Source organism: Citrus sinensis, chromosome 9 (genome assembly GCF_022201045.2).
Source record: "Citrus sinensis cultivar Valencia sweet orange chromosome 9, DVS_A1.0, whole genome shotgun sequence".
Classification (NCBI taxonomy): Eukaryota; Viridiplantae; Streptophyta; class Magnoliopsida; order Sapindales; family Rutaceae; genus Citrus; species Citrus sinensis.
This window is the reverse complement of record NC_068564.1, coordinates 12,495,455-12,567,020: the sequence shown is the minus strand read 5'-3', so window position 1 is coordinate 12,567,020 and position 71,566 is coordinate 12,495,455. Positions and strand designations below refer to the sequence as shown.

Sequence of the window (71,566 nt, the reverse complement as noted above, 5' to 3'; positions counted from 1 at the left end):
TTCATTTCAATTCATTTATCTTCAAGTTGACTCGATTATAAGGAATCTATATTCATCGGTGCTTGCGATTTGAGCTCCTTTTGGAATTTTCATATCCTGAAAGAGGTTTATGTTTTTCAGTTCATTCAGTTATTCGAGTTTTAAACCCAGCATCCGGAAATCCAGATTTCTCCGGGTTGAACCCGCACTGGACCCGGACCCAAAAAATTTAGGTTTATATCCGGATCCGAAATGCAAAATTGTCATCCGAGTCCGAAACTGAGAAGGCTAAACCCGGACCCGAATTTTGCCATCCCTAATGAATACATTGTTGATAATGAGTAGAAACCAAATTCGAATGGTTCAGTTAGTCTCGAAGTAGGAATACTTATGAATATTTTACATTAGTAAGAGAGGTTATGGTAAAATAAGCAATCCAAGAGGGTTTTGAATTGAATAGGATTAAAAATGATGGTGTCACGTATACTTGTAATTGTGTCAATTCAAAATAAACCTGAAAACTTCATGTTTCATTGATGATTGATGGGATAACTTTTAAAATTACGGGTGTGTTTACTTACCGGATAGGAGTAAGGAGTGTGAAGTCCTTCTAATCTAGTATTTATATGCTTATTTAAAGGTGGAAGTGATAATCTCACTTCGTGAACCCCGTAAATTTTTAAAGTGAGCAGTGGAATTCCCATTCTTATGGGTAGAAGTAATTTTTTATCATTTCCATTAAAAATAATGTAATTATATTTATTAAAATAAATAATATTATATTTATCTAAAAATAATATCATATTATTTAAATATTATTATTATATTATTTAATAATATCACATTTATTAAAAATAATAATTTACATTGATTCTAAGTTAAAATTACTTAAAATAATATTATTATACTGACAGAGAATTTATAATATTATTATATTTATTTAATATTAATAATTAATAATAATAAATAGGTTATTCTAGGAAAATATTAATTTTGTATTATATTATTAATAATAAATAATATTTTATTTGTGTTGCTCTTATCGATAATTTATAATTTCCCAGTTAAAATTAAAATTAATAAAAAAAATTATAATTTACATAATGACAGATATTGATAATAATTATTAACTTATATGATTAGAATTAATTATAAAATAAATAGTTTATTTTAGAAATATATTGTTTTATTCACTTTGTAATTAAAAATTACAATTCTTTAAATAGGGGTAAAATTATAATAAAACAATCCATTCTCAATTCAAGACAAAGTAAACACATTAATGAGATTTTGATTCTTATTTCACACTCTCATTCTAGTGGAAGTAAATAATCTACTCTCACTTCAATTCCACACTCCCAATCCTAAGATTACCACTCCTCAAAATTCTTAATTCAATCCAAAAAGTAAATATTACCTATGCATATTAAAGGAAAACATGATTATCAGACTAAATGAGTTATCAAAGATGCAACACCACCTTGAATAGCTAAAGTCTATAGTGAACTTATTCAAACCAACTCAGGAGTTGATTAGTCTCTCTTCACATATGCTTTCTCCTCTGTGAGAAAACCTTGAATGAGAGGGAAAAAAAGAGCCTTCGTGGCTCACATAGTCACTCTTTGACAGGTGAGATCTAGTTTTCTTAGTGTTGTCCTCAATTTAATTTAAGGTTGGGTGGGTGGGTGATTGAGAGAGTGAGTTCATTAAACACAGGGGTAGTTGCAGATAAATATTTATAGTTTATTATTAAAGTAGTTGTAAACTAGTCAATCATGGATATAGAGGAGTTAATTTGTAAATGCAAAGCTATTTCTATTAGAGAAGACTAGTCGAATAAAATATCACTTATAGGTAGAAAGAGTGCAAAAGGTGAACAAATAGCAGCATGTTGTCTGATGGGTATGATTTTGCACTAAAGAAGAGTAAATCTGGAAGGACTCAGATGTGCTATGTCACAGATATGGAGAACAAATAAAGAAGTTAGGATAGAGAGCTTGGGAAGCAACATATTTATGTTCAAGTTTGCCTTGGAGGCTGATAAGAAAAGAGTCATGGGAGGAGGACCTTGGCACTTTAACAGAGCATTGATAGTGCTAACTGAACCAAAAGGTATTAGGGATATAGCTAATCAGTCATTCACTCATACATCTTTTTGGGTACATCTTCGAAATGTACTGATTACATGGATGCACAGAGATATGGTTCAAGAATTGGGAGAGTATATTGGTTCAATGGAAGAAGTAGATAAGGATGCATAGAGATTGCAAGGCTTCGAATATCTGTTGATATCACCAAACCACTCTAGAAAATCCTTGAAGTAGAAACAAAAGAAGAGGGTAACTGTTGAGTGTTAGAAAATGTATATTTATAAAGGAGAAAATCGTCATTTTACACTTCAAGTTTTATTAACATCCTTACTTTTATGTATTTAAACTTCTTGTTATTTAATTATGTGTGTTGTATTATAATTAAGTATTTTATGTATTTTAGGGGCATCATAGTCATTTCACAATGAACGAGAGATCAGACGGCAAAACGGACATCATTTTTGAAATCAGGACGGTCGAAAACCTTAGGAGGAATATAAAAGGAAAAATGGCACTGTTCACATATACGGTACTGTTTATGTTACTGTTCATGACAATGTTCACATAGATGGATCGATGACGTGGCATTGACCGATGATGTGGCATTGACTGATGAGGTGTCACGATCCTGTTGGACAAATTCTTATGCATTGTTGATCGATGACGTGGCAGCATATCAGTGGACCAAAAATCTCGCGTACGGTACATGTTACACATGATTATTTTCAACCAAACCGCGTCACTATTCAAGCCGGGTCAAACCGTGTTACTATTCACCCGCGTGGTCAAACCGCGTACTGTTGACTGATGACGTGGCGCAATCCTGAGCGTCCGAAATATTTTCGATCCAATGGCCATGATTTACTCAATGTATCTATAAAAAAGGGGCTCCCCCCTAATTTGATATCTCTGAATCCATTTTTGGACTCCATTTTCTGTAATTCCCTCTCCATCTTGTATTTTCTACGTATTTTAATAAATTTCTTTTTTGCCCTTAGTTCAATTATGAGTAGCAAATTTTCTTTCAAGCTTGGGTTGAAGGTGAAGTCTCAACATGTGTCATGAGCTTTATTTGGTAAATTTATTTTCTCTTCCCCTCTAGTTTTTGTGGATGTTTTGACTTCTCGTCGATAAATAATAATAATCTTGTCTAGATACCGCCTTGATTTCACCGACTCTCTAGTACAAGGTTGTTATTATTTGACACAATAAGCCCTTAGCACCATATTGATTAGAGTGTGGTTCATGAGGTGTGGATTCCCCCCTCATGATTTAATTGGTATTAATAAGGAACATTTAGTCCATGATGCATGTTGATATGGATCCAGATACCCAAGTACGTCAATTTAATAGATTTTCACTTCAATTTACTCTTGCCATCTTAATTCGAATTTTAGGATAATCCAAATCATTTTCACCACAAATCCAACCACCCATTTAAAAAATTAATTCTACACAATTAAAATCCACCTCCTCGTGGGATCGACACTCGTCACCATTGATCTACACTATAATAGATTCGTGCACTTGCGAGTTCAATAAAATTTGCGCAACAAGTTTTTGGCGCCGTTGCCGGGGAGGTAAGTTATTTTAATTTGTAGAATTAATTTTTGTGAATAATTTCTTTTATTTGTTTTCTTGTATTTTTTTTTCTTATTAAAAAAAAGAAAAAAAAGTGAATCTACATTTAGAGGTACAAATTTCTTTTCTTTCTCTATTTTTTACAATTCTGTAATTTAATTTTTAAGTTATTTTTCTTTGTAATTTTTGTTTATCTTATTAATTTATTTTTAGTTAATTTATTTCACGAATGTTTTTGTGTGTTTTTTATAGAAAGGTTGTAATAACGTGATAAGATTAGTACCGTAATTCTCATTCTTCTTTATTTTTATTTGTTTTGTTCCCATTTATTTTTTGTTCCTTGCATGCATGGTCGTAAGTCATTATTACCTAATCTTGAACCTATAGACCTTGAACTAGAAAAAACACTGCGCACACACAAACACGCTAAAAATAAAATGGATTTGCAACAACCACAGGAGAGGCCATTTAAGGACTACTTTAGTCCCTTAGCTAATTTGAGCACATCATGCATAAGATACCCAAATGTAGCTGCTAGGAGTTTTGAATTAAAACCTAGTGTGCTAAATTGTCTCCCAACATTCTATGGCCTAGAAAATGAGGACCCAAATAATCATTTGAATGATTTTTATGCTGTTTGTCAAACATTTGGATATGAGAATTTTTCAGATGATGATGTTAAACTTAGACTATTCCCATTTTCTTTAAAGGATAGAGCTCGTTCATCGCTCAATACATTGCCTGCTAATAGCATTACATCGTGGGAACAAATGGTTACAAAATTTTTGAATAAATATTTCTCAGTGCATAAAACCAATGCTATTCGCAGGGAAATCTCAGAGTTTACCAAAAGAGAAGACGAGCAGTTTTCAAAACATGGGAGCGATTCAATGGGTTACTCTTGAAGTGTCCACATCATGGGTACGAGAAATGACACCAATGCCAATACTTTTTGGAGGGATTATTGCCGAATGTGCAAGAATGGCTAATGGCAACAAGTGGAGGAGAGCTAATGTCAAAAAGTGCATTAGAGATTTGGGAATTCTCCAGCGACAAGCGGATAATTCCCAACAACGAAGTCAGTCACTCAGGAATACTAAAAGAATTAAAAGAGTGAATGAGGTTCACATTGGCGAGTCAACTCCGGGAATCAAAGAAGTCAAGGAGATGGTTGAAGGTCTCGCTCAACAAATAGCATCGTTATCGACTGCTAAATCAATAGAGATACATGACTATGACTCATACTCAGATCAAGCCAATGCCATAGGTGTAATGAGAAAGCTTTCTAATTACAACCCATACTCCAACACATATAACCCTAGATGAAGAGACCACCCCAATTTTTCATGGTCTCAAGAATTCCAACAGAATGGATCAGCAGCTCCAGCTCCACCAATGCAATCAATTCCTCAAAATCCTCAAGCCTCTCAGCCACCATTTAGACCATACAATCAGAACTAGAACTACTCTCAACCCAGACCATAGGATGATGCATTCCAGAATTTCAAGAATGTTACTCACTCTACGATTGAGCAACAGAACCACACCATTGATGGACTACGAAATGAGATGAGAGCAGGCTTTAACTCACAAGTCCAATCAGTTTCAAGCCTCGAGAAGATGGTAGGATATCTTGCTTCTTCAGTTCAGACCTTGGCAATGACTGTTGAGAAAGGCAAGTTTCCAAGTTAACCAGTGCCTAATCCTAAAGGAGTACATGAAACAAGTACCAGTTCACTACAGTAGCATGGAGAAGTCAAAGCAGTCATGACCTTGCGAAAAGGAAAAGAAGTCGACAACAAAGTGGAGATGCCGGTGACAAAAGAAAATCAAATTGTACCTGTGAATGTTGAGGACTTATTACCGGAGGAGAGAGGAGAAACCAACCCACGAGAATACGTTCCGAAAGCTCCATTTCCTCAGAGGTTAGCTAAAGGAAAAAAGGGAAAATCCACAGGTGAGATTCTTGAAATCTTCAAACAGGTAAGTGTTAACAACCTTTTACTTGATGCTTCAAAACAAGTTCCATCTTATGTCAAGTTTCTTAAAGACCTTTGTACTAAAAAGAGAAACATTCATGTTCAAAAGAAGGCTTTTTTAACAGAAAACGTTAGTTCTATACTCTAACACAAAATTCCTCTAAAATACAAAGACCTAGGCTCCCCCACTATCTCATGTAGTATAGGGAACTACACAATTGAGAATGTTTTGTGTGATTTAGGAGCTAGTGTAAATTTGTTGCCTTATTCAGTATTTGTGAAACTTGGGCTTGGAGAATTACACCCAACTCCAGTGGTATTGTAGCTTGCAGATCGGTCCACAAAAATACCTCATGGTATTATGGAGGACGTACTTATCCAGGTAGACAAGTTTTATTTTCCTGTTGATTTCATTGTAATTGACACTCAACCAATACAGGATTAAAGGAAGCACATCCCCATTATTCTAGGCCGACCTTTCTTGGCAACTGCGGATGCTCACATTCAATGCAGGACTGGAAATATGCAGTTGTCCTTCGGCAACATGACTATGGAGTTAAATATTTTCAACATTGCCAAACAACCTCACAATGCAGATGATGAAATTGTTGATGTGGATTTAATAGAAACATTAGTCGATAATACTTTTGTTTCAAACCTTAGTAATGATCATTTACAAACATGTTAACTCACTTTGGTTTGGATTTTGATATTGACAGATCGGTCGATGTGGTCAACGCCCTACTTGACTCAGCACAAAAAATGGACACTAATAAATGGAAGTCAAGAGTTGAGCAACTAGCACCATCAGAGAAGAAACTCATCCCATCATCAGAATCACCACCAAAACTCGAGCTTAAACCATTACCCAACACATTGGAATATGCGTTTTTGGGAAAAGAAAGCAGTTTACTGGTAATCATCTCATCATCCCTAAACGACGAACAAAAAGGTAAGTTGTTGGATGTTTTAAAAGAGCATAAAGGAGCATTAGGATGGACCATAGCAGACATCAAAGGTATAAACCCAGTAGACTGCATGCATTACATTCACCTTGATGAAAATGCTAAATCTACTAGGGAAATGCAACGTCGGTTAAATCCTAATATGAAATAAGTTATTAGAACTAAAGTCCTTAAGCTATTAGATGCATGTATCATTTACCCCATTTCTGATAGTGCATGGGTTAGTCCTGTACAAGTTGTCCCCAAAAAGTCAGGAGTCACAGTAGTTACCAATGCCGATAATGAATTCATACCAACTAGAGTGACTACAGGATGGCGTGTATGCATTGATTATAGAAAGTTGAATTCTGTCACACGTAAAGACCATTTTTCTTTACCATTTATCGATCAAATGCTTGATAGATTGGCAGACCATGAATTTTATTGCTTTCTAGATGGCTACTCAGGATATAATCATATTCCTATAGCACCAAAAGATCAAGAGAAAACCACTTTCACTTTTCCTTTTGGCACTTTTGCATATAGGAGGATGTCATTTGGATTATGTAATGCACTTGCTACATTTCAACGATGCATGTTAAGCATTTTTTCTGATATGGTTGAACGATTCCTTGAAGTCTTTATGGATGACTTTTCTATTTTTAGTGACTCGTTTAATCAATTTTTACATCATCTAACACTAGTTTTGCAGAGATGTATCGAAAAGAACTTGGTCTTAAATTAAGAGAAGTGCCATTTTATGGTAAAACAAGGTATTGTTATTGGTCACATCATTTCGAGTAAAGGTATTGAGGTTGACAAAGCCAAGGTGGATCTCATTTCTAATCTTCCTCTGCCCAAAACAGTCGGAGAAGTAAGATCTTTCCTTGGAATGCTGGTTTTTATAGACGTTTCATTAAAGATTTTAGCAAAGTTTCTAGACCCTTATGCAATCTACTTGCTAAGGATGTATCTTTTGTCTTTAATGATTCATGTTTTGTGGCATTTGAAAAATTAAAGTGGTTGTTGACATCATCACCCATCATTCAGCCCCCAAACTGGAGCCTACTATTTGAACTCATGTGTAATGCATCTGATTATGCAGTAAGAGCAGTATTAGGACAAAGAGTTGATCGAATTCCCCATGTTATTTACTATGCTAGTATGACATTGAATGATGCACAGTTGAACTATTCAACTATTGAAAAAGAAATGCTAGCAGTAGTGTTTGCATTAGAAAAATTTTGATCTTATCTCATTGGTTGTAAAATAATTATATTCACAGATCATGCTGCTCTTAAATATCTTCTCACAAAGAAAGATGCAAAAGCTAGACTAATTCGTTGGGTGTTACTTTTGCAGGAGTTCGACTTGGAATTTAAATATAAGAAAGGCACAGAAAATGTTGTGGCAGATCATCTCTCTCGTCTCTATTTTGACACAATTACGGAATCATTATCATTGAATGAGTCATTCCTAGATGTACAATTGATGAGTGTGGAAGTATTACCATGGTATGCTAATATCGTTAATTATCTTGTTACAGGTCAACTTCCAGAGCATTGGACCAAGCAAGACAAGGCTAAATTCTTTGCAGAAATAAAGAATTTCTTTTGGGATGACCCGTATTTGTTAAAGTATTGTGCAGATCAAATTGTTAGATGATGTGTCCTAGAAAATAAAATTCAGAATATTCTTTCATTCTGCCATGAACAAGCTTGTGGAGGCCATTTCAGTGCTAAGAAAACAACAACTAAAGTTTTACAATGTGGTTTCTATTGGCCAACTATATTTCGAGACGCTTACACTTTCTGTTCTTCATGTGATAGGTGTCAACGAATGGGGAGCATTACGCGAAGGAATATGATGCCCCTAAATCCAATTTTAGTGGTTAAAATTTTTTACGTATGGGGTATCGACTTCATGGAATCCTTTCCTCATTCTTTTGGCCATCAATACATATTGGTTGCTGTTGACTACGTATCAAAATGGGTAGAAGCAATTCCATGTAGAACCAATGATCACAAGGTGGTGATAGAATTTTTGAAAAGCAACATTGTTTCACACTTTGGATTCCCTCAGGCAATAATCAGTGATGGTGGTGCCCACTTTTGTAACAAAGCATTGAAGGCTCTTTTGACGAAGTATTCAATCACTCACAAAGTGGCAACCCCATATCATCCGCAAACCAGTGGCCAAGTTGAGATCTCCAATCGAGAAATAAAGCACATATTAGAAAAGACGGTAAGGCCGGACAGAAAAGATTGGTCATTAAGACTTGATGATGCATTATGGGCATATAGAACGGCTTTCAAGACTCTGATTGGGATGTCACCCTACAGGCTAGTGTATGGAAAAGATTAAAACCTACCTGTAGAACTCGAGCATCGTGCATATTGGGCCATCAAGAAATTGAACTTTGCCATGCGACAAGCTAGCTCAGAAAGAAGATTACAGCTGGCAGAACTTGAAGAAATTCATAATGATGCATACGAAAATGCCAAGATTTACAAGCAATGAATGAAAGTCTTCCATGACAAGCAAATTATGAGAAAATCGTTCACTCCAGGTCAGAAAGTGCTTTTATTCAATTCTCGTTTGCACCTATTCCCAGGTAAGTTACGCTCTCGATGGTCTGGTCCTTTTATTGTTCATACTGTTTTTCCACATGGGGCAATTGAAATTAAGGACCCAAAGAACGGTGTCACGTTTAAAGTTAATGGTAAAAAATTAAAGCCATATCTAGAGTACCAACCACATGGAGAAGACACCGAAATAAATTTGAGTGACCCACCAGATTTGAATTAAGTTTTTATTTCTTTCTTTTCGGTGATTTGATTTTTTTCCTTTTTCTTTCTTTCTTTTTAATATTTTTTTGCTAATTGAAATTATTTTTGCATAAGTGTGTTTGTTTAACCATTAAGTTTTCTCTTATCATTGTTAATCATGAGTACCATAGCTAAACAGTTCCTCTTGAACATTCTTAAACTACTTCAACGTGTAAAATCTCATCTCAAAAGGCAGTTTCGATTTTGTAAAACACATCGTATTTGGGCTCTGCAACCACCAGAGTTAGTATCCTATATTGAGGATTTAGAAAGCCAACTCAGAGACATTGAGAAAAGTGTCTGCAACATCCAGTTAGAGCTTGAGGTAAATTCAATAAGAGGACGATTTTAATTTTCTTTGTGTGTTTTAATTTATTTTTCTGTTTGTGTGCTTTAGTTTGTTACCCCAGTGAAGTGGCGAATAACGGTACTTCGTGACAATCAAGTCGGTTACTTCAGTTTTCCATAATAACTGATATTATGAGGCGAATGTATGGACAGAAACGAGATTCTAGCAAAGCTTCACAATCGATTCCCTTCACTTCCTCAGAATGCTCTCCTTACAATCTATAAAGCTCAGTCCGAACCCATGCGATTGCTCATGAGGAATAACATACCTGCTGACATCCGTTGGTTAATCGAGGCTAAAGTACAATTGGCAGGTGAGTTACCTCTAAAATTTATTGCATACATGCCTGGTTGTGGTAAAGAAAATTATGCAAGAAAACGAAGAGCTCAAAGAATTTCTGTAGCTTGTCATAAATGTGCCAGAATGAGATGCAATAAAAACTCATATTCTTTAGGAATGGTGTCTGATAACAGGGAAGATAAGATTCAATTCATTAGGGATGGCTTGAATAAGGAGTCATTGGATGATATCCTTCTGTCTCTTGAAATGCATCCCAGTGGATATGTGCAAGGAGCGATTCTCCAGTTATGGCCATTATTCCAGAAAGAGTATGCACAATATAGTCTCGGAAATCTGACTATAAACGACCCTGTTTGCCAGTTTATAAGAAAACTGGATGGGAAGCCTATTCTCGACCCATAGAGGGCGTTCAAGCCATTTCTGGACTTAAAACCAGAGGAAGATGTGAGCCACAGTCGCAACTACCTATAAATATCCTTTTACTTCACTGTTATTTTATCTTTTCCATTATTGTCTTTAATAATTTTATTTTATCATTATTTCTTTTTCTTTTTACTGTTTCCTTTTTGACTCGCGATCCATGTGCTTTACGTGTTATTTGACACTGACATGCCACCTCATACACAGTTGTGACCCAATGTCACCAAGATTCTTAAATATGACTTTTTGTTAAGCACTCACAAATTGTTTTTGAAAAGTATCCCAATGGCAGCTACTCTCAATAGACAATTCAAGAACATTTGTGTGCTTTCTGGATTTAACTATGGCAAACATAAAGAGTTCGTTGAGGCAGCCATAGATCTTGGTCGAAGTATAGCAGAGAGAAAATTACACTTGGTGTATGGAGGAGGTAACCGAGGGTTATCAAAATTGGTCTCAGAAACTGCTTTTGTTAGAGGAAGCCAAGTGTTAGGCATCATCCTAAGAGCCCTAAAATCTTTGGGCTGTTTGTCTGACCCACCGACTGGAGAAGAGTTAGTCATCTCAGGTATGCAAGAAAGAATAACTGAAATGCTTAATCATGCTGATGCTTTTACTTTCCTTCCAGGAGATCTTGCAACACTAGAGGCACTTATCACACTAGCATCTTGGGCCCATCTGCACATTCACCAGAAACCCATCGGTTTGTTAAATGTCAATAATTTTTATGATGACTTTATCGCATTTCTTAACCATGCAATAAAAAACCATTTCGTTCCTTCCAATGTGAAAAAGCTTTTTATTTGTGCTCACACTGCTAATGAGGTACTTGATATGTTACAAGCTTATAAACCGGAGCCAGACCCCTGGACCTTTGTGTTGGAGCGTCCAAATAATGACGGTAACAGTAGCCGCAGTAAGAAGTACAAATTAGATTTAACTCTCCGCCTGTAAATATTTTCTTCTGTGTTGCACCACCCAGGTGATGTCTTCTAAACTCTACTTCTTTCCTTTAAAACATTGAGGACAATGTTTCGTTTTGGTTGGGGGGGGGGAATAGTCGACAATTGTGGAATCTTGGTTAAGTTTTTACTAATTTTTTGTTGTAGAAACTAACTGTTGCTAACTTTTTGTGTTGAAGATGGCTGAATATGGAGTGTAGTTACTCTAGAAACGCATCTTCTTCGTTAAAAAAAAAATTTAGATATTTTATTTTTCTTTATTAATTTTTTTACAATCATTTTCCATCTTTTTGATTTCTCCTTTATAAATATACACTTTCCAAATTTTTTTTTTGAGTCGAAGATGGCTGAATATGGAGTGTAGCGCCTCTAGAAACCCATCTTCTTAGTTAAAAAAAAAATATTTCTTTTTCTATCATTTTAAGTGTAACTTTTCTAATTAGTTTTTCTGCATCATTTTCACATTTCTGCATGCATATTTTCCTTTTATGTTTACACTAGGTTGGGGAGTAGAATGTTGTTTAAAAAAAAAAAATTGCGTGATTTGTTTTAACATTGGATGATATGATTAATTTTAAATTTAATATTTGTATTATCTTTGGTCTTAAGTGATGTTATGCTATGTTTGCTACTTTACATGTTGATGTCGGAGACAAATATGAGTTGCTTGAATGAATGAACATGTCATAATAAGTACCAAGTGAGTTTTTGAGCCTATCATTTTTCTTGGAGAGTAACCCTTTTGCCAATTCTTTATACAACTTAGCAGTTTATTATTTTATACATGATCTCTAGATTTCTTTTGAGTTAACCCTTAAAAAAAAGTTGTCATAAAATTATTAAAAAAAAAGAAAAAAAATGTGTGTTGCTACATCTGGAGGCCCATCTAACTAGTAGATATGGAAGATTCTTTAGAGCCCTAAAAAATGATGGAAATGCCATCTTTGATTCGTTTGAACCTTTCTAGTCATCCCTTTTGTGAAATATCCATAATTAACCCTTTTGAGCCTTAAAACAAAAAAAAATATTTTCTTTGTTAACTTATCATCTTGACCCACTCCGATTTGGAGTATTACCCGATATCTTATAAGTTCTATCACCTATTTATGTTTGAGACAAATGTAAATAATTATTTTGTTCAGTGACGTTGTGCCAAACAAAAGCAAAAAAAAAATTGTTGTTTAAAAAAAAAAGAAAAAAAATAACAATAATAGGTGAAATCCACCTTGCAACTTCCAAAAAAAAAACAAAAATCTTTGCATTTTTCTCAAACATACACTTTGTTTTCCTTATTTTCCTCCTTTGTTAGCCACGTCCCTACCCTATGTTACGTCCTAATAAAAGTCCTTTTTGATTTTAGAGAACTATAGTTTGAAGTAGAAGCTTGTTATATGGGCTAAAAAGATGTAGTGGTGCATAAAAAAATAAATAATAAAAATAAATAAATTGGGTTTACTAGCATTTTTATTTGACCTGAGAACGTATTATTTCTAAGCTGATGGCATATTTCTTTCATCTTGGTGAGAGCATGTGATATCATTTCTTTATTATTTTCTCTCAATTACCATTCATTGGAGTGACTATTTTTATTGGGTTTAATTTCTTTGTGAGAGTGTCACTACTTTCAGTGAGATTTTGGGGTTTGAAATATCATTCTTGAAAGTAGCTATGACAAAGTCTATTGGGCTGATTCATGTGGATGGTTGATGTGGGTGCGATGTTTCTTTAGACTGGAGATAATGCTTATACTTTTATTTGATTACTATCATTAGTCTGATTGAATAAACATGATTGTTAAAAAAAAAAATTTGGATTTGAATTTTGTTTTCTCTTTATTTGCTAGGGACTAGTAATAAGCTGGTTGGGGGGTGTGTTGAGTATTAGAAAATATATATTTATAAAGGAGAAAATCGTCATTTTACACTTCAAGTTTTATTAACACTTTTATTTTTATGTATTTAAACTTCTTGTCATTTAATTATGTGTGTTGTATAATAATTAAGTGTTTTATATATTTTAGGGGCATCATAGTCATTTACAATGAACGAGAGATCAGACGACAAAATGGACATTACTTTTGAAATCAGAACGGTCGAAAACCTTAGGAGGAGCATAAAAGGAAAAAATGGCACTGTTCACATGTACGGTACTATTCACATGTACGGTATTGTCTACGTTACTGTTCATGACACTGTTCACATAGACGGATCGATGACGTGGCATTGACCGATGATGTGGCATTGACCGATGATGTGGCATTGATTGATGAGGTGTCACGATCCTGTTGGACTAAAATTCTTATGCATTGTTGATCGATGACGTGGCAGCATATCAGTAGACCAAAAATCTCGCGTACGGTACATGCATTACACATGATTATTTTCAACCAAACCGCGTCACTATTCAAGCCGGGTCAAACCGTGTTACTGTTCACCCGCGTGGTCAGACCTCGTACTGTTGACTGATGACGTGGCGCAATCCTGAGCGTCCGAAATGTTTTCGATCCGATGGCCATGATTTACTCAATGTATCTATAAAAAGGGAGCTCTCCCCCCCTAATTTGATATCTCTAAATCTATTTTTGTACTCCATTTTCTGTAATTCCCTCTCCATCTTGTATTTTCTATGTATTTTAATAAATTTCTTTTTTGCCCCTAGTTCAATTATGAGTAGCTAATTTTCTTTCAAGCTTGGGTTGAAGGTGAAGTCTCAACATGTGTCATGAGTTTTATTTGGTAACCAAGGTAAACAATAGAATAGGGATGGTGCTTCAGATAATCAAGGTAAACAATAGATGCAAAAGCAAGATGGGAAGCTAAATACAAGAGCAGAAAAGCAAAACGAGTGGGAAAAAAATGTGAAAATGCAAGTGGCAAATTAGAGTTGCTGGATGTAGAAAAAAATTCAAGAAAAAGCACAACATAGCCCATGCAAGCTCTGATGAGGAAGTTGATAATGGGCTAGTTGTGAGCCAAGTGAAGCCCAAACACATGAAGTGGAAATTACAGGCTAGGGAAATGATCAATAACAGTGGAAATAAAAATAAGCTGGGAGCTTCCAAACGGCCTGGTGAAAAAATCTCTTAGAGAAGCCCAAACTGTAAGAAAACAAGAGTAGACAACCCAATTACAGCAACAACGATACACTTACACTGTAGCACACCTTCAACAAAAATCAAATTGAGCTAGAGAATGCAGATGTAAAGAAGCAAGATGCTACAACCCCAACAAATGACTTATCGGTAGACGTGGTGGCCAGCCCCACTGAGAGCCATGAGGATCCTCAGCTGGAATGTCTGGAAGATGGGGAATGACCAGACGTTCTTAGCACTTAAAACCATTCTCTAATTGCACAAACCTCCAATTGTATTTTTGTGTGAAACCAAATTGATGTCTGTGCAAATGAACAAAATTGGCAAATCATTGAAGTTTGATTGTTGTTTCGCAGTCAATAGTAAAGGAAAGAGTGGAGGATTAGCTTTGGTGTGGAACTCAGAAATCAATATCAATATTATTTCTTTCAGCAGCCGCCATATTGATGCTGAAGCACAAACTGATAAACGAAATGGGTTAGGTGTATCGGGATTTACGGACATCTAGAGGTGGCTAAAAAAAGGCATACCTAGACTTTGATCAGAAGGTTAGCACGGTTATTCTCTACTACTTGGCTCTATATTGGTGATTTTAATAAGATTCTTCATTTGCATGAGAAAAATGGTGGTAACAATAGAGATTTAAAAGTTGTTAGCGAGTTTAAAAAAGTTATTCAGGATTGTAATTTGATTGATATGGGGAGTCAAGGCCATCCTTACACTTGGTCTAATCGGAGATTTGTGCCATATTTCATTGAGGAGAAACTAGAAAAATTCCTTTGCAGTAAAGATTGGACATATCATTTTTCAGGATTCAGTAGCAACTAATCTGGTGAATTGGGGCTCTGACCATAATCTTATATTGATGGAAGTTTAGAAAAGAAATAATGGTTTAAATTATAGAAAAACTTTTTCGAGGACTTATTACGAAGATATATAGAGTTTCTACGAAGCTTGTAAAGAGATCATCAAAACAGAGCGGTCTAGTCACGACAACTGGTTTGGAAATAATGTGGTTCAATTGTTTGAGAAAACTACAAGAGAGTCTTTAGCTCAGATAAAAAAATGGAGTAAAGATGAATTCAGTGGCAGAAAAAAGAAAATTCAGATGCTGATAAATAAGCTTGAAAGGCTTAAAGAAGTGCATAAGTAGGATGACAATGAGAAGGAAATTAAAAAGGTTGAAAGGCAAATCCACAGCTTTTTGCTTGAAGAAGAAATATATTGGAAGCATCGTTCGAGAGCGGACTGGCTTAAGGAAAGAGACAAAAACACCAAATTCTTTCATTCAAAAGCATCATTAAGGAAACGAAAGAACAAGATATGGGGTATTGAGAATAATAAAGGAAAATGGATTGAAGATGATGAAAAGGTGGAAAGGCGGTTTTGTGGATACTTTGTAAATTTATTCTCTTCCTCGAAACCCAAAGCAAGATCAATTAGAAGCTGTTGTGTAAAGATTGAATCCAAAAGTTAGCACTGCAATAAATGACAAGCTTGAACAACCTTTTACAGAGGATGATATAACAGAAGCCCTAGCTCAAATGTGCCCCACTAAAGCCCCAGGACCCCGATGGACTATGTGCAGTCTTCCTTCAAAAGCATTGGCAATCAGTCAAAATGGGAGTTATCAGCATTTGCTTGCATATTCTTAACGAGAAAGGTATCATTGCTCCCTTAAATCACACCTACATTGCTCTAATTCCAAACATAGGAAAACCTACAAAAGTCATTGATTTTAGACCCATTAGCTTATACAATGTGTTATATAGGATTGTTACAAAAATTATAGCTAATTGATTTAAACATATCCTTCAGCATGTTATATCCCAACACAAAGTGCCTTCATTCCCGATAGACTAAACTAATAATATCATAATTGGGTATGTATGTTTGCATAAAATTAGATATAGTAAGGGGAAACAAAATGGGTTAGTGGCTTTAAAGCTTGACATAAGAAAAACTTATGATAGGGTGGAGTGACAATTCCTCGAAAAAAACAATGTTAAAACTAGGCTTTTCAAAAAGATGGGTGGATCTAATAATGGGTTGTATAACCACAACATTTTTTTCTCCAATCTTCTGATACAAGCTGAAAATTAGAGACTGATACATGGGCTGAAATTTGGCAACAATATCACTATTTCCCATCTGTTGTTCGCTGATGACAACTTTATTTTTGTAAGAGCTTCAGTGGAGGATTGTACACATCTCAAAGCTATGTTTGATTACTATGTATGGCTTCAGGGCAGATCTTTAACTTTGACAAATCGTCAATGTTCTTCAGCAGCAATATGAAAGATGATCAAATATCGGCCATTAAGAACTTAATCAAGTTCAAGGTAGTTTCAAAGCATGAAAAGTATTTGGGGCTACCTTCTATGATTGGGAGAAAAAAGAAATCCTTGTTTAATTAAATAAAACTGAAGATCCTGAGCAAAATTTCAAGTTGGGAGCATAAATGTTTTTCCAGTGGGAGTAAAGAAGTGCTTATCAAAGCAGTAGCACAAGTTGTGCTAACCTATGCTATAAGTGTCTTTAAAATACCAGTGGGCATTTGTAATGACATTCACAGAGCTATTGCAAGATATTATGAGGGAAGCAAAGAAGATAAATGTAATATACATTGGGTTAGCTGGTATAAGTTGAGTCAAGCCAAAAACCATAATGGATTGGGTTTCAGGGACTTCTCTAGTTTCAATCAAGCATTGGTAGCAAAGCATGGGTAGAGGATTATCCAGAACCCCAAATCACTTGTAGCTAAAGTATTACAAGCCAAATACTTTAAGCAAGGAAAATTTATGGAAGCTACTTTGGGTTCAAACCCTTCTTTTATTTAGAAGAGCATTTTGTGGGGTAGAGAGATTATCTTCAAATGCTACATATGGCGGATTGGTGGAGGTGTTCAAGTGATTGTTTATAAAGATAATTGGATTCCTAGACCAATTACTTCTAAACCAATTTCCTTTCCAACTTTCCCAAGTGAAGCTATAGTCTCCGAGCTAATAGATAATGATAATTAGTGAAAAAAAAGCCTTGCTTTATGAATAATTTATGAAGGAAGGTGCAAATGCAATTATGAATATTCCTTTACCCAAAAATCATTGCAGTGATCAAGTGCTTTGGCATTATGACAAGAAAGGAGAATACTCTGTCAAAAGCGGTTATCATATAGCTCTTAAATTAAGTTTCCAGACATTCCGAGCAGCTCAACGAACAAAAGCAATCAATGGAAGGTAATTTGGACTCTCAATATTCTAGAAAAAAAATAAGATCTTTTTATGGAAAGCTACTCAAAAATTACTGCCAATTGCTGTGAACGTATAGAGAAAACAAGTGTTGCATGAGCCTTTTTGCCAGATTTATGGTAACAAGTTTGAGAACATATTTCACACCCTGATGGAATGTAAGGCAGCCCAAAAAACTTGGAGACTAACCAACTTTGCAGAACGTTTTAAAAGCTTAGCAGGCCCATATATGTTTACTGTCTTTCAAGACTTAGCAAAGAAAATAAGCAGAACAAATTTTGAGGGCTATTACTTGCTGGACTATTTGGAAAGCAAGGAATAAATACATGTTTGAAGCAAAGAAACTTAATCCTCAGATGTCAATGGCAAAGGCAGAGGCATTATTAGAAGCCTATCAGAGAATAAGACCATTAGGGCAGATTCATAGAGCTGATAAAGAGGAGAACAAAACCAAAATATAGAAACCTCCACTGCAAAAATGGTTTAAGGTGAATGTTGATGCTACCATAAATAGTAAGAAACAACTATCAGGCTTAGGAGTTATGATTATAGATTCAGCTAGGAATGTCATAGCTGCTACTGTTAATACTTCAAGGTTCTATGGGGATGTATCATATGCAAAAGGAGAAGCAGTAAGATGGCGGTTATAGGTGGCCGAGAATGCAAGTTTAGCCTATTTAATTATTGAAACTAACTCTCAAATGGTGGCTAACTTAGTTAACAAAATGAAGGGCAGCAACAATGAGATTTATTGGGTTATAATAGAGATCCAAGATAAAATTAAGGACCTCCGTAATGTTAAATTTGAACATATCCCGAGATCTTGTAATGCGATTTCCCGCTTTTTGGCTAAATTAGCTTGTGATTACTTAGAAACTGTTGTTTGGTTGGGTTCATTTCTAATAGAAATTTGAATGTATTCACCTCGTTTGAATGAAAGAAAGTTCTTATTTCTTATAAAAAAAGAACTCAGGAGTTGATTTAAATGTTCTAATGAGCGAGTTGAAAGATAAATATGGGATTAAATGTGACAAATAAAAACTACACAGCACAACCCAAAACAAAAATTGCTCTAGAAAACCTTGGTGTTGACCATGTTGCTTGCTATGGAAGCTTTTGAAATATGCTCACATTTTAATGAAAATGGATATAGGTGCTTGTGCTAAGGTGAAGGATGATAGGCCAATGTCAAATAGCCCAGTTTTTCAAAGGTTTTTTTTTTGTTTCTTTGGTCATTTCTTGCACTTAAAATAGATATGTAATTGGGTGCAGATTTTACCTACAATTGGATGGATGTCACTTGAAGGGCCTATACAGTGGAGTATTGTTATCTGTTGTTGCATTAGATGCTAACATTAGAATTTTTCCATTGGCTTTTTGCATATATCATGCGGAGAACTATGCCAGTTGAGGTTATTTTTTGTTCTTTGCTCAATGAATTCATTGGGCTTGATGATCATAGGCCTGTGACCATTATTAATGATAGAAAAAAAGGTCATTTATGGGGACTTGAAAAATACTAGCCTAATGCTAGTACTAGATATTGTGCTAGACATATCTTTGCTTATTTGAAATGTAGGTTTCTTGGTTTGAATGTCATGAGGTTGTTCTGAAAAGCTTGTAGGGCTACAAATCAATATGACTTTGAAAGGGCAATGTGTTGAATTAGGGCTAAAGATCAAAATTGTTGTGAATGGTTGAGAAAAATACCAGCTACACAGTGGTCAAAAAGCAAGTTTGATCACCATATGAAATTTGACTGTGTTACAAAAAACATGACCGAATCTTTTAACAAGTGGGTAGATGAGATTAGGGCCAAGCCTGTCCTAATCATTTTGAGTGTATTCAAAGACAGCTAATGGTGAGAATGTTGGAAAAATATCAACAAGGGGAAAATTTACAAGACTATTTGACACCATATGCTAAAGAGAGACTAAACCAATCTTCAAATGAAGTAAGAAGAATTAGGGTCTTTGGAAGTGGAGAAGAGTTGTTGGAATGTTGTCAAGCTAGTTGTAGAAACTTTCTGGTACATATTACAGAGTATGTGCAAAAGTGGGATTTGGCAAGTTAATGGATTGCCTTACAAACATGAAATGGCTACTATTCTTCATAAGGTAGGATAACCTGACGATTATGTGCATCACTATCTGACCAAGGAATTTTTTATGATGACACATATAGGGTATAAAATCCAGTTCCTGATTAGTGTGCGCGGCCTGAAGTGGAAGTTGAACCTTCACCTGACATAGAAGTTCTAGTTGGTAGGCCCAAAAGAACAAAAGAACCTAGTGAGGCCAAACCAACTAGTATAAGGCTTACCATCGAATGTAATACTTGCAAATGGCTTGAGCACAACAAAAGGGGCTACCCCAATTTTCCAAAAACCACAAGAATCACAATAGTATAATTTGAATGTCAGTTTAATTTTTTTTTTTAATTTCAATGAGTGAAGTTAACAAATATTGATTTTGATGTTGTGTAGGGAAACAATAGGACTACATCAAGTGCATAGGTTTAAGTTAATTATGAAAATTTAATTGAAAAGAATTTTTTTTTTGTTCTTTTTCATTAAATTGCTTAAAAGTTGGTGATGTTGGTTGTGTGCAGGGAAGCAATATGACTTCATCAAGTGCACATGTTTAATTTAGTTATAAAAATTCAACTGGAAAGGATTCTTTTCCTTTTTTGTGTTATTTTTCATTGCTTAAATCCTGGTGATGTTTCTTGTGTGCAGGCAAGCAATGTCGCTTCATCATTTGCGTAGGTTTGATTTTGTAATTGATGAAGAAGATCACCTTATATATATATATATATATATATATATATATATATATATATATATATATATATATATATTAAATGGATTAATAACTTGGTGACTGTGGTGATGTGTAGACAACCAATAAAACATCGCTAACTGTACATATTTGATTTGATCGTGGAATTGTATTAGATAGATTGGCGCGATTTTTTTAATTAAATGAAATTAAAGTCTTTTTTTCTTTTTTTGGGCAGCATGGAACTAGCCCCCAATCTCAATAGGTAGATCTCAATGAACAAGCAATTGGCTATAGTTTTGAACAAGTCAATTAGGATTCAATCGATGTCATTCTACCAATGGGGTTTCATGCACAACTTTTGTAGACTGCACCTCAACCTTAAAATGAAGAACCTGTCATTGTCAACAAGAAGTAAGATAGTACAATTTCACCTTGGGTTAGCATTTAATTCTCCATTATAGAATGTTGTTAGCTATTTCTTGTGTTTGAATTTCAATTTACCTTAATATTGTTAAGGTGTTTGTTAGTGTGAATTTAATTAACTTTCATACTTTTAATTTCAATTTTAGATCGAATGTTATTGTAGTTTTTCTAATATTATATTCAATACATATGTTACTTAATTTAACAATCATCATACTTCTTATCAAAAAACAAAAATCATCATACTTTTATAGATGTGATGAAATTATATGGATAGCAAATTACATTTTGATTCCTAATTCCAAGAGTTATGATGGTTATATTTTTTAATGTTGTTCTTTATATTTGAATTACTTTATAAAAATTGACTAAAGATTTGTTTAATTTCTTGAAAAGTTTTGTTTCATGTTACTCAAATAAGTAAATAGGTAGTTAGACTTAAAAAAAATCAATGCCCAAAGGTAAAATTATACTTTAAATCACTAGTATGATATATAGGGGTATAATTGTATTTTTATATTTAAGTTAACATTTTCACTAACTTTTTTAAACAAAAGAATTAAGGACTTGAATGATATAAATTTGTATTTGAAAAGATTTAATTGATTCATCTTATAACTTCTTGTCTTTGAAACTTTTTTTACAAATAATGACTCAATGAAAACATTACCCTATTTTTAGGATAAAGGCCAATCCAATCAGTTTTTAAATTGGAATCTAATCGGGTTCTTAGATTTAAACCGAATTAAACCAAACTTGAAATAATTTTAGGTTATGTTTGGTTCAGTTTAACCCAATCTGAATACCCATCCTTATCTGAAATAATTTTAGGTTCTGTTTGGTTCAGTTTAACCCAATCTGAATGCCCACCCTTACCTTTTAAAGTAATTACTGTTAATTGTAGAAATAATTAGCTATGGAGAGAAATAATTAAGTGTTTGGTCAAATTTATTTTCAAAAGTTCGTTTTAAAAGTTGTCCTATGTGTTTGGTAAATATTATTATTAAATTATTGTAAGAATATAGATATTTAAATTAGATATAATACTAACTAAAATTTATTAAAATATTTATAAATTTTTTATTGTATATATTAAATAATTGATAACTAAAATAAATATTTTATATTATTAATTTTATTTTATTATCTTAACATGATTACTAATAATAATTATTATTATTATTATAATCTTTTTAAAGTTAATAATTTTATTTTTTAATTAATAAGAATAATTTTGAATTTTTATAACATATATATGAAATTTTATTAAGTCTAAAATTAAATTTTAAAAAACAATTCCTTCCATACTTTTCAAAACCTATCGGGGTGATTTTGTCTAAAGTGATCTCTAAAAAAATTTATCAAATATCAAAATTAAATTTAACTTTTCAAAATGACTTTTTAAAAATCACTTTTGAGTCTTCTAAATACAATCCATAGCAATAAATTTTAATCATTTATTGCCGTCTATCATAACTTTTTATTGTACAAAGAAAAATGAAAATTAGCCCTTTCATTTCTTCAATTCATTCACAATGTGTGTATGTTACAAAACCAAAGTCATTTCCTCATGAAAAATTTAGTACGGATATATCACAACAATAAAGACCAAGACCATTGACAAAATCTCGTTTCCTAGCCAATAATGCAGCTCGCTGAATGACAAAACTACTTTTCAATCTTCTTCTTCAGATGCCTCCCTCAGCCACTGCAACAAAAGCCAAACGTCTTAAATACAATGATGCCTAAATTCTTTAATCAGCGAGAAAAGCACAATAAACAAACCAAATATTCCATGGCTAAGCTTAATGAGTGAAAACTTATCAAAACGGAAGGACAAATGAAAATTGGAACAGAGGCAAAAAGAAGGAAACTCCATTTCTCAACAACTAAGGAAAAGAAAAAAATTGATCATAAATTTTCTTAGGCGACTCAATATTTTTCCATCTCTTCTCTTGTTACCTGAATCCTACCAAACAATGGCCATATAATAGGAAACTCATTCCAAGTGTTCTGAACCACTAATGACTCTAGATATATGTACAAATTTGTTTCTGAGAGTCAACTCGCTAATTTTGTTGAGTATACATGCATACATTACACTACCATAGAAGACCTTGTGATTGACTTTTAAGTTCCATATCTCTGTTTTAAATCTTTATCACTATGAAATCTTTTAGTTTCTTATCAGAAGTCCCGCATATGTGCTAAGACTTGTTGTTCGATTAGATTGTGTATCAATTTCTCGCCTCATCAGAATCTTGCATTTCTTTTCCCACCATGGGCTCGAAATATAAATTTGCTCGGGAAAGTATATAAGAAAGGACATGATAAAATTGCAAAAGCATAGCATAAACAGAGAAGATTAAAGTAATTCTTACTTGGACGAACTTTTCTGATTGCCTAACAAAAACTTTATCTGATTCATCAGCCCCTTCTTTCTCATCAGCCCACCTTAAAATAGCATCTTCTTGTAAAATGTCTTTATCATACAGAATATGCAAAATCTGTAGATCAGCAGGAGCAAAATGCAGATCACGGTCATTCATCACAGCCAGGAAAAAGGTAGGAAACACAGTAAACAAATATTTTATATTTTTCATTGTCGACTCTATTTATATACTACTGCCCCCAACCCACCAATAATCTCATTCTGCTCAGTATAACGTTGAGTAAATGATTCCTTCCTAATTTGATCCATAAAAGATAAGTCCCCTAAATTATCATAGTCAAGAGTTGAGTGAATGATTTAACATATTTTATTCAATGAGTTTAACATCTAGTTAGATCATCACAATCAAAGACTAACAAACATACCCGTGCAAATAATGGAGAGAACTCCTTAGCAGATTCCAGACACATTTCTTCAAATTTCAGGATGATTTCAATCTGCAAATTTCAACATTCAAGAAAACCATAATGTTCTTATTTTAGCTCTTAATTCAACCAAATAAAGAATCGTATCCTGTAAGAACCATAATTTAAACTCTGGAAGGAGATACAAAAGTAAATTACCTGTCTCCCCAAATCTTAGATATTTACATGAACCACCCGGGTATGGAAAAGATTATCACAAAAACACAAGCATGGCAAGAACAGAACAGCAAGTTATATAACCAACTTTTTATTGAGGATTATCAATGCAAGGCAGACTTAACTAGGAAGCCTACAATGTACACAATATGTATCTGAAAAGGAAGTTCATAGTTAAAAATGTGCTAGAACCACAGCAAGCAATTAAGAAAGAACTCTACAGATTGGAAACATGGAATCAAGGCTGAATTGAGCATCACCTAACAGGATAAATGTTATGCTCTTCAGAAAAATAAAAATAAAATTAATACAATAAAGATGTGAAATAAGGACCCAAAAGAATAAGCTTCCAAAAAAGGCTAATAAGATAAATGGATAAAAGGAAAAATCGGACTTCTAAGAGTTTTTAAGATTGGAGGCTTTTAGCAACTGAAAATTGTTCAGTTCACAAGTAAAGAAAAAATACATATATAATTGCTATCAAGATCAATGGTACAAACCTCCTCATCAATTTCCAGTAGATAAGACTTCAGAAGCTTTTGCCAAGTTGTTATTATATTAGCTGTATTTTGTTGCAATTCACCTGAGAGGTAGATGGGATAAGCATTGGATGCAACCATGGAAAAAGGTGACGGATAAAGAGAAAGTAAACCAACTGCTAACATATAAGCAATCCCTTGCATCAAAAGTAGAGTAATAAAACCAAGAACCAGGGAAAAAAAAAAGGAGGAACCGCAACTAGGCTCTAGCCGTATCAATTAGCTTTTAAAATGATTCTCTAAGTGAAGAAAGTATTAAGTATATCAAGATCATTATTACACAAAATACTGCTCAACTGAATAAATCTATATAAACCAAATAAAGAATCATCAGCATTATAAATACTTACTGGCTGAACTATGTGGAGTTTTTACGGCCAATTTCATCATGGAGTAGAATACAGCTCCAGCACAGTCTGCAGAAGTCATATTGTAGGACAGCCTGATGCGAGAAGGGGCATTTGGATTAGTTATACAGTATAAGACCGAGCAACTATTCTTCACTGAATATACAATATGCACTGAAACAAAAAATAAAGTCAAAGCAATTCTGGCACATAGAGAAGAGCATAAAAACCTAAGCACTTTCATCGAACAGAGGCATAAAGCGTAGGGCTTATGTGTCAACATTTCATTGGTTTAGGATATTTCAGTGTTTCAAAATTTTGAAATATTATTTATTCTACTTGAATCTGTTTTTTCCTTTTTTTTTTTTGGCATATAGGTCCCGCTAATAGAAAGAGGCCTTGAATTTTTTTGCATGGTTCAACTGATTAAATAAATTCAACAACCCCTTGTCTTTTCTTCCGTCTATTGTCATCTGTTCATTTCCAATTATCCTTCTTTTTTCCTCACCCTCTTTACTTAATGTTATGCACATTTTTTTGTTCACAGTCAGACAGGCACCAAAGATACTGAAGAAAAAAATACAAAATGTGTTCGGACCATAAAATATATAACAAGATCACCAAAGGAAGATGCTCAAAACATTGCATTGCAGTTTCCAAAGAGGTTTACTTCTAAAAAAAAAAAACAAAAGAGGACTATTGAACTATCAACAATCAGGAAGAAAAAAACCTTCGAGCCTCATTAGGAGGGAACGGGTGAAATCCAATGATCCTCTTTAAAATAAAATAAATAAATAAATAAAACTAACACATCACCCTTAAAACGATCAGTTTCATACCACACAAAGTAAGGTCAAAACGACTCTTACCATCAAAAAGAGAACGAAAAAAAAGAAAAAGAAAAAGAAGCAGAGATCCGACATACCGAAGTGAGTTGACTTCTAAGATAACATGGTCCACTTTCACATTTTCCTCAACAGCTCTTAAAAATGTTGCTTCAACCTATCATATTTGACCAATAAGTCAAGGAGCACTGTTGATTGTTTTTATTGATGATCAGTTCTAGTTGATCTATAGCTTACCTCTTTCTCGAAATAGACAGAATCATCTTTAGAGTCTTCATTATCATCACCTTCAGAAGCATTACTGTCAGATATCAACTCTCCCGAAGTTGAGAGAGCAGTGCAGTCTTGAGTTACTAATTCCTGATCATCATCCATTGCTTCAGAGAGCTCAGCGAGTTTATCTTCAGGAATGGGGGCAACTGAATGCCTCCATTCCTCCTCCTGCCCCCCTTCACAGATAGACCAAATGTAACCAACCCCGCCAGTACCAAGCTGACAAACCACAAAGATTTGGAGTAACAGGAATAAATGACATCAGAGCAGAAGTAGTAAGGCCAAATTCTTTTAGGAGTTTCTGTCAATTCCCACAAAGAAAAAAGAGAAGAGAAACTCAAAATAATGGAATACTACACAGGACACAGGACACACAGAATCAATTAAGTTATAATTGCATTTTGATTCTGGCAAACCGTGACGAGAAATAACTAAAATTTTGGTTTATAAACTCTCCACTTGCGCAATTAATCATCTTTACCACTGCACATCCAATTCCATATATTGTTCTCATGTGAATGTCCATCACCAAAAAGAAACAGATGTGACAACAACAATTTTGTTTGTTTACAAACACAATGAGTACTATCCAAATAGTCAGACAGTTTAAAAAAATTATTGAGAAATATAGCACAGAAGCAACAGATAAATGTCTAGGCGTATGTAACACAATTAAGCTTGGTAACAGTAGTTCAAGGACAATAAGAAAACCAAATAAGTACCTTAGGTTTATGAGCCTCAGATGATTCAGATGTCATCTCGCCATTTGACTGATCCGCCGTACCTTGAATTGCTGAACATCAGACAAGTCAGTAAGGAGATGGGGCATAGTAGTATCTCATCATTGTGCACAAAAAAATTCAAAAAGAGAAGCAAAAATAAAATATAAAATAAAATAAAATAATGCAACAAAAATCATTTAAAGACGCACGTAGTAACTGTCAATGACCTATAATTTCAACCAGCACTTACTCTATAGTATTTCTAAGATCACTTCATAAAACCAACTATAAAGCATATTGCTCATTTTTCAATTATCAGAGTAAGAAAAAAAATATATCAGGGCCATTAATTTCTTTTCGAGTTTTCAGAAAGTAAAATGTTGCATATCATTAAAATCAAAATGTTTTCACATAAAATAGGTGCAAGAGGTGCAAAGCCCTAAAACTAAATAAACTTAAAATAAATAAATAATCATCAGTTCACAGGCATGAAAACTCCTTTGGAATTGCAAATTTAAGTTTCCAAAGATCATAAACAAAATTGAAGTCACTAAATATCTTATAAAAATAATAGAAAGCAGCAAAATCCACAATAATAGATCAACAATATACTATTTATTTGACAATATAATACTGCTTTTGACACAAAAAAATAGCGACAGAAGCAAAATATTCCATTTCTTCACTCTTCACCATAATTGATTAATTACTTTGCTTGATTGTCTCCTTTCTAAATTATTTCACACAAAACTAAATACACGAACATTTGAAATAGAACAAGACTTATAAAAAGAGATTGCCAGGATATTTTACAACTAAACAGAGGCCTCATTTTGACAATAATAAAGAAACATCTCTATGAAAGTGAATAATAGAAGGTCAAAGCATACAGACATACATGAAAATTCCACCGTCCCACTGCTATTGTCAGCATACTCAAGTTCCTCATCACTATCATGGACGGTTGGCTGTTGAAGTAAGGAAACTTTTGAGTGTGCAGGAACAACAAAACGTTCTCCAATTACAACCTGGAAGGGAAATATGTTAAGAGATACCATTTCACAACAATTTTGAACTTCAAATTATGCAAATTCTAAAGAAAGGCATGTGTAAAGAGGAAAAAATTTAATATATATGCTTATAATGTCTCTGTAGGCCAGGCAAAGGCCCTCCCAATGAATAAAAGTAGACACAAAAACATAATGAAAAGGAAAATAGAGCTCTGGAAAGGAAAATAGGCACTAGCATAAAATACCTGTAAGATGCTTTTGAAGTTAAATATGTGCTAATTCTGAATCATACATCTTCAAAGCATAAAACAAGAAAATTTCCAACACAATGAAATGAGAGTTTTTTGTATTTCAGTTAAGGTGTGATATAAATAAAAGGACACATACCTTGAAAGATAAAACTACACCAGGTTTCAAAACAGCTCCCGCCTTCATTATCACGCCATCGCATACTATCACATGCCTTAACTCACAGCCATCTTCAATGATGACATTATCCCATATGTAGGAACCTTCTATTAGTACATTTGATCCAATAGTACAACCTTCCCCAATAACTGAATCAGAAATTTTACTGTTGCTTCCAATTTTGGTGCCACATCCAATAACAGTAAATGAACCAACTTGTGCAGAACGCGATTGTTCTATTTCTGAATTAAATGCAGTGAAACAACGGCATTTAGTAGAAATTTCGATAGATCTCAAACATAATATGTACAGAAAGGAATAGGAACAAATAATATTGAAAGACAAAATCTACATATCAAATAATAAGATTGGTTAGGAGTTTCCTACAATCAAATATGTGAGTCACACAGTAATTAAATCACAAAACTTACCCGATGCTCGATACATTCCCCGTCTCTCAAGTTTAGTAGCACGATTTCCACAGAACTTTACGTCAGGAACATAAGGATATGTCCACCTTTGAATTATGTCCTTGCTTACAATATCATAGCTTCGGTAGTTATCAATCCTAGCCGCATAACTTGAGTGGATTTCATGAGTGAATATTTTGTAGCCCATAATCTGATAGCATCAACAGTTGTAGCTTAAAACCAAAAGAACCAGTAGTAACAGAAAGATATACATCTAAGTGCATCCAAACATATATGTAGAAAAAGAAGACTATTAAAACAATTCTAAAACAATTTTCAATGCCAAAACTTCAATACCATCAATGCCACAAAAGAAAGAAAAAAAAAAAGCTATATTGATATATTTTAAATTAGAATATCTCTTCTAAACATGCCAAGGTACATAGCTGTTTATGTATATGGGTATGTATAATTATTTTTCTAAGAGAAAATAAAATCAATGCACAGTCATCCTGCAGCTTCAGCTAATTCATGTCAAGAAAACTTCAATATCAGCTAAAGTCTAAGCAAGATAAAAATATGCATTGTAAAGGCATTTCAATTTCAAAGTTATGCAAATCAGCAAGAAATTCTTAACCGTATTTGGAGTTAAGATGAAATAGGATGCTTTTCACAGTTCGAGCGGATAGTCATGAATCACTTGGCTCGTGACCACTATTCCATGTACTGTGTGCATTACGTATGTGCTTGGATAATGTTTAACATAATTTTCCCGGTCAGCTTTCTTCAATAAAGATTAACCAAGTATATACAAGCAGGTACTCACAAAAGTACTTGAAATTGCATGGTGAAAAAACATGTAGAAACTAATACCCACATCATCAAGAAGCAGCCCCTTAACAAAATGACGGCGAAGATGTTGATAATCAAAATTATCTGTGAAAAGGCTGAGCACTTCTGGAGAACAAATGTCAATATAGCAATCCTGCAACAAAATTTTTTTGAAGTAAATAAATCAGTGATAGAACAATTATTGCACACAGTAAATCACAATCATCAGTCTACAGAAAATGTCAAAAAGGAATAAGAAGAGAAATAGGAAAACATGAAATTTACTGTATCAAATTATTGCAAACCAAAATCCATTGACGGTAAGAACTTATGAGCATCAGATCATTTCATTAATTCTTAAAATTGATCCATTTGTGATCAGAACAAAAATTGCATTAACCTTTAAAAAAAAATATTAAGGAGTAAATCCGAGCTATAAATGGAGAAATTGGAAGTAAGCGGTAAGGGATGAACCTGCTTGTCATTGTGCAGAGAAATGGAAGGATTTTCAGCCAACAACATTTTATCAAGACATATGGTCCCTTTTGAATGGTCTGCCTTATCCTCATAATACAGCAACTGCTTTGTATTAGGATCTATTGCCATAAAAAGCTCATCGGTACCAAGTCTAGATTGATGAGTGATTGGTGAAGGTTTTGACTTTTTAATAATCATGGTCATTACAGCATTATTATCTTTCTTCTTTCTCTCTTTATGTTCTTGCAGCGCCTGTGTAAGCAACATGTTGCTTACTGTATCTCCACTAATGAGAACAAAATCTCCATGTATCTTAAAAGAGAACAACAAGAAAACAGATTGTCAGAGTATAACAAGTAGCAAGCTTCAAGCAAGAAAATGAACCTAACTTCAACAAACATGCAATATCAACAAGAGCCTGGGAAAGAGTATTTTACATGTTATGAAAACTGTAATGCGGCAAGCGGTGAGATAAACATACCACATTTTGCTCATAAATCAAGCGCAAAGCATCCCCAGCACTAATAATATTATGAGACTCTATTGTCTTCACTGTAAAATTAGGTTGGGAAAACCACTCAGAATTCTCCAAATAATCAATCACTTGCTTTGAGTGAGCACAGCAGAAGACAAAAACCTCCGCAACCCCCGCAGCTTCCAACCATGCCAATGTGTAATTTATCATCGGAACGTTCACTAACGGTAGCAATACCTTCAGAAAAAAGAAAAAAAAAACTAATAACATTATAGGCTAAAAAAAAATAAAACTGATCAAAGCTAATCCAGACGGTTGGTTTTAACAGAATTGAAACAAGTGGGCAATCCAGCAAACACAATTGAAAGCACACAAGATATAAAACATACAGAAAGAGTGAGTACCTTGGGGCGTTCGAGAGTGATGGGTCTAAATTTGGTAGTGAAACTATCAGCTAAGAGAATTGCTTGCAATGGCTGGCGAGCCAAATCATCTGGGTCCTCTGAGACCCTAGCTGCAGCGGTAGCCGCAGCCGCGCGCTTCTTCTGTGCACCCATCTTTTTTTTTAATTTTCTATTTTTTGTTTTGTTTTGTTTTGTTTTGTTTTCTCCTCCTCCTCTTTCCTACTGGTTTGGTTTAACAAGAAGCTGTATAAGGGTGAAGAGATGAAAACCAAACAAGTTCAGTGGAGCAGAAGAAATAATTTTGTTGAAAACCCTTCCAAGGTTGAAGCTTAAATCTTCTGTAAAACGCGGACCCAGCAAGTTTCTATTTTGGGCCAGGTTTTAATGAAAACCCGAACTGATCCGTCCGACCCGAACGAGCCGGTTCGGTAGGAGTTGGTTATTCTCGGGATGTATCTTTAATACTGACCGTGGTATTCTGATACTGACGGGTATTAAAATTGATAAAATTAGAAAAAAATAAGAAATTTACCACGATTAACGAAATAATAGCGATGAGTGGTGACAGAAATTTTAGTAGGGCTGTTAAGAGAAGGGAAAACACAGTAAAATAATAATTTAAAAAGATTTTGATATATGGTGGTAATTAATTATTGTGTTTAGATTTACGATGAGCGGGAGATTTACAGTACTTTTTTATTTTATTTTTTTAATTCAACTCATAATCCGTTTGGGTGTAGATTTATTCCGATCGGATCAGTTTCGTTAATTTCCAAATGGATTATGATTATAAAATCCGAAAGCCTCCAATCATTTGTGAAGTACAGGAGTTACGAATCGGGTCAGATTGCCACAACTAGAAAGAAACTCTAATTAGGAACGGACAGAAATCAGTTCGGTTCGGTTTTTTATTTCGATCCGGTACATTCTATTTTAGAAATCGAATGATTTAATTGAAACCAAATCGAACCACTCGGTTCGATTTCCGATTCAAGTAGAATCAAAGTCGAACCGATGTCAATAGCATTTTTGTAATTTCGAAATGATATCTATATATATAGTTTCAACAATTTGCCGAGTTCTTGCCGCTGTCAAACACAAAACCTTTGACGCTTCGGTGCCGCTTCCTTCTGGCTTTGCTGCCGCTGCCGATTCCTTCTAGCTTTGCTGCCGCTTCCCAATAACTGTCTTAGCTTCCTTCTGGCTGCACGTTCTAGCAGCCATCGCTGATTCCTTCAAGTCCACTGCTGTTGCCGCTTCCTTCTGGCTCTGTTGTGGTCACTGCCGCTGCAGCTTCCTTCAAGATTATTGACTCTATTGTGGTCACCGGTCACTGAGTTCTCTAAGCCCCTTATTGAGTATTGCAGCTTGCTGGCACTTTAATTTGGTTTCATTTTATAATTTTAATTGCTGTGCATTCTCTTAATTGATCAAAATCACCCTGCAATATGATTTTGTTTTTGTTTTTATACACACCCATTTTTGCCGATAGCTGTTTTTGCAACGTAATTATGCATGGAGAATATATATATTTGCTGTAAATTTTTTATGTTTAGTTAATGAAAATGGTGAAAAAATATATATTTGTTGTTGCAGGGAGGAGATCCCCGCGTGAATTGTTGAACCGCTACTCCGATCCGTTATCGAACCGAACGAACCATTTGTTCCGGTTCGATTATTATTTTATTTCAGAGTTATTCAGTTTTCGAAATTTTCGAACCAAACTGAACCGAAAATTTTCAGTTTTCTCCGAAACCAAACCGACCGTCACCCACCCCTTTATTTGCCTGAATCAAAACATTTGATTTTAATTTTGGCTTTCAAATGACCTAAATACTCTTGCTGATCTGTTCAATTGGACTAACTTGACCTCCGTTGGACCACACCACAGTGTCTCTACAAGAACGCAGTTGATTTTATAATTTGCATAAAAACCCGAAAAAGAAAAACGAAGCGGAGATTCAAATTCATAATCATATTGATTATTGATGGCATCACGGTTGCAGCAGATTGAGGGCGATGAGTCGGTCCTGTTACGTGTGACTCACTCTAACCTCAAAAGTTTCTCTGCTGACGTTCGCTTCCCACTACAGGTCTCGACTATCAATTATCTATCTACATTTATTAACTTTTATTTCTTATTTTCTAATTTAAATTTATGTTCAAATTCAATAGATGAGTGTGGAATCTGTGAAAGACAAGTTGTGGAGAAAATGCGGTACTTCTGTTAATTCAATGTCCCTTGAGCTTTATGATGATACCAACACTAAAGTTGCTGCTTTAACTGATAATTCCAGACCCCTTGGTTTTTACTCTCCACTCCAAGGGTTAGTTTGATATGATGCTTTGCCATTACTGTATGCCCACATTTTTGTTTCATTGATTTTTCATTGGCTAATACATCTCAATCTCATGTCAATAAAAAGGTATCGGTTACATGTTATCGATCTTGATCCCTCATCAGTGACTTCTGGTGGCTGGCTTGAAGACACTTCACTTGTAGAGAAATATACGATTTCCGAAGAAGAATATAGCAAACGTGATGGTAAGTTCTACCAAAATCAGCTTAAGGAGAATATAGCACTTGCTATATAGATTATAAGTTAGTACTGAAGATTTTTATTTTTGTTATTGACTAGTTTTTGAGATTGTACTTATGTGGAAAACCGCATTTGTTGGACAATTCTGGCTTCTTTTTTATTCAGGTACATTTAGAAAATTCAAGGAGAAAGTGCTGAGTCAAAATCCTTCAGCTGTTGAGAATAAGGTATGTCTCTCATACTTCAGGATTTTTTTCTTTACAATAATGTAGAAGATCAGTACAATTAATTAATTGCATCAGGGTGTCTTGGCAAATATCATGAACTAAAATTGTAAAATATAATATTAGTAAGTCTTGATCTTTCTTGTTTTGTTACTTTCATTAACAGTTATCAAACAACTACATGGAAGACCTCTGCTCAAATATTACGGTGAGTTAACTCTGTTCATTTTTACTTTAACAAGGTGTCTCAAATTAATATAACTGCTGGTGGAAGTTAATTTCAAAAAATGAGGCCTGCAAAATTTGTTTGAAATGATTTTGATGATAAATCATGATGGTAAAAGTGAGAGAAGACAAATGCTAGCTTTATAGTAAGTAAAATTTTTAAGTCCAGCCAATCCTTGTCTGTGTTTCTGTGTCTTTGTAAATCGGCCCCTCATTCTTTTCATTGGTAGCATAGCTTCTCAATATTACAATTGTAATGCTTTTCTTGCTTTTGGATAGACATATCTGCTACATTTGTACTTTCTTTCTTTATCAAAAGTAGAAACAACTTGAAAATCCTAGAGGCAAACTGGTACTTTTCATGGAATTATTATGGTTTTTTTTTTTAATTTCAAGGTATGTAAAAAGATTATAGCATTACAACAAATATGTGAACTCGAAATTCATTTGATGTGAAAAATAACATCTTTGATCCTCTGATGAATGCTAAAACCTAGCTCTCAAAGTTAGCTGTATTTGATGTTGAAGGTCTTGGACCTATTGAACCACCATTTTTTACCTTCTTAAATTTGTAGCGGCGGATGCCAACACTTGATCAAATGGAATCAATATCCTACTATTGCACATCCTTGTTGCTGTAGAGACAGAAATTGTATAACGAGCTGCAATAACTTGATGTCGTCGATGTTCTTTTTTTTTGGTCCAAGAATCTGTATGCTTATTAATTGTTTCTTTGTTTTCTCTCAGAATTTATGCATACCACTTCAATTGTTGCAAACCTGCACACTCGAAACCAAAAAAAAATAATAATACAATGCCTACAATTACAAATCATAATATTTTCCAGGCTAGTAGCATTTTCACTTTTGAATGTAGTTACTCTAAGGGCTAACAGCTGTAAAACTTTTTTTCCTCCCATGATTATATTCCTACCAAACAATTGATGTTACCTTGGATAAATGTGTTGGGTTAGTGACTAGCTGTGGCTTGTTACTGATATTTACTTGAAATCTTTAGAGGAAAGGTTTTAACTGCTAAATGCATATAGAGGCACATTATATATCTAGTCTGTCAACTTTTATCTTGCTTTGATACCCGGAGTTGTGCATTGTAGTTTTCCACAGTTTTTTATTGCGTAAAACATCTATTGACCGTTCTTATCTGTACCTTTTTACCATAATTTAATATTCTATTTCTCCAAATACTAAATGTTTAAGGTAGGAGACAGATGTGAAGTAGATCCAGGGGCAAAAAGAGGGGTTGTCAAATATGTCGGTCAAGCAGAATCAATTGCACCTGGTTTTTGGGTTGGAATTCAATATGATGAACCATTGGGAAAACACAATGGAATGTAAGTAAACTGTATTTCTTATTTACCTTATGGTTTCTGGAAATTGCAATGTGTTATTGTATATACTAAATGGCAAGTGTGAAAATCTTCTTTCTAATAATGAAGAATATGAATTTAATAAATGTGTGAAGTCCTAATTTTGTTAGACACCTTCTTGCATGGGCAGATATGGAAGGACATGGAGATTTTCAATATTTTATTCACATTTTCTGGCTGAAATGATTGAACTCTTCTGTTCATATATTTTTCTTATGTGGTGCAATTTCATAAATTATAATCTTCTTGGTCATGTTGCAGCGTGAAAGGAGTCCGCTACTTTGAGTGTCCGCCACTTCATGGTGCAATGGTTAGACCAGACAAAGTAAAGGTTTGTCTGCAAACTATATTTCATGACGCTTCCATAGTGGAAATCCTGCATGCCAATGATGTTCATATTCCGATCTTGTGTTGAGCATTTCATCATTTTTAGGTAGAATAGATGATAATTAAATCTTTCAATGCATGCTCAGTTTGAAAGAAATGTGATGTACCACTCAGGATTTTGAGAGGGAAAGTTTAGGATCCAATGTTGAGAAGATATGGTATCAATGATTTAAGTGATGAATGAAATTTGTTGTTTTCTCTGCCGTTCATTGCATTGGGATTACTTCATCCTTCACCGTTCCTGCCTTCTTTTCATATGTTTTTCGTTAACATTTTCAATTCAAGACTGATCCTTGTGGCCTATCTCACCTGATTCAATTTGCATGGGAACCAAGATGAAAAAATATATTGTTGATTCCTGCCCTTCTCAATGCAGTTAAAAAATCAGGCTTCCTTTTGATTGTATTTAAAGTTTAGAGGATTATTTGCTGTATAATTAAGAAATTCATCCTCATATCCGTTTGGTTTGTAATGTAAATCTTGATTAACTAGATGTTTCTGGTGTCATTAATGATGCACATAAAACGTAAAGAAATTTAAATCTTGATTAACTAATGGTTGTGTGTGTCATTAGTCTTTCTATCAATGGTTGAGTATCATTCTTTGAGATTTAATCCTGCTATCTCTGTCTTAATGAGTGTCGTGGTGTTTTTTGTTTTGGGAATCAACGAGATTATTCTACTCCATCAAACTTATTTGAGGGTAAGGCCTCCGAAAACATAGGAATAGGACAAGTATGTGTACAAATTTCTTGATTGTTTAGTTTGTTAGAGCTTGAGTAGCGTATTAACTCTAATCTGGATCTGAACCAAGGCAATGTTCTTTATTCATGAATTTGGTTTGCACTTGGCTGCTCATACTCTCCCTCAACACACCTAAATCCTTGTGTGACTTAGTAGGTTATAGTATTTGTACAGCTGTTATGAAAGTGTTAAAGCTGATAGCCACATATTTCTAATTCGTGGATGAAAGAAAAACTGTAATGTTTGGGACAAAGAGAGAGACAAAAGGTGGACAGATATTAAACCATTGTGTCCATTGATGAAGCGCTGTATTCAGAAAGTTCATTGTAGGAAACCAATTAAATTTATTGGAATCTAATAAATTGACCTGTTTCTCTGATCTTTTATGGCTTACTTGATGTTTCCTGAGTTTGATGGTGGAGACGAACTTTTGATAGTGACATATGTCAACTAGATAGTTCCACTTTTTGTTTACGGTTATGCTGCAGTGCTGTTATAAAATGAACACTAAGAGAAAGTCATATCTGTTTATGATGAACAAAAAACTTCAAAAACAATTAGGAAGCTCTTGGCTGCATTCTTTCGTGTGCCAAAATCATTTAAATTTAATTTATTTATTTATTTGTTTTTCAACTAGATTTTTGTGCAATTTGCCCACTCAGAGCAGAGATTCCTAGCCCTTTAAAACTTCTTCTGCTAGGTTTAATTTCATTTTGATGCCCATAAAAACCAAGATTTGCTGACTGTTGAGGGGTTGGGTTCCTTGGTTTTGTGTTAATTCTATTGATTGATTTATTCGTCAACTTGATTGGCATTACTATCTTATGTTTCCAGGTCGGTGACTATCCTGAACGAGATCCCTTTGAAGAGGATGAAATATAAACTGTCAACATGTTATGAAAAGGGTACTGCTGCATGTTTTCTTCATTTAAAGTGTTGACAACCATACAGCAATGAGTTTTTTATTCTTTTTTTCCCGTTTAACATGTGGTTTTATTGTAACAATTTCTGGATGAGGGAAAGAAATGTGAGAATTTGCATGACAGCGAAAATCTGAAACTTTTGAACTTCATTCTACAACGGTTGAATGCTATGTTCTCTTTTCCTTCTATTTTATTACTTTCGTTAAGTAATATGGAAAGAGATGAAAGAATGATGGCATTGCAACCTTTAAGACTGAATTCATGAAGTATAATGGCTGATGAGTAATCCTTTAAAAGACCTAGGTGATGTGTTATTATGAATCTATGATTGATACCATGATGCAAGATCACGCTCACAGATGACGGAAGAGTTTTATTCACTGCTTGTACCGCGGGAAATTTAGGGGTTTATTTTTGGAGTTGAGATGGATGCAGATTCTGTTCCTAATTTGTGCCTTCTGATGAATTAAAATTCAAAATCTACTACTTGCAAGTAACCATGAAAAGTCATACAGGAAAATCTATTTTTCCAAACATTCATGAGATGATGCTGTATTGCAATCGCTTCTAGCTGAATTGTGAGTCCGTGGAAAGACACCACAAAGCGATTGAAATAACATTAATAGAAGCACTTTATGTTTTAGTTGTGCCAGGGGGATGTTGGAGTGTAATTTTAGTTAACTCTTATGAAAATAGTTTTTGTGGGTGCTGGATTGCTAGCGTAATGACCCAAATTTGAAAATCCAAAATTTTTTAGAACTTTTTTTAAATTTTGTTTGATTGGTGATATTTGACCTCCACTTTATCTCTCTCTAGTTTTACTTTTCAATTAAATTTAATTATTTTTAAATTTACCCCTGTTACAAAATAAAAATATAATTAAAAATGAAAAACTAAAAAAATTTCGATAACTCTAATCGTCTCTCACCATCACTGTTACCTCCTCAAGCCGCTGTGTCACTAGTTCTTCATTGTCGATTGACCATATCAACAAACTTCCTAGCGCCCAAACACCAAAAACCCTCATTATTTGATTAATTTATGTTTATGGCCTTTTTTTTTTTTTTTTGACAAACCTTGGCAGTTAATATACTTGTTTTTCATTTATGAAAAATTATCATTGCACCACCTTTATTTTGTCTTATGTTCATCCAATCACTACAAAATTCTAACATGTACTTTGCACCACCTTTCTTTTCACATTTGTATCAACTAGCCACTTTTGCATTAACACTATTAAATAATTTTAATAAAATGATAATTTTACCCCCAAATAAATTAAAATACTATTTTATCTTATAAAAATTTTTAAAATTAAAAATTACAATCATAAAAATATCCCTAAATTTAATAAAAAATAAATTCCAAATAGAGGTGCTCTACTTATTTTTACTAAATTTAGATTTTACAAAATTTTAATAATTATTTTTATTAAAAATTATAATTTTATAAAATTTTAATAAAAATAAATGAATTTATTTATTAAAAAATTATAATTTTATAAAATTTTATTAAAATAACTGAATTTATTTCTTAAAAGAATAAATCCTAAAATTTTAATAATTTAGGGAATTTTTATTAAATCCCAAAATTTTACAATTATTTTTATAATTATAATTTTATATTAAAATAATTTTTATTAAAAATAAAAATTCTAATTTTGGGATTTATTTTTATTAAATTTAGGGATATTTTTATCATTATAATTTTTTTTATTCTTTAAAGTTTTCATAAAATAAAATGGTCTTTTAATTTATTTGGGGGTAAAATTGTCATTTTATTAAAATTAGTTAATAGTGTTAATGCAAAAGTGGCTACTTGATACAAATGTGAAAAGAAAGGTGGTGCAAAGTATGTATTAGAATTGTGTAGTGGTTGAATGAACATAAGGCAAAATAAAGGTGGTGCAATGATAATTTCCCTTCATTTATTCATAGGAAATCAATGGAAGCAGTTGCCCTCATCATCTTTCGTCCTTGATTTGACGATGATATTGCCGCACCCTTTTTGTTGGAGACTTTAGGATATAGATTCAATTCGGTTAAAAATTTCTTTGTCCTCATCATCTTTCGTCCTTGATTTGATGATGATATTGCCGACCCTTTTTGTTGGAGACAGTAAAAGATAAAGGAATAATAAAAAGGTTCAACTTTATTCAATGGTTTTTCATCATTATATATACATGAATGAAGTAAATTAAAAAAGGAAAGTTTGACTATAGACAAGTTATATTTCAAGAGCTCTTTACGTAATAATGATCAATATACAAGCTGAAAATTAAGAAGTCAAAGCCAATAATTATGGAGACCATAATCATTGGGATATGTTGGCGATAATCATGGAGACTGTAAAGATTTGATTCCACCATGGGAACCATATGTTTGACCATAATCATTGAGATATGTTTGGTGAGAATTCATCCTTAATACACCCCCGCAAGATTGAGCTTCCATCAAGAACATCAATCTTGGACTACAAATAATCAAAGCATTCGGAAGAAAGTGGTTTAGCGAGAGCATCAACTAGTTGATCTTTTGTGGACACATGAGACACACATAGAAGGCCTTTAGACACTTAATCACGAACAAAGTGATAATCAATAGCTGTTGGAAATTAGGCCTTGATTTTAGCCTCAATCTTAGAGATATTCTAGGATCCTTTTCCTATGTAAATATAGATGATAGCTGTCAAATATTAGCTCTTAATTAGTTTCCTTTTCTGTTATAATTGCTCTATTTAAAAGGGATCCTTATATTAATTGTCAATGTGACGGATACTACTTTCTCCTCATAATTTTTAAGTCGGTATCAGAGCTAAGGGAATCGTGTCTGTAACCATGTCAGAAGTCAAGTTTGAAACCACTCCAACCCCTGCTGCTGCCATTCCAGAAAAAACATCTAAGACCCTGCGAAACCACTCCAACTCTCATTCTGTTCAAACCATCCGCCTAAATGACGACAACTTCCTCCGCCGGTCGCAATCTGTCCGGATGTATATCCGTGGGCAAGGAAAAATCGGTTACATCACTTGTGACAAGAAGGTTCCTGCTAATGATGATCCGCTGTACGCCACTTGGGATGCTGAAAATTCCATGGTTATGACATGGTTGGTCAACTCCATGGAGGAGGATATAAGCTCCAATTATATATGTTATCCTACTACTAAAGAATTGTGGGATAATGTTAGTCAGATGTATTCTGACCTGGGCAACCAATCTCAGGTTTTTGAGTTAACTTTGAAGTTGGGAGAGATTCGTCACGAAGATGATTCTGTCACCAAATATTTCAATTCATTGAAAAGGTTGTGGCAAGATCTTGACCTCTTCAACACATATGAATGGAAATCTGCTGACGACTGCAACCACCACAAGAAAATCGTGGAAGACAGTTGTATTTATAAGTTTCTTGCCGGCCTCAATGTTGAGTTCGATGAAGTACGAGGAAGGATTATTGGCAGACCTCCTCTACCACCCATTGGCGAAGTCTTTGCTGAATCAGAAGAGAAGAAAGTCGAAGGAGTGTAATGCTCGGGAAAAGGAGTACCGGTGAGTCAATTGAGAATTCTGCCTTTATTACTGATGCAGCAGCCTATAAGATTGCAAATTATCAGTGCAGGACTGATGATAAGTCACAGGCCTGGTGCGATCATTGCAACAAGCCTCGCTATACATGTGAGAAGTGTTGGAAACTTCATGGCAAACCTGAAAACTGGAAAAGCAGCAAGCAAGGAGAGAAGAATTGTGGGATTCCTTCTGCCAATGAAGCCAACTTAGGCCACTTCAACAAAGAGCAGATTGATCAACTCTTAAAGCTGATAAAATCCAACTTCTCGTATGGTATTCCTAATGTTTCTTTGGCACAAACAGGTAGAAATCCTATAGCCCTTTCTTGTTTAAACTCTTCTTCAAGGATCGTAGATTTTGGAGCCTCTAATCACATGACTAGTTTTTTTCATTTATTTAATACCTATTCTCATTGTTCTGGAAATCAAAAAATTAAAATTACCGATGGTAGTTTTTCACCTATTGCAGGAAAAAAACTTATCAAACTGACCGAGAAAATTAATCTCAATTCTATTCTTCGTGTCCCTAAATTAGCTTGCAATCTTTTGACTGTTAGTAAATTATCTAGAGATTCTAATTGTCGTATTACCTTCTTTGAATCACATTGTGAATTTCAGGACCAGAACTTGGGGATGATGATTGGACATACTAGGATGATTGAAGGTCTTTACTACTTTGATGAAGTACCTATTAGTAATAAAAAAGCTCAGAGCTTTATTAGTACTAGTTCAATTTCTGTTCGAGAAAAAATAATGCTATGGCACTATAGACTAGGACATCCTAGTTTTCTTTATTTGAAATACTTGTTTCCAGAATTATTTAAAGGGATTGATTGCTTTTCTTTTTATTGTGAATGTTGCACTTTTGCAAAACTTCATCGTTCTACTTATTTGCCAAAACAGTACCAGGCCTCCAAAATTTTTTATTTGATTCATAGTGATGTTTGGGGTCCTTCTAAGGTCACTACCCTTTCTGGTAAAAAATGGCTTGTTGCTTTTATTGATGACCATACTCTTTTATGTTGGATTTATCTCATGCATAAAAAATCTGACGTAAAATATTTATTTGAAAATTTTTACACTATGATTGAAAATCAATTTCAAACCAGAATTGGTATTTTACATTCTGACAATGGAACAGAATATTTCAATGAGCACTTGGGTGATTTTTTGAATGGTAAAGGCATTTTTCATCAATCTACATGTCGGAATAGCCCTCAATAAAATGGCATTGTGTTGTGCAAATTTTAATGTACTCGCAAGCGCACGAATCTATTGTAGTATAGACTAATGGTGACGAGTGTCGATCCCACGAGGAGGTGGATTTTAATTATATGTAGAATTAATTTTGTAAATGAGTGGTTGGATTTATGGTGGAAACGATTTGGAATATGCTAAGACTTAAATTAAAATGGCGAGAATAAATTCTAAAATTGAAATTGCAATAGAGAGAATAAATTGAAGAGAAAATCTATTAAATTGACGTACTTGGGTATCTGGATCCGTATCAACATGCATCATGGGCTAAATAATCCGTATTAATGCCAATTAAATCATGAGGGGGGAATCCACACCTCATGAACCACGCTCTAATCAATATGGTGCTAAGGGCTTATCGTGCCAAATAATAATAACCTTGTACTAGAGGGCCGGTGAAACCAAGGCGGTACTAGACAAGATTAGTATTATTTGTCGACGAGAAGTCAAAACATCCACAAAAACTAGAGGGGAAGAGAAAATAAATTTACCAAATAAAGCCCATGATACATGTTGAGACTTCACCTTCAACCCAAGCTTGAAAGAAAATTAGCCACTCATAATTGAACTAGGGGCAAAATGGGAATTTATTAAAATACGAAGAAAATACAAGATGGAGAAGGAATTACATAAAATGGATCCTAAAAATGGATTTAGAGATATCAAATTAGGGGGGGAGGCCCCCTTTTTATAGATACATGGAGTAAATCATGGCCATCGGATTAAAAACAGTTTGGACGCTCAGGATTGCGCCACGTCATCAGTCAACAGTCCACGGTTTGACCACGCAGATTAACAGTAACACGGTTTGACCCGACTTTGAACAGTAACGCGGTTTGACCCGGATGAACAGTAACGCGGTTTGGTTGAAAATAATCCTGTGTGATGCATGCATCGTACACGAGATTTTTCGTCCACTGATATGCTGCCACGTCACCATCAACAGTACATAAGAATTTTAGTCCAACAGGATCGTGACACCTCATCAGTCAATGCCACATCATCGGTCAATGCCACGTCATCATCCGTCTATGTGAACAGTGTCGTGAACAGTAACGTATACAGTACCGTACACGTGAATAGTACCGTACATGTGAATAGTGCCATTTTTCCTTTTATGCTCCTCCTAAGGTTTTTGACCGTCCTGAGTTCAAAAGTGATGTCCGTTTTGCCGTCTGATTTCTCCTTTATTGTGAAATGACTATAATGCCCCTAAAATACATAAAATACTTAATTAAAATAAAACACATGTAATTAAATCACAAGAAGGTTAAATACATAAAAGTAAGGGTTGTTAGTAAGACTTGAAATGTAAAATGACGGTTTTCTCCTTTATAAATATGCAATTTCTAACACTCAACACATTGCAGAACGGAAAAATAAACATTTACTTGAAGTTGCACATGCCATAATGTTTTACATGCATATTCCTAAGTATTTATGGGGTGAAACGGTTTTAATAGCATCTTATTTGATAAACATGATGCCTACCAAGGTGTTAAAATACAAAACACCCCTTGACTGCCTTAAAGAATTTTTTTCCTACAACAAGGTTGTTTTCTGATTTACCTGTCAAAGTTTTTGAGTGTATTGTCTATGTTCATGGTCCAAGTCAATTTCGTTCAAAACTTGACCCACGTGCTATAAAGTGTGTATTTTTGGGTTATTCATCGAACAAAAAGGGGTATAAGTTTTTTGACCTTCAAACAAAAAAATTCCATGTGAGTAGGATGTGTCGTTTTGGAAAAAAAAAAAAACTCCTCATTTCACTAAAAATTCTCTTCAGGGGGAGACAAATGGAGTAAAAGACAATTTTTGGGACATTTCTATCCCACTTCCAAAAGTTATTTGTCCTATTCAGGGACCACACTTTTCTGATAATGATCAGTTGAGAAAAACATGTTCTTTAAGAGATTCTCGTTCAGGGGGAGAAGTACTACAAACTGATCAACATGATCTAAATTCTAAGCTTCAAGTTTATCCTAGGAAGAGATTTCATCTGAGAAGTAAAGACTTGAATGTCAATCCTACACAAGCCTAATTTGAAAAACCGAGTTTCAGCACTGAAATTTTAGGTAATCAAATCCCAACTCCAGCTTTGATTCCTTCTATTGTTTCCAATGATTCACCAATTATTCCTAATCTTGATGTCCTTATAGTAATTAGGAAAGGTTTTCGAAACTGCTCCAAACATCTTATTGCAAATTACCTTTCCTATCAAAGACTGTCAAAAAACCATAAAGCTTTCACATTTAGGATTTCACATTTGTTTGTTCTAAGAAATATACAGGAAGCATTAGATGACCCAAATTGGAAATTAGCAGTCATAGAGGAGATGAATGCCTTCAGGAGAAGTGGTACTTGGGAGATAGCTGATCCACCCAGAGGCAAGAAAATAGCTGGGTGTAAGTGGGTGTTTACGATAAAATGTAATATTGATGGAAACGTTGAGAGGTACAAGGCGAGACTGGTGGCTAAAGGCTTCACTCAGACTTATAGGATTGACTATCAAAAGACTTTTGCTCCTATTGCTAAAATAAATTCAATCAGAATTTTGTTATCTCTTGCAGTGAATTCTGATTGGCCTTTACACCAACTTGACGTTAAAAATGCATTTCTCATTTGTGATCTTAAAGAGGAGGTGTTCATGAGCCTACCACCAGGATTTGAGAAGAGACTTGGTAGTGATAAAGTATGCAGATTAAAAAAGTCATTATATGGTCTCAAACAGTCACCAAGAGCGTGGTTTGAACGCTTTGGAAAGGCAATTATCAGTTATGACTTCTTGCAGAGTCAAGCAGGTCACACAATATTTTATAAACACTCAAAAGACGGTAAAATTGTAATTTTGATTATTTATGTTAATGATATCATTTTAACTGGTGATGATGAAACAGAATTAGCAACCCTCAAGAAGAGATTTGCAAAGAAGTTTTAAATTAAGGATCTGGGAGTCCTTAAGTATTTCCTTAGAATGGAATTTGCAAGATCCAAGGAATGTATATTTGTGAATCAGAGGAAATATGGAGAAACAGGTTTACTTGGTTGTAAAATGGTAGAGACCCCTCATAACTTGAAGTTATAACCTACTAAGGTTGAAGAAGTGAAGGATAGGGAACAATATTAAAAACTCGTAGGGAAGTTGATCTACTTGTCTCATATGCGACTTGATATTGCCTTTGCAGTCAGCATGGTAAGTCAGTTTATGCACTCACCAGGGGCAGAGCATTTCGAGGCAGTCTACAGGATCTTAAGATATCTAAAATGAACTCCAGGGTGAGGCCTACTGTTCAAAAAATATGGACATCTTCAAGTTGAAGTCTACACAAATGCAGACTGGGCAGGAAGTTTCACTGACAGGAGATCAACATCTGGCTACTGTTTCTTTGTTGGTGGGAACCTAGTTACATGGCAGAGTAAAAAATAGAATGTGGTAGCTATAAGTAGTACGGAAGCAAAATTCAGAGTTGTTGCCCATAGAATCTATAAGGTTATATGGATAAAAAGAATTCTTTAAGAACTAAAATTTGCTTTCTCAACTCCTATGAAAGTCTATTGTGACAACAAAGCTGCTATTTCTATAGCTCATAATTCAGTTCTTCATGATCGAACAAAACATATAGAAGTGGATAAACACTTCATTATAGAGAAACTCAATACTGGAATAATATGTATGACATATCTTCCAACAAATGAACAATTAGCTGATGTATTAACAAAGGGATTGCACAAGAAGCAATTTGATAAGTTGACTAGCAAGCTGGCGATGGAAGATATCTTCAAACCAGCTTGAGGGGGAGTGTTGGAAATTAGGCCTTGATTTTAGCCTTAATCCTAGAGATATTCTAGGATCATTTTCCTATGTAAATATAAATGACAGCTGTAAATATAGATGATAGCTGTCAAATATTAGCTCTTAATTAGTTTCCTTTTCTGTTATAATTGTTCTATTTAAAAGGGGTCCTTGTACTAATTGTTAATGTGACAGACACTACTTTTTCCTCATAATTTTTAAGTATAGCAATGTGTTTCATTCAAGAATGAAATACCGAATTTGCACAAACATAAATGGCACCAATATTGTCATAATATATGGCTGGAGGGGAGGGTAGTGTGACGTGCAATTCTCTTAAAAGAAATTATACCCAATTAACTTTGGCAGTAGTAGAAGCTACAACACGATATTCGGCTTCAGTGGAGGAGCGAGCTACAGTAAGCTGCTTTTTCGAGCACCAAGACATTGGATTTTTACCAAGATATAAGACAAAGGCGGTGGTAGAGGTGAAATCATCACGATTTCCAGCCCAATCGGAATCAGAAAAACCATGAAGAATTAATGGAGACTGTCGATGTAAAAAGAGACCATGATGGAGTGAATGTTTGAGATTCTGCAATAAACTTTTTGTGCCAGCCTAGTGAGTCTATGAAGGAGAATGCATGTATTGTGAAAGTTTGTTCACAACATAAGAGATATCTAGTCGAGTCAAAGATAATTACTAAAGTGATCCAATCACACGGCAATATCAGGAGCATCTGCAAGTGGAAAATTATCCTTTAAGACAAGGGTAGTTGAAGTAGAAAGTGATGTAGTATTGATTTTAGGCCCATCCATTTTTGTACACTCAAGGATATCTCGAATATATTTTTGTTGGCTAAGGAAAAGACCATTCTTGGTTGAGAGAACTTCCACACCTAAAAAATAATGAAGAGCACCCATATCTTTGACCGAAAACTAGGAAGAGAGAATCTAAAGAGAATATAAATGAAATGTGTAATTGAAGTTAGCAACTCCCAATAATAATTAAATCATCAACATATATAAGGAAGTACATTATGATGTCAGCCTTATGATAGACAAATAAAAAGGTGTATGCTCATGAATTAACAAACTTATAAGCAAGTAAAAATGAACTTAACTCCTTGTACCAAGCTTGAGGAGCCTGTTTAAGGCCATAAATAGTCTTACACAACCTGCAAACATGTGAGGAAAAATTAAGATCAACAAAACCAGGTAGTTGAGTCATATAGACCTCCTCTGAGAGACTCCTTTGTAAAAATGCATTATTAACATTTAATTTATTTATATTCCAGCCTCATGCAAGAGCAAGACATAAAACCATCCAAATAGTTGTAGGTTTAACCACAGGACTAAATGTCTCAGTAAAATCAAGGTCAGGACGTTGATGAAAACCCTTGGCAACTAGTCTTGCCTTGAATTGCTCAATACTCCCATCTGGTTTTCGTTTGATTTTGAAAATCCATTTGCAACCACAACATTTTGAGATGGATTTGGAGGCACAAACTTCCATGTGCCATTTCGAACAAGTGTCGTAAACTCTTCACTCATAGTTATTCTCCATTTAAGATCCTTTTAAGGATTGAAAGACACAAGATGGTTCATATGATAAAGGTAGCGGGTGTTTGGTGGTTACATGAACCTGTTTGGGGTTCGAAAATGTTATTTTGAGAGTGAGTTGCCATTGAGTGAGTTCGTAAGGGCACAAGTGGGTGTGATGGTAAAGGTGGCTCGATAGGTAATGGTGAGGTAGATTCAGTATGTATAGAATCAGTAGCGGATGAAGATGAATTATGAGAATCAATACAAGAGGCAACATGATCAGAAAAACTAATAAAGACATTACTTTTTTTAGTAGCCTTTGATGAAGCATGAGAATTGCTAGCATCATGTGTAAGCAGTTGTGGTGACGCACTCCTAGGCAACATGTGTGAAGCACTAGGAATAGAAAAATGTTGTGGAGCTAAAGAAGCAACTAAAGACTCAGATAAACCCCAAGAATTAATGCTAGAAGCAGTGACCCGTGGTTTATTTTTATCAATTAATTGGAATGGATATTCATTTTCATTAAACTAAACGTGACAAGAGACAAAGACATGGTGTGTGATGGGATCAAAACACTTATATGCACTTTGTGAAGAAGAGTATCCAATAAAAATACAAGCACACGATTTTGGTTTAAGTTTATTTTTAGTGTAAGGTTTTAGCTATAGATAACATAACATAACCCAAAATGTTTTTGAAATGGTGTCTGATAATTAAAAGTAGCAGTGGGAAGATGATTAATTAAGTATGTAGCAGCTTGGAAGGCATGACTCCAAAATAACAAAGGCATGGAGGCTTGGTGAAGTAGAGTTAGCCTAGTTTCAATGACATGGCCACGTCGATGTTCAGCAACACCATTATGTTGAGGTGTATGGGGAGGAGTGGTTAAGTGAGATTTCCATGGGACGTAAATAATAATTTTGATTTTTGATATTCAACCCTACCATTGGAATAAATTGAAATAATGGGTGTTTTCAAAAAACTTTCCACCAAAGCTTTAAACTTGAGAAATACGTCAGACACACTATACATATTTAGTGAAATGATCTAAAAATATTACATAATTTTTGAAACCATCAACAGATTCAATTAGAGCAGGACCCCAAACATCAGTGCAGAGAAATTTTAATGGACCTTTACTACGAAGTGTTGACACATGAAATAGAAGCCTATGGCTTTTATTACAAGAGCAAAAGTCATATGAAACGAAAGAAGACGTAAAAGATAGTGACGAAAGAGAGTGCTTTTTAATGAGAATTTGCAAAATTCGACCAGATTGGTGACCAAGACATCGATGCCAATTAGTAGTTGAGTGTTTAACGACCACAAAAGCTACTGGAAAGGTACTAGTAGATTCATGTCGCATTAATCACCACTCATAGGTATTATTCTTATTTGGTCCTTTGAACAGTGTCGCCCTCATGCGTATATCCTTCACTAAAAAGCAAGTGAGTGAGAACTCAATAGAAGCATTATTAGATTTACATAATTGAGAGACAAAAATTAAATTTCTTTTCATAGAAGGTACACAAAGAACATTTTTTAAAGAAAAAAATGTGAGAAGGCAAAGAGAATTGGGTTGTCCCAACATGAGTTAATTTTTACCCAGATCCATCACCTAATATGATATCATCAAGGCCTTCATAATTTGAGTGAATAGATAAATTTTGTAAATCTATAGTGACGTGATGAGAGGCTCCAGTATCAAACAGCCAGTTTGGATTCTGATTCCTGGAAGAAGTGGCACAGTTGGCAACAGGAACAGTTTTAGGAGCAGGCTTAACACGAGGACATCGAGATATGATTATGGTCAAACATATGGTCCCCATGATGGAATCAAATCTTTATATTCTAGGAGTTATTTACGTAATAATGATTGGCTTTGACTTCTTAATTTCCAGCTTGTATATTGATCATTATTACGTAAATAACTCCTAGACTATAGCTTGTCTATAGTCAAACTTTCCTTTTTTAATTTACTTCATTCGTGTATGTATAATGATGAAAAACCATTAAATAAAGTTGAAGCTTTTCATTATTCTTTTATCTTTTACATGGTATCAGAGCCTCAAAGCTCCAACAAGTGATAATCATGGAGACTATAAAGATTTGATTCCATCATGAAGACCTTATGTTTGACCATAATCATTGAAATACGTTTGGTGAGAATTTATCCTTAATAGAGATTTTAGGATATAGATTCAATTCGGTTAAAAATATATTTGCGTGAGGTTTTTGGAGGCAATTGAAAGCAAATTCCTTAGCCACAAAGCGATGCAATGGCTTAAGACGGTGAAGTCAAGTTTTTAGATATTATTTTTGGTTTTAATAATATCTATATATATTGTAATAAAGTAATTTAAAAAATAAGATTAATTGAAAAGTTTAGATTGGTGAGAAAAATCCAGTGGTTAAATATCACCACTTATTTTATTTCCCTCATTTAAGCCTACGAAACTCTTAAAACTAGCCCATTTCCCTTTATAATTATTGAAGTTTTAGTAAATTGTTGTCATTTATTTTATTTAACTAATTTTTTTAAATAAAGGCATAAAGCCTAAAAGAAGAAAATAAAGAACACCCACTCTAAGAGAGAGTTAGACAGAATAGAGTGATACCTCATATTTTAGATTTTTGTGTGAATCAACATTAGATCTTCTCAAATTTCACCATTTCAGTTCCTCTGACTAAATTTCAGTGACATTCTTTACGTGGTTGAGTTTTGACTTCTACGGATTAATTGAAGTAATTTGATTAAACTACTACAGATTATTCAATTATTACAAAATTTCATATCCTTAAACTAGATTACTGAAAATTTACTGCATGCATGTCTTAATTTTAGCATTATATCAAGTTTTTCCTTGACAAAGTCACAAAATTAAGTGATTTTGTGTCAATTGTCTGTGGCTGTAAAATTGGTATTTTGGATTTGCAAAACCACTTTGGATTTTGCTCGAACTTATTTTGTTGTTGAAGACTGATTTTCAGCAAGTTTTTGTTGTGCATGTTGTTGATACCAAAATCTAGTCAAGCTAATCACTTCCTTTGATCTACAACAAGAAAAAACTATCAAGGGGCGTCGAATTTCTTTTGGCGAAAACCCTCTAACGCTCAAGTCAATAATTGAGTTTTCTTTGTAAGGAAAATAGTAATATCACACTTTTTATTTTAAGTAAAGTATTTTTCATCAAAATTATTCTTAGTCGGAAAAAGACCCCATTTCGGGATCTTTCTCGATTCTTATAGATAACCACAAGTATTGATTGTTCTTCAATGCATGGCCGTTATCAAATTGAATGCGTCACTTGAATGTAAAAGTTAATGTGTCCGTTCGCGCAGTTATTGTGCTGCCGTTACAACGCCTAATTGTGCTTTAAACGTGTTTAGATGTTACAGATGAACTTTCGAGCAGGGCTCTTTGACCTAAGTTATAAACTAAAACCACGCGCCCTGATTTTAGTCTCCTCGCAGTACGCTGGTCGCGTTTACCCATGCGACTAGATAATCTTTTCCTCGATCTGAGTGACTTTCTTTCTATTCCCTAAACACTAGTCCCCCAATATCTAGTATTTAGAGTAAAATGAAACAAGACTAAAAACTATAGACTTAGTCAGGAAGCAATGACATGATTTTCGATAAGTGGCGGCTTTTGGGTTTCCTAGCACGTCTCTTCAAATCGGCGTGTTCTTTCAAATCATCGCGACTTCATCTGAAATGCCATTTTCTTTTTTATAAATTCTGAATTTCCCTTTTTTTCCTTCTTCCCTTTCTCTCACTTTTCATTCTTCGACTTAGATTTATCTTTAATCCCCTAATAAGAGCCTTCCTTCTGATCGCCACAACTACAGTACTCGTTATTCCAGTTCAAATATTTTCAGGTGCTCTTTCCTAAACTTACTACCCTAATTTTGTTTAGTTGTTTCTTGTACCACTACTTTTCTTTTTGTATGGATTTTTTGTTCTTGTCGTTGCAATGCTTAAGGTGAAACACATAACAATAGTCCTTGATAGTGAAAATGAATCGGGTGCCTTACCCGATCATCCTGAAAGGCCAAACATTAACCTTAAAAAATCAAGAGAAGAAGTTGAATTACCTAGGATTAAAGAAAACCCTAGAAGTATGTCTTTAGAAACCTCGTTTTCATCTGGAGAAGATAGCCCCCATGGAGGAGTTGGTGAGAGAGAAATAAATACTGATGAAAATCCTGGTGCTAGTATGGCACCGATTGCTGGTGAGGATGAGAATAGCGATGGGAGTTCTTCAAAAGAATCCCAGCCAATAAAGAAAGCCAAAACTAGTCATAAGATTGAAGCCGAGTCATGGATTGTGAAACCCCCAAGAAGATATGTAACTTTATATTCAAAATGCTTTAAGGTTGGTGTTAGACTACACTCCAACTATATTTTGTTGAGATTTTGGGAAAACTAAACCTATCACCTGGCCAGCTTAACCCCAATGGATGGAGAGTTCCCTCTATTTTGTATGAGCCCTCTGTGAAGGAAATAAAAAATCTATACCAACTTAGAGGTAGCCCAAAAGATGCTGGCTGGTACTACTTTATGAGCAGCTCAAAGCTAAGGAAACCCATTGTGGATCTCCCTACCTTTGAAGGGAACTAGAAGAATAAGTTTTTCTTTGTTGGTGGTAACTGACGACAGGTGATTTCTACATCAAGAGAAGAAATCAGTGTCACTTCTCGCTTTTGTACTCCCAGTTGCTTGCTATCCACTGTGTTCCCCTTCATAACTTTATTATTTTCTTAGACTCGACTTTTTATGTTTCAGTTTCTTAGAGCTTAGTCTACTAGATAAAGGAAAAGCTAAAACTGCAGGTTGAGACCGCTTTGGTCAACTCGAGCTCGTACATAGATCTGTTATCTATTAACAGTTTGGTTAATTCCCATCTTGTCTCTGTGGCATCTGAAGAGATGAGAAATATTCTCGATTGGATGAACAAACGTGGTTGCACTGACTGTGCTCCAAGCAGCTCATCTGCACCATCTTAGAGGTTGAGTACTTCTAAAATTGCCTCTTCTATTAGAGCTCTTCCACCTCCTCCTTCTGGTGAGTCTGAAGGCTTGGTTAAGAAATCCTCAACACACAATTTGGTACCTTCTGCTTCTTCAAGGAGTCGGTTAAGATCTGCTCAGCGGGGCGAGGAGACTAACTTCCTAGGTTTTCTCCAGAGGGACCTTACGAAGTATGTAAAACAGGAGTTCATTGCAGATCAGAATGATCACAGCACATTTGATCTGTACAACACTATTCAGCGGTGCGCCTATCAGTTTTCTCTTGCTTCTACTCTCTACAAGTCTAAATTCAGCAACTACGAGAGGAAGCTGAAGGCTGAAAACCAAAATTTGAAGAAAGAGCTGGAGCAGGTTAAGGAGCAGTCAACCAAGTTCGGTGTTATGATTGACAACCTCAAAGAGAAAGTTGCCTTGTTTGAGTCCAAATCATTGCAGCTCGAGCATGAACTTTCAAGTGTGAGGAACGAGCTAATCAACTCAAGGAAAGATCTTAAGACTTAGAGATTTGCCTTCAAGCAGTAGCTTAAGGTAGAAACGCGCCGCTTTTAAAGCAGGATCGATTCCTTTGAAAAGCAGAATGTTGACGACTACAATTCTAGACTATTATTTTGCTACGATTGATCATGTTCGTGCTCAAGAAAGAATATCTTGAGTTGGACATGAATAAGCTTGAAGCTGGTGTCAATGCTTACATGGACGAGCAAAACAAGAAATGTGGAGAGATTGAAGTGCCTCCTCAGACCACAGTAGATCTCAAGGACCTGATGTGGATCCTTCAGCGAAGACTTCTTAAGATTTTACTTAAGAAACTTTCATTTTGAAATACTTTTGTCTTTGTTTCTCTTTTTTTATTTTTTTTAGAAGTATACTTAGTACACTTAATATTAAATTGTTGCCCATTTCAAAATTTAGTTATTAACAATATCGCTGACAATCTTGGCCTTTGATTCATCCCGAGCAAGCCTTAAGACTAAGTTTTTACTTAGATAATTTTCTTACGTGTATTTGTTTGCTCGATTTTTACCAGGTCAAGCAATTGAGCTCTTTTGTGCAAGCTTTGACCTTTGCCTCACTTCGAATAAGCTTTGACACTTTCATGTCTTCTCACAAATTTTATCTAAACTTGGTGCTTGCCCGACTATGATCAATCGAGCTGACATGAATAGACTTTGACCTTTGCCTCGCCTCGAGCAGGCTTTGAGACTTTGGGCTTTATGTCTACCATGCAATTTTTATGATGTCTACTCGAATCTATGAATAGTCTTTGACTCTTATCTCACCATATGGGCTTAGACACTTTAAATCTTTAATTCGACAATTTTCTTATTGTAAATGGATTGAGTAATATTATTTCCTCATAAAATTTTTCATAAGAAACAAATTACAAATAATTCAAATTGCTAATGAAATTCTTACAAAAAGGCTTGCTAGAAATACTTTCTTAGGTGCTTGGCATTCCAAGGTTTCTTGATTTCTCTTCCATCTGTATAAGCTAACTTGTACGCCCCTGGTCCTGCTACTTATAAAACCCTACATGGTCCTTCTCAATTAGGACCAAATATCATGTTGTTAAGATCTTTCGTATTCTGGTTTACCCACCTGAGAACCCAATCACTAGCCTCTCATTTATACCTGCTTCGACCTTTGACCTTATCGTAACAGTTTTTTATTTTGATGCTCCGGCTAAATGCTCACTATTTCGACCTCTTCATCTGGTTCCTGCATGCCCTTTTTTGCATCTCCTCGAGTATCCAACGAGGTGATTTGTATCGTTTCTTTAGCTACTGTTGCATAACAACTTTGTGCAATCCTTTGGTCTCCATTTACAACTCCCACAACGTCGTTCGTCCAATACTTCAAAGCTAGAAAATAGTTGGACACTACAGCCTTACTGATTCTCAAAAAAGGCATGCCCAAGATTATTTGATAGGTCTATCTTCATCGACTACCATGAAATCCAATATCATGGTTTTTTGAAATGGGTTAGAGCCTATTATAACAGGTAATTCGACCACACTAAGTGGAGTTAGTCTTCCCCTACTAAACCTATAATGCCTATCTCATCCAAAGTTGATTTAAACAAGACATCTATCGAAACTCCAGTATCTACGAGTATTCGATTGAACTTCTTGCTCGCCACAACTGCACTAATTACTAACGCATCTTCATGCGGGTACAATGCCCATTCCTCATCATTATCAGTCCATATGATAGGCACCTGCCTAGACCTTACTCGCTTTGTAGCTGGCACATTGAACAGAACATCCCTACTGGTCATTGCATACCTTGAGTAGTTCTTCATAAACCTGTTTGAATCTCCAGTCAAAGTTGGTTCTTTAGTAATGACCCTAACCGCTGGCTACTCACGTCTAACATCTCTTGCATTTTCCTCTAGTCCATACTGTAAGTCTGCTACCAGGTGGGATCTCTCAATAAAGTTATCCAAGTTCCGATTTCACACCAAGTCCTCTACCTGGTTTTTGAGTTCTCGGCACTGGCTATTATGTAACCATGAGTGCTGTGGAATTCACAGAATCTGCTCATGTCTCATTTGTTAGGTGCTTTTGCTATCGGGGTTGGGGGATACAACAAGCCACAATCTTTACTCATGTGATACAGCTCCTTTAGAGGGACTCTCAAAGGAGTAAATTGCTGCTACATCAGACTTTGGTCAATCATCTACATTGTCCTGTCCTTAGGGAACCCTCTATGTGTGTAGTTGGATGATGGAGTATATGATCTGTTAACTCTAGCATCTGGTGGGTAATGAGTTATTAAAGCGTTGTATTGAGGTTGTTTGTGTTGATGATTTTATTCCCTCCATTGATCACGACCAGGAGATCGAGGTAGCAAGATCCTACTATGTTAGAACTATGGCTGCCTCGGATGTGGTTGGTATGGGAATGCTCGGCTTCTCGATCCTCCACTACTCGAGGTTGACTTGTCGTTTCGGATGGGCCCACTTGTTTTTTAGACCTTCTTTTCCTTTTTGCTCAAGCTCTTAAGTTTCTCAGGCCTCAATCTTGCCGTTTTTTCTTCCTCGATGTCAACATCTCTCTTTTTCTGCTTATAAGCAGCGGAGTATGACTGTATGGCTGGATTTCTTAAATTGTACCAGAGGCGCCCTATCTTTACCCATTCTTTCAGCCCTTTCAAAGCCTGCAGATGATTAAAGGCTCCAAAGTCAAGAATTGCTCGGTGGTATATGTTTAAGAACTCTTTGAGGGTCTCGTTTTCTTCTTATCTGAATCCCAACAACTCCATCATATCATCTTCTAGAGCTACTACCTCACAAAATTGCTCTGCAAACTCCCTGTACATATGCTCAAAACTCTTGATACTTCCTTAAGGCAATTTTTGGTATCACTCATGTGCGTGCCTGTCTAAAGTTAATGGAAACACCCTACACCTCTAGGCCTGTGTTAAACCTTGCATCCCTGTCATATCATTAAATTGTTCTACAAGAACTAAGAGGTCATTCCTCCCTAAGTATTTGAGGTTAGAAAACCGAAAATCCCGTAAGATTATTGTGCTTATAATATCCTCTGAGAGTGGTGACTCGTTGTCTAACATGATTCTCCAACTTGGTGTATTCTAGCGTCCTTGAAGCTCATCTATCACCTGAGCTAATCGACACACCTCTTATTCTAGCTCTATAGCACAATCTGGGTTTTGTACTGCTGCCTGATCTCGCTCTTGTACAATTGCATCTAGATGCTGCCTCAATTCCCCCTCTCGTGCATCTATTCCTCTTTATGAATTTAGTTGGCCTAGTTTGCTCCTGGCTGCCCTTCCACTCGAACATTTTGATCAATGCAGTATTGAATTCCCTCACCGCGATTCCGCTCAGCTTGGGCAGCTCCATTATCTAGGCCAAAGGCACCTGGGTTTTCCACCCGAGAGTCTCTTTCAACCCTGTTTTGCCTTTCTCTTAACTCTTGAAGCACAGCAATGAGGGTTTCCATCTGCTTCTCCATTTGCTCCATCCGCTCGTACATCATTCTCTCATTTTCTTCATTTGTCATTACCCGTGGAACAGAAGGGTCACTTGTTCCAAAATCAACCTCGCGAGCTCCATTTCCTCTTGAACTTATTTTTGGTATCTTGTTATCGGTTTATCTAGTATACTACCGCTTTTTGCCTCATTTTCCCCACAGATATGCCAAAATGTTGATGCTGAAATTTGGTAGAACTGATGATGACGACCAGATTGTCTCGTCAACACTTGAATTTGTTTTGAACTATACTGACACTTCCTTTGATCTGCAACAAGAGAAAACTGTTAGCAGGTGTCGGAACCCTCTGATGCTCAAGTCAACAATTTAGTTTTCTTTGCAAGGAAAATAGTAATGTCACACTTGTGATTTTTAAGTATTTGGTATATTTCATCAGAATTCTTCTTAGCCGGAAAAAGACCCCCCTTTCGGGATCTTTCTTGATTCTTATAGACAACCACAAGTATTAGTTGTTCTTCAATGCGCAGCCGTTATCAAATTGAATGCGTCACTTGAATGTAAGAGTTAATGCGTCTCATCGCATAGTTATTAGGCTGCTGTTATAACACATAATCGTGCTTTAAACGTGCTTGGACGTTATAGATAAACTTTTGAGTAGGGCTTTTTGACCTAAGTTATAAACTAAAACCATGCAACCTGATTTTAGTCTCCTTGCAGTACGCAGGTTGCGCTTGCGCACGCGACCAGATAATCTTCTCCTCGATCTGAGTGACTTTCTTTCTATTCCCCAAGCACATGTATTAATTTCTTTCAACTTCATCCAAATTATTTTAGAAATTTGATGAATCTTTTCACTTAATTTTCTCAATTGTTTCTATAGATTTTAAAGATGAATTTGAATATGGTTTAATGGCATGAACCTTACTACAAGTCAGAAATTTGCTGTAAGGATTGATTATTAGGTAACTTTTTATGTTTTTTCTCACTATAGAAAGTAATGTCAAGGAAAAAGGAATCAATCGGACGCTGACTTTTATTGTCAGTTAAGAGTATGTAAGTAGCTTACGGGGTTTTGTGTGTATTTGGTGTTTTTGAAACTGAAAAGCAGGGTTCTATTTTCTCATATTTTATTTAGTATGTGATAAGAGTAAATCTGTGAGGAACATTAATTTCCTACGTTGCTAGAGGTAAGTCTAATGTTTATGTGATGTGGCTGTGCTTATTTTGCCAAATTTTTTAAGTAAATCAGCTTTGACATAAATTAAATGATGAGTATTGTTATAATATTCCTAATTTTCACTAGTCCGGAGATCGGGGCTTGACAGCTCGAGTTGGCTTAATTGGTAGTAGGTGATAGTGACAGTGAATGACTGTTAATTCAATTGGTAAAATCTAAATTTTCTTAAAACCTTTATATAAGAAGCATATGAGAATCAATAGTGTCTGGAATTGGAAAATTACATTGATTTTAATTTGTTTTGCTAAAAGTACATTCATCCCTTTGCACAATCAAAACATAATTAGCTAATTAACTATTCTTCCAAGATTTCAATTGATAATTACAATTTAATGTCAAATTTCCCTAATTATTTGTGTAATTAGGTTAATGCGAAAAAATTAAATGATCGGAAATCAATTTTAATGCAATTGCAACGACTGAAAGGTTGGTTGTTGATGCTGATGAAATAGAATATATATACCTATAATTTTGTGTGTGCAATTGTCATTCAATTTATTGATTTATATTCAAAGAGTAGAACTACTTGGACTGGACTCTAAAAATTACTTTGAACATTCGTATTTTAAGAATTTTTCTATTACAAAAATATCTATAATGTAATTATATTTAAGGACAATTTAGTATAATTAAATATGATATTATTATTTTAGATACTCATCGAGCACACCCATTTGCTTATGACTATTCTTTATTTTAAAACCCTAAACCTTACCTCTCATCAATAACCTATATCTAATCAACCGAATACTTGCATAAATGATAAAATATGAAGTTCATCCATTTGTGTGGTACAAGAAGAACAAGAAAAACCAACATAGTTATTTAAGTTTTACGGATAAAAGAGAAAAAAGGACAAAAAACTGCAATTGTAGGAAGAAGAAAGAAAACGAAAGGAAAGGAAGTGGGGAAGGGATTTGAAATTGGAGTCCTCTCAACAATCCTAGGCATTTATTTCCATTTCCTATCAAGGAAAAAATGTATTTCATTGAGTGAGATTGAAGATAAATAAAAACAAAGAAAGCATGGAAATGAAGGCTTGAGAAAACAAGAATTATTAATAAATATACAGAAATTTTGTTGTGGTGACGCATATTTTATAGGTGCAGAGAAAATAAAAAATTTAATGTACAGGTTTAATTGATGGAAGATTATTTTGGTATTTGTTAGGGTGTGTACAATAAAAATTAATTTTAAATTTTAGTAAATAAGTGCATCATAATAAAAAGTAGTAAAATTTAGAGTGCAAATAATCTTTTAAGTTTTAACTAGTATATCAATTAGTGAATTGCGATGTAAAAGAGATGCATCTGATTAGAAATACTTCTAATATTGTCGAAAGTGCTTTATGCCTTCTTTAACGATCAAAATAAATCTGTTTTTTAGGAGCAAATACTAAAAGCTTCTCATATAACAACACTGAATTAGAAGTAACTCTTCACTAAGCATACAAATAAAATGTTTACAAGCAAATCGTGTAAAGCTTTTTCATCCGAGTCAAGTGCAGTCCACGATGTATTAAATATATGTACATAACTTCTCAAGTGCAACGTTAAAATGTAAATTTCGTACAACAGAATGCACCCTGAAGTGTTCGTTGCTTCTCTTTTTCCTTTTTAATAAGTTTTTCATGCTAGCTGTATATTAATTAATTTCATCAATAGCATTCAAGCATTATGCAACCAATATACTCACATCAAGTACCTGCACATCCTTAATGAAACTACCACAGAACATTCTTGTTTTCCTCCATTCTCAGAAACTGCTCCATCTACCTGCATGATCATATACATCTGTTAAATACGCACATAATGCTGATTACAAAAGTTATGCAGAGCACAATTACTTAAGCCAATGAGAGTCATATCCAAGGCAATTTACAAAAATAACTTGTAATCTAATGAGTGAAGTACAGAAAATGGGAAGACAGCAACCCTCTAGAAGATGTTACTATGTTAGTTGCTCATCCTAAGAGATCTAAACTTTCTAGTGAACAATAGTTGAATTATGAGACTTTATAGCTTCATATATTTAACATTGAAAGTGGAAACTTATTTTTAGCAGTTGGTGAAGTTTTTGTATAAACATTTATCTAACTGGAACCTACGAAGTTTCAGCACCATTTTCCAGCATTTACAAAAAAAGGGCATTAACAAATTGAATAATTATATTGCTTTAGGTATCAGGATTACTTGGGTTTTCCAAAGGAAAAAAATATTTAGAAGACCAAAACCAATTAGTAACTTGAGAAAAATGAGTGAAGTCCCTAATTAGCCAATGCCTACGTCCATATGTCAAAATTAAAGAAATGCAGTCAGTCAACTAACCACAAACATCCTTCATTCACTTTTACACAATACCTATTCATCATGAGAATACCTTTTGAAATCATAAATTTTGTGATCATCAAGAGGAATTGATACATGGAACTATTTTATAAGCGCAATACTCATAAAATGGGGCTGATGGATAGAATGTTAAGACTATCAAAAGTAGCAATTTCCTTGAGTTCTAATGTAAAATTGTTAAGGCCATTCTTGCAAAGTCACCCACATAGTGGAAGAGAGTAAAGAAAAGGAGTACTACCTTTGCTTGGACCTGATATTTCTTCTATTCGATCCAGAAATAGTTCCCTTCACATCTTTCAAGGTGCTTTTTTTAGCTCTTGATTTGGTTCCTGTACATAGTTGAACTTTATGTAATGACAAGTGCTACAATCAATAATGTAACAGAAGTTATGAGCTCAAAATACCTTTCATCATAACTCTAGGCGATTGAACTTCAATATCACCTGTTTCTGTCTCTGTCACCTCACTGGAAGCACCAGAATGTTCTTCTGAGCCATCAGATTGAGATTTTGAAATGTTATTTATATACTGGTTCGTGCGTTTTGCTGAAGCAAAATATTAGAATTTTCCATTACTTCCACAATATTACAGGGTAACACAAATTCCTGCATGCAAATTATCGTAGCAACAGCCAGAACATTTCTAATGGTAAAATACCACAAGCCAGGACAATATAATTGATCGAGGATTACGAACAGGTGCATGCAAAAGTTCAGAAACCATTGTAAAGCTCAACAATTCAATTACACTTCTGAAATGACCAATTGTATTCCAAACAAGAATTATAAAATCAACAAAACTGCTGTAAGGATGAGGACCAATAATCTGAAACTGCCCTAATCTCACATAGGATGTCTGATATAAGTTTCCTTTTTGCACATAGAAGCAGCGAAACTTGTTATAAAAACCTGAACTTACATGACTGTCCTCATAGTTTTACACTGCATGGATCAATGAACTCTTTGAGTCACAGGTAGTAGTTAGTTAGTCATGTTTCATGATTAAGCATAAAGAGTTAAAGACCCTGGTTTTATGTCAAATGATTTTTCACGATTTTCTAGAAAAGTAAAAAAAGAAAGTAACTGGTTCTTTCTTCCCCTAGTACAAAGCTAGAATGCAGAGTTAATCCATTTCCTCAAAAACAAAACTCATCAGAGCTAAAACCTTCTGTTCGTGTTATGTTAGACAGTACCGCTACCTATAATTAAGAAGAAACTCTATCAAAATTAGAAAAAAGAAATAGTATATTACTTCTATCAAAATAAAAAATAAAAGCAATATATTCCATCATGCTTCCAAGGAATGTTATAAAACTATCAGGACAAAGGACATCCTACTATCCATGGTGGCCTGTTCATCCATAAATCCATCCATGATGGCCATGGCGAATACCTAAAAAAGAAATTCTGTGCTAAAAACAGGCAAGTTTTGGTAGAATAGGGAATAATAAAAAATGTCCACAGAAGAATCAGACCAGCAAGGAAAAAACATTGCATTGAATGCTGAAACATTGTTCAAAAGCAAAGAGCTAAAAGAAAATATGCATTAGAGCATTTTGCTAAAGAAGAATGTCATCCACTCAAAAAGTAAATCCAATTATTTACCTTGCCAATTGCATAAATAACTACAACATATAAAGCACTTGGATGCTCGAAAAAATGTAATTAGACAATTCAAAAGCTAAACTGCATTAAGATTTTCTGAACTAGAACATTCTGCAAGTGAACATTTACAAATTATTATTCACTAAAAAATAAAAAATAAAGAAATAAAACCTAGATGCAGGATACAGTATTGCAATTTCTAACGCCACAAAATGTTGTCTACAGGATTGACCAAAGAAAATCAATAGGAGAGTGCAAAGTTATGAGAAAGTAAATTAAACCATAAATTAAATTAACTCATTAACCTTCAGAAATATCAGATTCTGCACTTTCTTCTCCAGCATTCCTGTCTGCCACAGAATTTCCCATGGTATTAACCTTTTGTTGATGAATTTGGGCATTTCTTGTAGTCGCTTCTTGATCCTTCTTTTCAGTATGGTATTTATTAAGCTTCTCCTCAAACTCTTCAATGCACACTTTGACCTCTGGTTTTGCAAATTTCTTACTCTGTTTCAGATCAATGTGAACAGAAAGCATATCAAGCATATCAGTAAGTGTTGACAGGAGACAGTAGACAGTAGTAGAACAAGAGAAAATGCTATACCTTGTTAATTATGTTCCTAAAATTGTCCATCACAGAATCCTCAGAGAGGGCATGTTCATAGGTCTTGAATGACTCTATAAGCTTTTTCATTCCCTTTTCAGTGAAAGCAAGCTGAGAAAGACAATAAGAAATATATTCCCATTGTCTAATATCTGCAGCAAATTGGTAATCTTAATAGCTTTTCAAAAATTAAATACAGCTACAATTGTCCTCTTTTATTCCAATAAAATTTGTTACGAGGTAAACTAAATAGTAAAAGAAAAAAAAAAGATCGGAAGATTTCTAAGAATTTGAATACACACACGTGCACATTAGAATTAAAACATCCTCTTCCTACAAGTCGGATGTGCTGGTGAGAGTTAAATACTATTTCAACAGAGTCAAGTAATGCAAAATAATGGAACTCCTGGTTCTGAAGGAATTTACACTAGCTTTACTTTGCTGAACATAGTTTAAAACCGATACAACTAAAATCCACGAGAATTTTTAAAATTAAAGCCATTACAGAAGGCACAGCTTTCAACCTGGGCATATGGCTTGCTTGTTAACCAAAAATAATGGAGAAGGGAAAAAATAAAAGAAATTTTCAACTTCAGCTGAGCATAAAAATAAATTATTGAACAAGTTACTAAACAATAAGACGTATCCAAAGTGGCGCATCTAAAACTTAAGGGCACCTTCGGTATCACTTCTATGCAATGTTTCTGAAAATTATTTATGACAATGAAAATGGTGTTTTAGATTTGATTTAGATTATAGAATATGTCTGGTAAATTTGTGGAAGTTGTATTATAAAAATGAATTGCTTTGAAGAACTTTTTTTCATAAATTTTTTTTATCAAATACCACGAAATAGTTATTAATATGAGTAGTTAAATGCGTTATTCTTGTTTTTATGTAAATGATTATTAAAAAAATAAATAAATATGGTACGATACATCATCCTAAATATCATTTCAAGAATTTAATTTATAAATTTCAAACTAAATTAAATATGGTAAAAATGAATAACAACACATGACCAGATAATTGATGACTCTTACTTAATTTCTAAATGGAGATCTGGAAGAGAGAGTCATTTTTTCAAGGATATGGAAAACATCCAAAAACCGTTTTATTTTTGTAAAAGAGTAATGATATATGTACAAAAAAGGGCAATTAAGACAAAAATATTTAACTAAAAGACAAACTATTTACTTTAATTAATTTTGCCTTCATGTACACTTGTTCTTATTCTATTTGTTTTGTCCCCAATTTTGTCTCTAATTTTGTATATCATTTTTGTAAAATGTGTTTGGTAGGCATAAAAACAGTTCTATGAAACATAATGTGCATTCTACTTTTTTGTTGCACCACTATTTTGAAAACAAAAACAAAAATGTCCTAGAAACAGTAATGAACAAGTTGCCAAATGAACAGCAAATATCAATTAAACCTACCAGTAAATGGTGAAAAGCAATTTTAAAGTTTAAACTGAAGTAGAGTTTCATCCTCATTATTGCAATTACTTAGTTAAAGTGTTCTCAAGAACACGGTAATTTTTAACATATTTAATGAATCAAGCTCTGACATCTTAATCTGTGAAAAGAATCGTATTCCAAAAATGCTTGGTGAAGAAGAGTGCAGCTCAACAAATGACGAATTGAAAGGATAAATTAAGTAAAGAGAACACACACCTGTGACCCCGCTAAACCTGTTACACAGCTTCTCAACAAGGGCCTCCATTTGTTTGTCCTGGAAGACATTCAGAAAATACATTGCAGTAATCATCATTAAGAGCACAAAAAGACTCATCACTTTGATTTAGTAAAGCAATCAATACCTTCTTGATGAAACCAATCAAAAGCTGCATGATATTGCAGAACGACTCTGTCTTTAGATTCTGGTTACACAATTTGCCAAGAATATCTGGAAGTAAATTGTATATTGGATTGTTTCCTGCACATCAATGAAATAAAAAATATCATTTATATTGAAACCAACAAAAAAAAAGAAAAAAAAGGTTATTTCATTTTCAGTATACAATTTAACCTTTCTTGGACAATTCATGAAAAAAAAGTTTTGCCAGGTTTGAAATCCTCTGATCTTCATCTTCAACTCGTATAGCCATCTCATTTATGTATCCTTTCACCTGATCAAGCAACACCAAAAATCAGCATACGCTATCATAACAAAAGAAAAGTTAAATTCAACAACTAACCAGCTTCTCAGACCTTCATCATGTCATTTAATATGAGATGTGAAAGCACCAAAACTGCATTCTTCCTAACAGACATCGAGGGATCCTTTAGCCGCGCATACATGTTCTCAGTCCATGGCTCTAACAAATTAGGAAAGCGAACTGCCAAATCTCCAAGGGCAATGGTACAATTGGAACGAACAATTTCTGATGGAGAACTCTCCACAACAGTGAAGAGCAACTGAAGATTTGCATCACTGGTGATAATCATAAAATTCACATGTAATTTTGTGTTTATTTGTAATGGGGAGAGAGAGAGAGAGAGAAAGAGACAGCAGAGCTACTAATATCTCACCAGTAATCCGCATCAATAATCATAAATCGACACAAAGCAAGCATTGCAGATGCCTGCAGTTCTGGATACTGAAAATATACAGAATTAAAAAAAAAATCAAATACCAGGGATAAACAGAAACTACACTAAAATAATTATAAAAAAAAAAAGAACCATCCCATTTGTTTGCATAACAATTCAAGTAATTTATTTCTTCTGATTGTAATTATGAGAACCGTAGTATTATCAAAATTCAATATAACAACCATACAATGGCTAGTGATTTCAGGTTTAGCCAGTAACTGTGCCAGCGATCATGGGTAACTCTCTAATTTGACAGATTGAAGTCAAAACCTAATCTGTTTTAACCAACTTGGGCAGCTCTCATACTATGCCTTTAGACCCATGTGAGTGTGACCTCAGAAAGGTTTCCAAGACAATAGTAAGGAATTAGTAAGGAATACCACATTCTTTCAACGCCTTTAATAGAAATTAATTGACTTCAAATTATTGTTTTGGTATATTCTGTAACATAAACATTCTTTATTTTTTAAGAAAGGAAAATTATTTTTCTCAAAAGATCATATGTGTAAATCTAACAACTGAAATTCAAATTGTTTTTAGTTTAAATTAATTATTTAAGTCCATCTCTACTTTTGTCTATCTCTCCTTTGATCATCGGCCCACTAACTCAAAATGAAGTACTCAATCCTCAAAAATTCAAATGGCAAGGAAACAAAGTGTAATCACTCAGTTACACTATTTAGTATCAAGATACTCCTCGTTGATCATACAGATTGTGCAATCCATTGGAGAGAAGAAGGAAGACACACAAATAACAGTGTAAAATCAGTTACTCACCTTATTCATCAAAGAAAAGTTTCTACAAAACTTGGATAGGAATGATGCACAGTGTCCAATCAAATTTTTCTGACTGGAGCCTCCAGAAATGATTTCTTTCTCTGCTTTTTCAGAGAGTGTATCAAGTTTTGCATCTTCAGAAGCAGCAAGACCTAGCTCAGCATTGATACTGGTGTCCTGCAAGACAATATCAAAGTGTAAAAGACTTTCAACTGAAAACATAAATTCTGAAAACCAATAAATTAACAATGACAGTACACTATCACTTTAATGATGAATTATCCATCTGATGATCTTACCTTTGGTAAATCACCATTGGTGTTGCTATTGCTATGAATATTCTGGTCATCAGCAATCATTTTTTCCTTTTTAATTTTCTGTTTCCGGATCTCGCGCACACAGGATTCGATATATACCAATTGGTTCATGGCAATATGACTTAATATAAATAAATATCTACCAAGTTTAGAGACTTGAACAGTAGTTGGCATGCTGGTCCCAACACAGTCTATGCCATTGTGCGGCTCCTCTCCTCCAACATAATCAAATACAGCAATAAGAGATTTTTTCACAAGATCGACAGCTAAGGTTTCTGGTGTTGGATGAATAGTGTAAATGGCACTTATTGCTTTATCAGCAGCGGTATACCATATGTTATCTGGAAGCCAAAAGCCGGTAATTAAGCTTTCTAGAGTTGCAAATACCCTGCTGCCATAACTAAGCAACAATTTTTTCTTGTCTTCCTGGGACAACCTCTGAATAGCAATGCACGCCGTCCTAGCAAGCAAAGGTTCTACTTTTGCCCAACGACCAAACCCAATATCAATGATGTCCTGTAGGTGAGAACCAAGAACTGCAGCAGATGATTTTGCTGCCATGCAAAGGACAGATAAAGCAGCACGACTTTTCTCTGGTGTGGTTCCACTAACATTAAAGCAAAAGAAGTCCCATAATGCTGATATCTGTACAACCAAATATCATATAAAGAAGTAAGTTGTTTAAATTGAGCAAAGGAAAAGAAATATATATATACACATATATACACACGCGCACACACACATACATACATATACGATTTGCTATTCATAACAGTGGTGGTAAAACGTACTATTACTGACAGATCCCAGGGTCCAAAAAAGGGAAGACAGATCTTATGGCTACATTCAACCATGTACACCCCCTAACTGTAGGGCTTATGATCTATCATTGAGTTCATCACCACAAAAATTTATTTTCCAGCTATGACAAAATTCCAGCATTTTCTTTCAGTTTGAAATAGCCATTTTCCTACACCTTACACATTTTCATTCAGTTTGAAAGAGCCATTTTGCTATAATAACTCACAAGAAAACATGAAGCTTAATCCATCAAAAATTTTGATTTCAAGAAATTTAAGTTTCCTGTACCATCAGTAAAAGTGATCAGAACCACCTGAATAATAAATCAATTATATTAAAATAAATTTTCAATGACATTGCCATATCCAATTGCACAACCTGATGTAACTGTAACATCAAATCCCAAAAATCAATTAATAAAGCATAACTAGTAGAATAGGCTGTGTCAACCCAAAGCAAAAGGCCTAACAAATCGGACATAGCACTTGTCTTCATATTCTCAAATTTATAATATATGCTTTAGTATATTAAACAAAAAATAATTATTCTATGATAGGGTCAAGGTTCAGGCATGTTTGAGTTGCGCAAGTCTATTTCTCTCTGTGTGTGAGATTGCATATCAAATCATGAAAATGATTTCCATCCTGTCAAAACGCATCAGGTAATCGAGAAAAATTCAAAGAGACATACCGTGCTCATGGATACATCACCTTTGGACACCAAGGTACCAACAATAAACTCCATTGCAGCTTGATCTCCTATGTTTGAATCTATGGCAAGATTCAAAAGATTTTTAGCAGTTTCTACTGGGCTTTTCCTGACATAAATTGTAATGAAGGCATTCTCCACAGCTTCATAGATGGATTTGTCTTGAGAAAGTACCTAAAATAGCAAGCTAATTTAATTAATCTTGACTGTTTATTGAGTTAAAACCACAGGTTTGATTACTTGAAACAAGGCAACACCTCGATTCCAAAACAAATGAATATAAGTTTGTGCATGGTAATTTTTTATAACGTTCCTAAAGATAACAGCTTACCAGTGGCAACATCTTATGGAGGCAAGCTTCTGCTCCATCAATTTGGAACTGTTTGCACCTCATTAATAAGAGAATTGTGTTTTCAACATCACTGGCAGAAGAAGAAGCCATCAATTGAACAAGAGTCGGCATTGTTGAGGACACACACTTAGAAAACCTCAAGCCAGCCTCGAGTGAAGCAACTAAAGCCCTGGTCTGCTCCAAGTTCCCAACATCCGGAACAGAGCTATCCTTATCAGCAATACCTTCATCAGCCAGAGGCAAACAACTATCAGTTAGGCTCTCTTGCTGCTCTTGGACCACCACTTCAGCATTCAGATCATCAACTTCACCATCTCCATTGCAGGTACCTCTGTCAGATGGCAAACCATCTGTGATACTTTCAGAATGGATGTCTGGCTCAAGTCCATTCAGCTTCTTCCTGTACTGGTCTAGAGTTGCTTCAAAAGAAGCTATTCGAAGTTGTGGACCAAATGGATTATGCTGCAACATCATGACAAGTAAATTTAATGCTGATTTTCTAACAATTGCACTCTTATCCTCCAACCTCCCTGCAGCAACTTCAGCAACCTCATTCCATAAACCAATTGAAACAGAATGCTCTTCACACAATTCAGCCCAAACCTGAAGAACACGACTCCTAGTATAAGCTGAAACATCCCGACACCTTTCAAGCAAAATTTCCAACATGGCTTGCTTGGTTCTTAGACGAACAGATTTAGAACTTGCTTCACCTTCGATGTCCTTAAATGCCTTTGCAACCAACTTTCCCAAAACCCCAACTAGAGCATTCCTAATCTTATAAGATTCCCCACCAAAGTGGAGTATTAAGACTCCAATGTTGGTTGAAATCAACTTCGGCAGTCGATCAGCTAGCTCCACCAGAAAACGTCCAATATTTTCAGCCCCTACTGTATCCTTCACGTAGGCTTTAGGATTAGTTCTGCCAATCTCTCTGATTAGATAAGTTGCCAAGGATCCATCAGCATACTTCTTCTCAGCCCCAGCAACAGCATCAGCCATGTGGACAACAACAAAGTCATATTTATGAATTAGATGCATGATTGAAGCACAAGATTGTTCAATGTAGTGGTATTTTGTAGCACAAGCCCCAATTATTCGACAGAGGGCATCCTTTGTGTCAGCATCTTTTAGAAGTGTTGCATTCTCAAACATCAGAAATGCATTTCTACAGAAACCAAAATCAGAGAATTAACAAATATATATATATGGATGGGGAGGAGAAACCTCATCCACTAAACACCAACTCTTGCCCCATACTGTTACTTAAACTCAGGAAACCGCAAGTGGAAATCGTATTCATGGTCAGCCAAGCCAAGCATGGGGCAGATCATTAAGGCATTGAATTAACCCAAAGAAGCAATAATAAATCCAAAATGAATACTACTAGTTATCCAACTTACCTTACAACAAAAGACAGATAGTTTTCATCGGGGTCTGACGAGCCAAAGAGTAATGGCAGGTTGATCTCTAGCGAATTGGCTATTAAATTGAGTATTCGACCTCTTTGTGGATCCCAATTCCATGAGTTTACAGGTTGTTTCTTCCTTGTAGATGCTGTTACCTAAATCAATGACCCAAAAGCTTCACTAACATAGCTATATCACATCCCACAGAACATTTTACATTCACTAAGTTGTGTTGGAAGAGAATAAAATAACCAAGAAAACACAATACCTTTGGATTGTTATTGGAACTAATGTTGAACTCCTGGGCCAAAACAATACTGATGAGGAAGAATGTGTATATTTTAAAGGCATTACGATGCGATGATAGCCGATCAAGTACTGGAGTTTCATTATCCTGACTTTGAGAGACACGGGAAAGTGAATCAACATTTGGGAGAAGAACACTGAGATTGGACCGAAGACTCTCTACAAGACTGAGTTTGCAAGATGGGCTAAGACTGGAGAAATTCCGAATCAATGAGTATACCCGATCAAATAAATCTTGCTCTTCGATACAGAATAGTTCTTTATCAGATAGATCAAAGGATACACCTGCCAGAAAAAATAAACCACAAAATTTTGAGATATGCTACTAACTCCAAACAAATTACGTTCAACTGCCTACAATTTAGTTCTCATAATTAATATGCACTTGGCTGGTACCCAAACTGGTTTCAAAATACCACACTTTCGAATCTATTTGTAGGATTTGGTTGAAGCAAACAAAGAAACTTTTGAGAGTAGAAGACCACAGAAGTGCTTTCAAAAGGAACAACCGATTGAAGTATCTTCTCAGAAGCACTTAGTAGTAGGGGCTATTCTAGAGGAAAACTTTGAGTGCTTTTACAGAAACAACATATAAGTGTGTGTGTGTGTGTGTATTCTAATTATGCGAGCGAAGAAAGAATCAAAATTTGATCTTGCAAATAAAACAGCCAAAAACATTTTAATCTCAGAAACAAACCAAGGACTAGGGAACTTCACGAGTAAAAATGAAATGGGGAGAGAGGTGAGTGATTGACCTTTGACGAATTCTACGAGTTCAGAGGGGTGCATCGAGGTGATGCTGATTGGGTTCTGAGCGTAGAGACGATTGCCATCGTGTTCTTCATCTTCTTGTTCTTCTAGGGCTTGCAGATTTTGGGGGAACACGAAATTACGAGTCATTTTGTTTTACTTTCACAGAATTTTCAAAGAGAAATGAACCAAGATAGTTCTCTTTACTCTTTTTAGATCTATTTCAAAAATTGGTACATATTCAAATTTTTTTTGAATAAGCGGGAATTGTTTATGAACACGTGTGTCCGGGTCGGGTCTGTTGCTTAAGATTATGGAAGTGGGAAGCATTTTTATTTTGGGACGTCCTCGTTAGGGGAGAATTGCGTGGGATATACTTCATTTCTTTTAAAATATCTAATATATATCTAAAATTATAATATTTTTAAATTTTACACATATTTTAAAAAATTAGAGAAAGTGTAAAAATAATCACAACTAAATCCTCATAAAACTAAACCCAACTCTTCGAAGTCGGATAAATAGTCGAGAATGCTCGACTTCAATTAAATCATACACAATTAGTAATTCAACATAAATTCTCGACTTTTTCATGTTAGTCAGGTAAATAGTCGAGAATACTCGACTTCAATTGAAATAAAAAATTATCTGAAATTTTTTTTATTTTTTCAATTAAGTCGAGTAAATAGTCGAGAATACTCGACTATTTAACCAAACCATACACAATTAGTAATTCAGCATAAATTCTCAATTTTTTCATGTTAGTCGGGTAAATAGTTGAGAATACTCAACTTCAATTGAAATAAAAAATTATCTGAAATTTTTTTAATTTTTTCAAGTAAGTCGAGTAAAGAGTCGAGAATATTCGACTCAAATTGAAATGAAAATCTTCCTTTTAATTAAGTCAGGTAAAAAGTCGAGTATACTCGATTTTGGTTATGTTATTATGTAGAAGTTATGAGAGAGGAAGTAAACGTAAATAGATGGTTTTTTAAAGTTATTTTTGACTTTTTACACTTTCACGAGGTATATGTATGTAATGGGGTATAGATTTGGTATTTAAGCACAAATAGGGCATATTTAAATAAAAAAACCCCTGGGTATTTGCGAATCAGATTTTACGTATTGGACATCAATCCATATCCGATTTACAATTTTATAAATTATAAATTTTTAATTTAATCTAATTTATGAATTGCTGAAATTCAATCCATATGTCTGCGGATGTGATACAGATTTAATTCAATTCATATCCAATTTATCATTTTACGGCTTGGTTTGCGAACTGAAAATTTTAATTCTATCACATCTACAAACTAACTAAATAAAAAAATTTAATATAAAAATAATTATACTGCCAATTTAAAATTTTTAAAATTAAATAAGATTTTAATTAATTAATTAATTATTTAAATAAAGTTAGAAAAT

General features: G+C 34.5%; 3 protein-coding genes across 4 annotated transcripts; 1 reads left to right on the top strand and 2 right to left on the bottom strand.

The window, feature by feature from the left end:
• Nucleotides 1-22,473: 22,473 nt before the first annotated feature.
• LOC102608875 (uncharacterized) lies at nucleotides 22,474-31,167 on the bottom strand. Its single transcript, XM_006492448.3, has 15 exons — nucleotides 30,752-31,167; nucleotides 30,354-30,584; nucleotides 29,870-30,184; nucleotides 29,442-29,549; nucleotides 28,586-28,775; nucleotides 28,134-28,396; nucleotides 27,635-27,764; nucleotides 26,737-26,807; nucleotides 25,979-26,233; nucleotides 25,822-25,898; nucleotides 24,900-24,991; nucleotides 24,511-24,593; nucleotides 23,795-23,866; nucleotides 23,359-23,484; nucleotides 22,474-22,685 (listed from the first exon to the last, which is right to left on the bottom strand). Exons 1-15 carry the CDS (start codon nucleotides 30,902-30,904, stop codon nucleotides 22,653-22,655), a joined length of 2,199 nt encoding a protein of 732 aa, XP_006492511.2. The 5' UTR covers nucleotides 30,905-31,167; the 3' UTR covers nucleotides 22,474-22,652.
• A 646-nt stretch (nucleotides 31,168-31,813) lies between these two features.
• LOC102609164 (tubulin-folding cofactor B) lies at nucleotides 31,814-37,368 on the top strand. The gene is made up of 9 exons (XM_006492449.4): nucleotides 31,814-32,109; nucleotides 32,348-32,844; nucleotides 32,927-33,078; nucleotides 33,178-33,296; nucleotides 33,457-33,518; nucleotides 33,682-33,723; nucleotides 34,958-35,091; nucleotides 35,389-35,458; nucleotides 37,092-37,368. Exons 2-9 carry the CDS (start codon nucleotides 32,740-32,742, stop codon nucleotides 37,137-37,139), a joined length of 732 nt encoding a protein of 243 aa, XP_006492512.2. The 5' UTR covers nucleotides 31,814-32,109; nucleotides 32,348-32,739; the 3' UTR covers nucleotides 37,140-37,368.
• A 21,608-nt stretch (nucleotides 37,369-58,976) lies between these two features.
• On the bottom strand, nucleotides 58,977-70,475 carry LOC102609633 (condensin-1 complex subunit CAP-D2). Of its 2 annotated transcripts, none has more exons than XM_006492453.4 (17): nucleotides 70,144-70,475; nucleotides 69,351-69,673; nucleotides 69,077-69,237; nucleotides 67,653-68,841; nucleotides 67,304-67,495; nucleotides 65,795-66,457; nucleotides 65,496-65,672; nucleotides 64,656-64,723; nucleotides 64,335-64,557; nucleotides 64,153-64,252; nucleotides 63,944-64,059; nucleotides 63,798-63,855; nucleotides 62,122-62,273; nucleotides 61,823-62,024; nucleotides 60,318-60,458; nucleotides 60,152-60,242; nucleotides 58,977-59,340 (listed from the first exon to the last, which is right to left on the bottom strand). In XM_006492453.4, exons 1-17 carry the CDS (start codon nucleotides 70,286-70,288, stop codon nucleotides 59,337-59,339), a joined length of 4,005 nt encoding a protein of 1,334 aa, XP_006492516.2. In that variant the 5' UTR covers nucleotides 70,289-70,475; the 3' UTR covers nucleotides 58,977-59,336. The 2 variants fall into 2 exon arrangements, with proteins under 2 accessions (XP_006492516.2, XP_024948901.2); XM_025093133.2 differs by having other exon boundaries at nucleotides 60,318-60,401.
• Between the last annotated feature and the right edge of the window lie 1,091 nt (nucleotides 70,476-71,566).

Excerpts from the sequence above, each read along its gene's own strand:
- LOC102608875 (XM_006492448.3), bottom strand. The coding sequence starts at position 30,904 with ATGGGTGCACAGAAGAAGCGCGCGGCTGCGGCTACCGCTGCAGCTAGG. Across the intron at positions 28,397-28,585 it reads GGGAATGTATCGAGCATCGG|AAATAGAACAATCGCGTTCT; the intron begins GTAAGTTTTGTG and ends CATTTAATTCAG. Across the intron at positions 27,765-28,133 it reads GTGTAGTTTTATCTTTCAAG|GTTGTAATTGGAGAACGTTT; the intron begins GTATGTGTCCTT and ends TTTCCCTTCCAG.
- LOC102609164 (XM_006492449.4), top strand. The coding sequence starts at position 32,740 with ATGGCATCACGGTTGCAGCAGATTGAGGGCGATGAGTCGGTCCTGTTA. Across the intron at positions 33,079-33,177 it reads TTTTACTCTCCACTCCAAGG|GTATCGGTTACATGTTATCG; the intron begins GTTAGTTTGATA and ends GTCAATAAAAAG. Across the intron at positions 33,297-33,456 it reads AGAATATAGCAAACGTGATG|GTACATTTAGAAAATTCAAG; the intron begins GTAAGTTCTACC and ends TTTTTTATTCAG.
- LOC102609633 (XM_006492453.4), bottom strand. The coding sequence starts at position 70,288 with ATGACTCGTAATTTCGTGTTCCCCCAAAATCTGCAAGCCCTAGAAGAA. Across the intron at positions 64,558-64,655 it reads ATTATTGATGCGGATTACTG|TGATGCAAATCTTCAGTTGC; the intron begins GTGAGATATTAG and ends GATTATCACCAG. Across the intron at positions 63,856-63,943 it reads TGATTGGTTTCATCAAGAAG|GACAAACAAATGGAGGCCCT; the intron begins GTATTGATTGCT and ends AATGTCTTCCAG.